The sequence below is a fragment of the Pan paniscus genome, chromosome 14 (assembly GCF_029289425.2).
Source record: "Pan paniscus chromosome 14, NHGRI_mPanPan1-v2.0_pri, whole genome shotgun sequence".
In the NCBI taxonomy this organism is placed as follows: Eukaryota; Metazoa; Chordata; class Mammalia; order Primates; family Hominidae; genus Pan; species Pan paniscus.
In genome coordinates, this window is record NC_073263.2 from 89,368,778 (window position 1) to 89,440,866 (window position 72,089).

Genomic DNA, 72,089 nt, shown 5'->3' on the forward strand with positions numbered 1-72,089 from the left:
AACCAGTAGGATATGCAAGTGAGTGCTTCTTAAACACATTAGAGCAGGGGTATGCAAATAAAAGGCCATATTAGGGAGAGTGAATTTATATGGAAAGAGACTCTTTTATGACTCAGGATTTAATTTCCTGGTAAGGATGCCAGAAATGGAAATTTGAATCCTGAAGATCGAATGGCTTACAGTAAATGAGTGGACCTGCTAGAACAGTCTTGGCAGAGTATTTAGACAGAGGTCAGAGGCACAGAGATACAGGCATGATAGAATAGATTTAGTATGTAAGGCCAGAGAAAAGGCCCAGAAAACTCCTTTCACTAAGGAAACGAGGAATATGCTAGTGAGTACTGGAACTTCAGAAAGGTTGGTGGTGACAGTCCACCATAGCCCAGAGTGTATTCTGACAGATAGAGCTATGAACCCATGCTTACTGGTGTAAATGTGAATGATAATATTCTGGTAAAGCAGAGGACAAGTGGTAGCATCTCACCTTGTCAGAAACAAGTTGGGTTTAATTCCAGCATGTGTAGCAAGCCTGAAACAGCAATCAAGGACCTTACCTATAGGGATCTGTAGCAGTAGCTAATAAACTATGGTATTCCTAGGGGCCAGATAGGCAGCCAATAAAGTTATTGGATTGGATTATAGATGTCAAATGGATAGAGTTGTTCAGGAGAAGAATCATGATGGCAGCTATAAGAGGAAATCATGATTCCTTTCCCAGTTTCTGTACCTAGGATAATTCCTAGACAATAAGATCATCCATTAAAAAAGAGACTGGATCTTCTTGAAGAACAATCCTGCAGTGCCAACATTGTTTTTATAACAGATATTTCTGAACCTTTTCCAATGGAACCTATGGCAATTTACCAAAGTAATTATGTATCAGGAGAAATGTAACTAATAGATATTTGAAAAAAATGTTGGTTAGAGGATCTTACCTGGCACTGATACTAGGGATCCCAAATGTCATCATAGTACCCTTTTAGAGTGGGGTCATATGGAGGCAAGGTAATAAATGAAGTCCCGGTCCAAGCCCATCTCATGACAAACAAGTTTGGGGTATCACTGTGTTGTCCTTTCTCCATGCTTTAAGCTGAATACTCGGGATGAATATACAGTCATAATGACGTTTCAGTCAACAATGGATGGTGCTCCTATAAAGCTATAAAATTATATTTTTACTGTACCATTTCTATGCTTAGATACACACGTATTTTCCATTGTGTTAAAATTCAGGTTTTCAGCCTAGAAGCAACATGCTATACCATATAGCCTAGGTGTGTAGTCAGAGCTATACCACTTAGGTTTGTATAAGTATACTCCATGTTGTTTGCATAACAAAATCACCTAATGATGCGTTTCTCAGAATGTATTCCCATTTGTTAACTGATGCATGACTGTACATATCAGCTTGCAGAAACCTTATATTGGCTTCCCACCGTATGGAACAAAAACTTTCATAACAAAGACCAAGTGGGAGTACTTTCAAACCATTGGCCACTTCTCCTGGCCAAGTTAATCAGAAGCAATAGCCATATCCTAAGTAGAATAGTAAAGAGTTATAACATATCCAAAGACTTAATAGTTTCAGGATTGCTGCTTTGTGTGCCCCACAAACTCTGGATGGATAATGGAAGATGATATAAATTAACATAACCTTAACCTAGTGGTAACCTCGATCATATTTGCTGTGGAAAACTTTTATATGTTTTTTGAAAGAGATTAACACAAACTCTGACACCTGATTTATGGTTATCGATATGATGACTGCATTCTTTTTATTTCCCATCAGGGCATCCGTACAAATGCCTTAATTCTCTTGTTCTCTACCACAATTTACATATTGTATAAAGGCCTTGATTGTTCAGACATTCCAGAGAGCCTTATGCTGGTCTAATATATTGATACTGTCAAGTTAATTAGACCTGGTAACCAGGAAATGGCAGGTTCTCTAGATGTCTTGTGGAGAAATGTGTGGGCAAGTGATTAGGAGAAAATCTCTATGAAAATTCAGGTTTCTGCCACATCAGCGAGGCAATTAGATTTGCCTAAAGGGAATAAGAAACTATTTTCTCTAAGTAACAAGGGCATATCAAAGGAGTAAAAATCTATTTTCTCTGAGTAACAAGGGACTGTCAAGAGATATCCAGGGGCAGGAACTACACTATAGAGTATAAGCATTCAGAAAACCAAGATGAAAAGCCCCACCTGCCAGGAATGCTGGCATTATCCAAAGCCTTACTGTCTCTATGCGGGTTAGCCATTTCCAGTTGAACGGGCCCTCCACTGAACTATCAAAAGGGGGAATTAATCCAGCCTCCAGCATCCTCCAGATTTGCTTCTCATAAATGTGAAAATGTATTATATTACATATTGCAGAATTGCTCTTTAAGTGGTTGTATCAGCTTCTACTCCTAACAACAGAATTATGAGAGTTCTCTCTGGTCTACATCATCACCAACACTTGGTATTGTCAGACTATTTAAAATTTGCCAGTATAATATGTTTGAAAATGTACCTCATTGTGGCCTTAATTTCTCCAGTTTCTATTCAGCTTAGCACTTTCTTATCTTTATTGGCCATTCAGATCTCCTCCTCTCTAAATTGCATGCCCATATCTTTCACCGTTTTTTAAAAAGAAGATTATGCTTATAGTTTTTATTTTTAAAACTTATGTATATATATTGCAATAAAATCATGTCTTTTGCAGCAACATGGATGCACCTGAAGGCCAATATCCTAAGTGAGATAACTCAGAAACAGAAAATCAAATACAGATTGTTCTCACTTATAAAAGGGAGCTAATCAATGGGTACATGTAGACATAAAGATGAAAACAACAGACACTGGGGACTCCAAAAGTGGGGATGGTGGAGTGGGGGTGATGACTGAAAAATTACTTATTACTGAGTACTATGTTCACTATTTGTGTGATGGGTTCACTAGAAACACGAAACCTTGCATTATGCAATATACCCGTGTAACAAATCTGCACAAGTACCCCTGAATCTACAATATAAATAAATAATTTTTAAAATGAAAATTTAAAAAAATTCTTTATGTATTTTAGCTATGAATATTTCTCAACTATATGCATTATGAACATCTTATAGTCTGTAGTTTGCATTTTAATATATGTATAAAATATTTGGATGCACAGAATATTATTATTGCAAATTTTAGAAATATGTTTTATTTTTCTATCTTTTGCTTTATATAAAAATTATTTCTGACATCAATGCCATATAGATAATCACATACATTTTCTTCTACATTTAGTCTTTAATGCATAAGAAATCTATTTTTGGATTGAGTATATTGTAGAAATCTATTACTCCTCTTTCTCCAATTCATAACTAGGTTTCTTTTCATCACATTGTTCAAGGAATCATTGCTTTCTTCTAAAATTTATAGGTCCAGGCAAGGTAGCTCACACTTGTAACACCAGCATTATGGGAGGACACAACCAGCCTGGGAAATATAGTGAGACACTGTTTGTACCAAAAAAATACAAAAATTGGCCAGGCTAGGTGGCCTGTGGTCCCAGCTACTTGGGAGGCCGAGGTGGGAGGATCACTTGAGCCTGGGAGGCAGAGGTTGCAGTGAGTCAAGGTAATGTCGCTGCACTCCAGCCTGGGTGACAGAATGAGACACTGTCTCTTAAAAAAGAAAATAGAAATTTGCAAAGACAGCTCTTCGTTACATCTAATTTCCATACAGACATAAGTCTGCTTCTCTACTATAAACTCTATTTTACTAACAGATTTATCTTCACTGGCACCACTATGAGGACTGTGATTATAAGAATGAATATATTATAGAGAAAATCTTCTCATCTCTTTCTTCAAGAACTTTTGGCTGTATTTAATCTTGTGTTCTTTCATTTCTATTTGAAAACCATCAAAAACTACCATGAAAACTATTTTGATTGCAACTTATTACATGTGGCTTTTAGCTTAATTTGAAGAGGATTTACATCTTTACACTGTATTAATAGATGCTTTTTATGCATAGGCATGTTAAATTCTGTCCCCCTATTTAGTATTACCTTTATATCTTAATTATTTTCTTTTCATACTGATCTTGCAAAAGCTTTTAAAACAAAAATCATTTGAATCTTATTCTTCCGAAAGCCATTACCGGGTGAAAGTTTTGTATTAGATTGGGTGTTCCAGGAAGAAAGACTAAATTCTAACTACAAATCTTAGGTCAATTCTTTGATAAAAGATTGTAAAGTTTAATTATTATTACTTTGGCTGGGCACGGTGGCTCACGCCTGTAATCCCAGCACTTTGGGAGGCTGAGGTGGGCGGATCACGAGGTCAGGAGATCGAGACCATCCTGGTAACACTGTGAAACCCCGTCTCTACTAAAAGTACAAAAATTAGCTGGGCGTGGTGGTGGGCACCTGTAGTCCCAGCTACTCGGGAGGCTGAGGCAGGAGAATGGCGTGAACCCGGGAGGCGGAGCTTGTGGTGAGCAGAGATTGCGCCACTGCAGTCCAGCCTGGGTGACAGAGCGAGACTCCGCCTCAAAAAAAAAAAAAGTTTTTATTATTTTATTTTATTCAGAATCCAGATGAAGATAGAAAACATTCATTTCAGGTTATTTTCCTTACTGTCCAGAATTTTTTGTGTATATACTCTTCCATTATGATTATAGTACATTCTTGAGACATTAATTTTACTGTTTCTCAGCTCTGCTTTGTTTAAATTGAAAGCCTTTTCTTATGTGCAAGAGTGACATTTAAACCCCGAATTCTAAGCACAGTAGCTCCCTTCTGTCTCAGCCTCAACCACTAAACTGTTTGGACCATGCACAGTCTCATTTTCAGTTTCCTCTTCATTTGTGTCCTCTGGTTAATCCTGTACCTAATTGGGAGCTCAGCTACAAACGTTTGTTTGATTTAGTTTACTCAACATTGTTCAGTAGTTGCTACTGCAAGGGTTCTCATAGTTTCTAGTGCAATATATTGCCAGAAAAGATAAACTTTTATTTCAAGATTTTTCTTAATATGTTCTATTCGTTAAAAAATAAGCCAGTCATTTAACACTTTTGTGAATAATTTAAGTAGCACAAATTCATAAAGAGTTTCAAAACAGTGAAGGGGAATGCTACAGGATTTTCTTTAAGATTATTAATAAATCTATTCTGGCAATGGAGATACAAATAATTCATATTTGAACAGTGAGAACATGGGAATGCCATGGAGCCGATATTCTACTGATGCAGATAAATACCCTCATTCACTGAGTGTTAAAGACAATCCAACAGAAATTGAGAAGATGATGATGGAGATAAATTGCCAGTCATTTTCAATAATCTTAGCAATTGAAAATAGAATAATTGCAATAATTGCAGGACAATAGCAATAATGCACGGATTACAAGATGGTTTTTTCAAAATTTATGAAAATTCAGAGCATCTATGTGTGTACATATTATGTGGGAAGTTTTGCAAAATTAAATGGCCATCAGAAGTCTTAGTGAAATTCTGCCTTGGATGTAAACCTGAATATTATACTCAATTATGATTTGGACACCTTTTCCATATGCAAAATTGAAACTAATTTACTTATAAAAGATCCCCTCCTCCCCCACCACTCCGGGCAACAAATTCCCACCTGTTTGAACTGGATAATCACCATCACACTGGAGGACAGTTATTCTGGTGAACATATTTTGGTAATTAATGAATAACACTGAAATCAGTTTGTTGATTTTAGCTTTGGTTCTGTAACTTTTTAACAGCACTTTGGGCAAGATTTTTAATCTATTCTATTCTTCTTTTAAAGTAGGGTAAAAATTGTTACTTTTTTACTCCATGAAGGACATTTTGAATTGGATGTAACTGTATAATCTAATAAAGTTAGTTATTCATGAAATGAATCATTCCCATGTTACATGATCTTGTTGAATATTCTTATCATCCAGCATTTTGAATCACCAGTATAATGATAATTTGTGTTGATAATGAAGCTCCCAAAATGCATTCTGAATCATCAAAAAAAGACTAGATTAGGTTCAGAATAATTTTAGTTCCAAGTGACTCATCTGTCTCATTAATCTCCAGTATTAAGCCTCAAAGTCCTTCAGAGTATTTCTTCAGAGAAACTCACATTCCATAGCAATCTTATTAAATAGTGTTAATATATTACATTTTTAAAAACTTTTGGTGGCAAAGCATGCACTTTAAGATAGGCCTGCATTTTTCACTACCTACTAGATATGCAGCTTTCAACAATTTACACAATCTCCATAAATACTTGCCTTTACCTGTAAGACTGGTATAATAATGGCTTGCTCAAAGTACTTTTTGACAGTGCATACCATATGCTTAGCTCAGGGCCCGGCAGGGTAGTAAGCACTTTCATTACCTTAAATGTCATTATTTTATTAATGCTTTTCAGCCACTATCATAATTGTGCTTCCATTATTTCCATCAACAAAAAAACATGAATCATTATTTTTTATCAGATCTAGTCCAAAGTTCTCCAACTTACTTTCCAACAGAGAAATAGGATATTCATGGAACAAAAACACTCCTACAATTCTACAAAATGTTCTTGTGTGATCTTAAGATCGTGATTCTCTGTCATTCACAATTGCTTCCTCTGATACATGAAGTTCAGGTTTACTTTAATTTTATCTCTTTTATTCTTTCCTTTATCTTTTTTCCTGAGCCTCGGTTTCTTCATCTGAAGCATGAAGTTAATGAATGGTAGACTGAATTGCAAATAATATTTTAGAACATCACTTAGCACATTGTCTGAGAAATAGGTGCCACATATTATTAGATATCTTCTAAAGTCCCTAAAGCATGACATGGACTTTTTAATTAAACCTTATTTCCCATCACTCCTTCAAAATTGCACTGGTTTACTCTTGCCACTGTCCTTTTCCTATTAATTGTCATGAATCCATTATGTCAAATATTAATTATTATATATTAATTAACCTTTGTCAACCTTTTTGCCTGAGTAAACCTTCAAACTTTTCAAGAACAACCCCAAGTTGACATTTTCATGATCTTCCTTCTTTACTGCAGTCTAAGCTGATATTTTCTTTAATTAAAATCCTGGAATTTCACTCCTTTAGTGAATACTTACTTAACAACTCTTATTTAAGAAATTTTTATTTAAAAACTAAGATATAATACTTGCACGTGCCTGTCTTGCTCTAGTCTGGCAGAAAATAGTAGGCACATGTATTAGTCTGTTCTCACACTGCAAATAAAGACATACCCAAGACTGGGTAATTTATAAAGGACAGAGGTTTAATGGACCCACAGTTCCACATGGCTGGGGAGGCCTCACAATTATGGCAGAAGACATAGGAAAAGCAAGGGGACACATACATGGTGGCAGGCAAGAGAGCTCATGCAGAGGAACTCCCATGTATGAAACCATAAGATCTCATGATACTGATTCACTATTATGAGAACAACAAGGGAAAGACCCACTCCCATGATTCAATAACCTCCCACTGGGTCCTTCCCAAGACATGTGAGAATTATGGGAGCTACAGTTCAAAATGAGATTTGGGTGGGGTAATGGCCAAACCATATCAGCATGTGTATAGATGAATTGCAATATTTATAGGAAGTGATATGGGCTGCATGTTTGTGTTCCCCAAAATTCATATATTGAAAGGCTAATAGCAAGTGTGATGGTATTTAAAGATGGGGCATTTGGGAGGTGATTAGGTCATGAAGATGGATCCTTCATGTTGGGATGTGTGCCTTTATAAGAAGAAACACTATAGGACAGTGCTTCCCCTCTCTTACTCCCCCACTACAATGTCAGGATACAAGGAGAAGACAACTCTGCAAACTAGGAAGAGCGTCCTCACCAGACACTGCCAGTTCCTTGATCTTGGACTTCCCAGACTCCAGAACTGTGAGAAACAAAAGTTATTTAAATTACCCAGTCTATGATATTTGTGTTATAGCAGCCCAAACTAAGATAGGAGGGATATTACTAATTATGTAATCATGTATTATAATTCTCTTACATATTACATTTGTTCTATAATATACATTATGTATTTCTCAATGGCAAAGAGTGTCTCATGTTTCTATTTTACAAATTGTGTTAATTATTTGCAATGCTAAGTGCATTATAATAGGACAAAATAATATTATTTGGGTTACTGAATAAAAGGAATGTTTATTATCATAATATTTTTATTATCAGACTAATTCTAATTTCTATTTTTAAATTGTTTGAGATATTTAAAATATTGTAAATGCAAAGGCAATGTTATATGTGAGTTCATGAGAGAAAGCTGGAATTGTACTAAGGAAGATGAAATTTTCAAAAGAAAAGATGGGTAGACATTAATGAATCAAGTAAAGAATAAAATGCTTCTAATATCTGTCCTGTACTAATGGCAAACTAGCATCATGCTAGCTTCCCCTAAAACTAGTCCAAGAGAAAATATAGAAAAGGGATACAAATTTTTCAGGAATAAGCCAGAAACAAACAAAAACCTTTGTGAAGCTGTTGGGTAGACTCAGTACTGTCCTGAACTGGTGACAAGGATGGGAATAAAGGTGAAGGTGTCAGTAAGATGATAGGTTGAAAGGAATCATTTAACTTCACCTTATTCCTATCCTTCACTTTAGTGTTTCACAAAGAAATTTTCTGCAACAGTTCTTGTTCTAATATTGGGGAGGGATGAACCCAATACATCATAAATGCCCATTGGGTTAGGGAATCTATGAAAAATGGTGGTTGTGAACCAGTTGATCTGCCCTTGAGCAATTGTTCCTCAATTTCTACCGTTCAAAGTTCCCATTCAAAGCTGAGGAAGCAGGTTTTTGCAATGCTAATTTTTCCCAATAGTTAAATGGGAGAAAAAGTGGCAAGTAATTGCCTCGTAAGGAACCACAAATGTGAATGATACATAATCTTTCTGTGATTTCTTGGTTCCCTTCCCTGAGATTCTGGCTACAGGGCTAGCCTTTTGCCCATTTCCAGAAAAGATTACCAGATTGAGTAGCAATTACTGTCAGGGAACCTTGTACTCATGTGCCAAAAAAAAAGCCATCTAAGAAATAGAAAACACTCTGAAGAAATGTTAACTATTCATCTTACACCAACTGAAGCAGAATTCTTAGAACAAATGGACAAAGATTTTATATACAGACATTTAAATAGTATATAGTGAGATAAAATAAATTAATAATAAGGTAAAATAAATTTTAATGCAAAATAAACAAATTTTAAATATTAAATATAGAAATAATCCACATTTAAATATATAGTAATGAAATCAAAAATATTAAAACTTAAGAGAAAATGCTAAAAGCACACAGAAAGCAAAGTTTAAAGGCCTATGATTTATAAAGAATTAAGAAGGAGATTAATACCAGACTTCTCATTTTCAATATTGGAAAGGGAATAATAGTTATAAGTTTCGAAGAAAAATAACTTTGTACTTAGATTTATTTCCAACCAAATTGTTGTTCAAAGGTATGGATGTAATAAAAATATTCCCAGGACTCAATGATACCAAAGGGTTTATCTGTCAGATGAAGATCCACAGTTAAATGCTTTTTGTTTTGTTTTGTTTTGTTTTTGACAGAGTGTCACTCTGTTGCTCAGGCTTGAGTGCAAGGGCGCGATCTTGGCTCACTACAACGTCTGCCTCCCAGGTTCAAGCTATTCTCCTGCCTCAGCCTCCCTAGTAGCTGGGATTACAGGTGCCTACCACCACACCCAGCTAATTTTTGTATTATTATTATTATTTTTTTTAGACCAAGTCTCCCTCTGTCGCCCAGGCTGGAGTGCAGTGGCATGATCTTGGCTCACTGCAAGCTCCACCTCCCAGGTTCACGCCGTTCTCCTGCCTCAGCTTCCTGAGTAGCTGGGATTATAGGCGTGTGCCACCACGCCCGTCTAATTTTTTTTTTTTTTTTTTTTTTGGTATTTTTACAAAAAAAAATACATGGGATTTCACCGTGTTAGCTAGGATGGTCTGGATCTCCTGACATCAACTGATCCGCTTGCCTCGGCCTCCCAAAGTGCTGGGATTCCAGGTGTGAGCCACCACACCAGGCCAGTTAAACACTTTTAGGAAGAGATATTCAATAAGAAAAGAAATCAGTCAAAGAATATATTGCAATAGATACATAAGGTAAAGTTTATTGTTGTCTAGTGAAATATTCATAGTGAGGAAAATAAAGGAGGAGGATAAGGTGAAGAAAGACTCAGAAGAAGAGAAAGAAAAAATCATCCCAGAACTAAAATGTTAGACATATAATCATGATGATAGACCAATGATCAAAGCAGGGGAGAAATCAAAGGAGTATGTATCCATGATATGATGTATGAATTTTATTAGGGAAAGGTGCAGCTCTTATTTTTTAATTAAGAAATATGAACAGGGAACAAATATAAGAATAAAAATGGACTGTATAACATATATGACCCTTAAATAGAAAAGAATCTTAATATTAAAATTCAGAAAAGAAGAAAAAATACTATAAAGAGAAAATATTTTTAAACACCTGAAATCAGTCCTAAATTTTAGCAATACTCAAATGGAAACTGCCTATACTACAGTATCAAAATTCAAAGGTTTTTAAATTAAGTTTTAGAAAAACAGGATTCAATTATAATATCATTTTCAGAAGATACACTTAACAAAAAGCATGGAAATTTTGAAACAGAAGGGGAAAAACAGATTAGGCAAATATCAAAACTCAGTTGTGTTCTATTTTTGACAAAATAAAATTTAAAGCAAACATTGTAAGAAACAAAATACTTTGCGCTGGTAAAATGTTTATTTTTCTTTTACTCATCTTAAAATGTATCCTATCAACTCATTTTCAAAATATACATAAGTACAATTGAGAGAGCTGTAGAGAGAAACAGAGAAAGCAATAATGGTATTTAACAAATCTCTCTCAAAAATAAATCAAGATTTAAAAATAAGCAAAATTCTTAATGATTAAATAATGTTAATTAAGATAATGCACAGAGATGCTGTGTATAAAAATTGTATTATGCATGCATATATACACAATATATGAACATATGCATGTATCTACATTAGTCCATTCTCACATTGCTGTAAAGAAATACCCAAGATTGGGTGATTTATAAAGAAAAGAGGTCTATTTGCTCACAGTTCCATATGGCTGGGAAGGCCTCAGGAAACTTACAATCATGGCAGAAGGAGAAGCAAACACATCCTTCTTCACAAGATGTCAGGAGAAAGAAGTGCTGTGCAAAGGGGGAAAGCACCTCATAAAACCATCAGATCTCGTGAGAATTCACTCACTGTCATGAGAATAGCATGGGGGTAGCCGCCCCCATTGTTCAATTACTTCCCACTGTGTCCCTCCCACAACACGTGGGGATTATGGGAACTTCAATTCAAGATTAAATTTGGGTGGGGACATGGCCAAACTATATCAATATCCATGTATTTATATAGACATGCATCATAAATGATATGATTAATAAATTTGCATTCTATGTGTAGAACTCTACATCTAACAGAGAATAGAATTTTTAACTACACCCCAAAATGCACACATATATTTGATTTAAATGGTCAGTAAAATCTAAAAGCTGATAGAGACTGTATCCTTCTATGATGTAAAATCAGACTATATTCTCTCCCATGCAAAAATCATCTTTAAAATAATCAATATGCTGACAGTTGCCTCATTTCTTTCTCTATCCTACTCTATTTTACATCCAGATTTATATAACCCATTGCCTACTTGGCATACTCACTTGAGTGTTTAATAGATATCTCAAATATTTTATGTCCTAAATTTAAACTCTGGTCTTTTTCTCAAACCTGTTCTACCTGCAACTTACCTTATTTGGGATGACTTCAGTTCAATTTTCTTTTGGCTGAAACTTGAGTTTTTGACTCGTGTCTTTCTCTATACTTTGCACCCTATTTGTGAGTCCTTTTAGGTGGCTTTCTACAGGAAACATATTCAGATACCGTGATTATCTTCAGGAGATTTTGAGAGAAATGTTTCTGGGAGCAATATTTATGGAGGGAAATCTTGGGAAGCAGAATTGGGCAAGGGAGGAGATGAACTGGAATGTATTTGCAATGTTGGCGTCAGCCAATTTCACAGAACTTTGGAGCTGGAATTGCTCTTCGGAGATCCCCTCCCCACACAGCACCATCCATCAGTCAGTAGAAATGCCTTGCTCCTAAGAGAGGCAAATTATCTGGGACTGAGCAGTAGCTGTCAGCTGAAGTCAGTTCCTGGAGAGGGTATTCAGATGAGTCATCAGCAGCCAATAAGCTCTGTGAATGAGCAGAATCTCAGCACTGCCAACAGCATCCACTGCACTGTGTTTACTTCTATAACCTAACCCGTCTCGCTGTGTCTATCTTTGCCCTTGTTATGTCTATTTTTACATAACAGCCAGAATATTTTTGAACCAAAGACAAAATCATTTTACTGTTAAAATTAATCTTAATTAATCTTTTCAGTGATTTTCATCTCCTAGTAGAAGACAAATCTTTCCAACTAGGTTAAAATAAAATGTAAAAAAAAAAAAAAATCTATGGCTTTGCTTATACTAAACAGTGTTTCTACCATGAAAGACAGAGGAAATTTGTTCCAATGCAGAGGAATTAGTCTCTGTGGGCCAGCGCCTTCAGATTAACTGTGAATATAACTTACAATCAGTTCAATGCATTGAAGATTTACTCTTATAGTGGTGTATATAAGGAAGACCATCTCCTTAATGAAAGGCAAGTCAAACTTTTTTATTTTAACTTTTTTTAGAGACAGCGACTCACTATGTTGCACAGGCTAAGAGTAGAATTTTAAATGGCAAAAGCCACAGTGAAAGAAGGAAAAAAAAAAGCCACAGTGAGGAAAAGGAAAAGTAATAGATTACTTGAAACAAATCCTTTCCTTGCCATTTCAGGATTGGTTTGTTTTGGAGCTCTGTGCTACTCCAGTGTAGTTTGGGATTTCTTAGGAACCATGATTACCCATCAAGTCCATTATTTTGAGTCTCCATGGTGGAGTTGTGTCACAGAGAGCAAAAGTCAGAAGTTAACTATCAGGCTAATGTTACTCAATTTTCAGTGAAGCAGTTGTTCTTGTTCTTTCGTCTGTGTCTCACACTGAATTCTATTTTACAATCTCTCACACATTTCAGGCTTAGGAATATGCAGTGGAAAATGTATTATGCACATGCATGTCAAGAATCAGTAAAAATTTATTTTAGCAGTGGTTGGATATGTCCTACATGATCTGAGATGACCTTCTCTTTCTGACCTTCTTTCCTCATCACTAATTCTGCTACAGCCGCACTAGACACCTTGCCAGTCTTACATCACATCAGGCATTGAAATTTTTCACTCGCTTTTCCCTCTTTGAGACACTCTTTGCCCTGATATAACCTAACACCTCTCCTCCTTCAAACATTTGCTCAAATCTCACCGCTGCAAAAGGCTTAGCTTTATGTCCCTGTTTATTACAATACTCTGTGCTCGTAATCTCCCTTAGATTTTTTCTTCATTTTTCCCCTAATAGCACTTATCAGCTCAAATCATCATCACCTCTGATCTTACCTGTAATTTTCGATGAAAACATTGATTCTGAAGACACTTTGAAGATTGAAATTATATTCCAGATGTGATCATATGATATGTAAGCTATAGTTTGTTTGCTTTACAATATTCTGCATTTAAAAGAGAAGATCAGGACTCAACTTTCTGACCCACCATCCACTGGTGGCATGATTTTGGAAAATTCACTTAATCTGTTGGGATTTATACGGCTATGACTACTGGCCTTCTTTATCATCCATCTTAAGTTCTGCAGCAGCAGATCATGAGACCAGGATTAGTGTGCAAGTGGTTTACTATAGAAATGTTTTCAGATAAACTGGTAAAGAGTGTGATAGCTCCAGGCAAGGGTGCTGACCATGGAGTGAAGCTCTGGGATATAAATTATATCTTAGCATTTGTCCATACAGGAGGCAAGATAACTGAGTTTCATACTGGTGTAAAAGTAAATCCTTGCCTGTTCTGCCAGGCTGCCCAACAGTGGGATAAGCATAAATTCCCAGTCGCTGTTGTCTAGGCAAAGCAGGTCTAATAGCCAAGATTAGTCCTCTGAAATGTATGGTACCCAGACCTGTAAGAAACAAAAGATGTGGACATCTGCGGAATAAATACTCAAAAATATTGAAAGGTATTGGAGGACACCTATTTACATCTCTGACAGCATCTACTACATACCTTCAAAAGGAACTGGTTTGATGGGTCAACAAATTGCATTACTTTAAAAACTATAAAAACCCAGAGGGAAGTTCCAGGCTGGGGTCTTGAACAACATCGCTTTCATTGGGGCTGGTTTCTAAAATGACAGAAATGAAATCACACAGAAATACACTTGTAGCAGCCCTGAAGTTTTCCAGAAGCCAGGGTTGACCAATGCAATGTTTATTCTACTGTGAACTATACATTTTACTGCTACACACACAGAATATGCATTGTATTAGTCTGTTTTCTGTTGCTTATAACAGAATACTTGAAACTGGGTAATTTATAAAGAAAAAGATTTTATTTCTTACAGTTATGGGGGCTAAGTCCGAGGTCCAGAGACCGCATGTTTGAGAAGACCATGGTCCAGGGGTCGCATCTGGGGAGGGTCTTGTTGTTGGTGAGGCTCTCAGCAGATCCCTGAGTCAGTGCAGATATTTGCATGGCAAGGGAGTTGAGCTTGCTAATATGCTGGCTCAGGTCTTTCTTTCTCTGCTTATAAAGCCACCAGTTCCCCTTCCGTGAGTACTCATTAATCCGTGGATTAATCCATTCAGGAGGCATAGCTCTCATAAAGCAATCACTTCTTAAAGTCTCCATCTCTCATTACAGACACACTGGAAATTAAGCTTCTTTTGTTTCTTTCCTTTTTTTTTTTTTTTTTTTTTTTGAGACAAGTTCTCACTTTGTCACCCAGGCTGAAGTGCAGTGGTACCATTAAAGCTCACTGCAGCCTCTGCTTCCAGGGCTCAGGTCATCCTTCCACTTCAGTCTCCCAGGTAGCTGGGACCACAGGTATGCACCACTACACCCAGCTAAGTGTTTGTATTTTTTATAGAGATTGTGTTTCACCATGTTGTCAAAGCTGTTCTCAGACTCCTGGGTTCAAGCGATCCACCCACTCTGGCCTCCCAAAGCTCTGGGATTACAGGCATGTGTTACCTCGCCTGTCCCAGAAGTAAGTTTAAAGATGAGATTTGGAGGGGACACAGCATGCTTGTAGTTATTTTTTCTTATAAATCATATTGTAATTATCTTCTCTCTTAAATTATCATAAGAACTCCATTTTTAACAAAGTCTGGCATTTGAAAAATCCTAGAATATTCTTTATAAATTAAAATATATGCTGTTAGGAAGATTATTTAATGTAATGTATCGTGAACGTCGAAAAAAAGTAGACACACTACAAGCAAGCCAAAGAAACTTTTATTTATTTACTTAATTAGTCTACGAAAGTGTCCAATTTGCTCAGTGAATTGTGGCTAATGGGTGATGCTGTTAAGTCTCAAATTACCAGCTCTAAGCTTCATTTCTTTCGGTTTCCACTACCTGCTGAATGGAAGGAATAGAAAAGAACATTGCAGTGGAGATGGGTAAAGCAAAATGTGGAAAATTAATCAAAGAGGATGAGTAACTAAGAAAGAAAAATTAGAAAAATAGATGCTTTCCAGTTATCGATGCTTCTATTTTTATCAATTGCCACCAAAACCAATATAGAAGTATCAATAGATGATTGCCTTCGTGTATTATAGAGGACTAGTTTCAAAATTACTTAACTGATTGATTGATGCCTAATTTGCTTGCTCGTTAAGCATCACCAGGTGTCCTGTACCAGGAAACTAGGCACAAAATTTTGAACATCTTTTAAATATAATGGCATTTTCCTTTGTAATTTTGTGTATTGCAACTAAAAGACTATTAATAAAAAATCAAACAAAATGGACCAAAATCTAGATTTGTTTTTGAAATATGGCATAATAATAAAATAAAATCAGGTAAGGGTTAATGGTTTTGAAACAAGCAGCCACCTGCAAAAACTGCCCACACAAAAAAATGATAAATATTCCAGGAGATGGACAGGCTAACTACCCTGATTTAATCATTATGCTTTGTATCCCATAAATACGTACAATTATCACATGTCAACTAAAAATAAAAGGAAAACAAGTTGATTAATGAAAAAAATGGGAAAGAATACAAAGCAAAGGGGACTAAAACACTACTTTAAGACCCTTATTCAAGACAAGGAAGCAGAAATGACCATGTTTTAAAGCTCCTAAACTTGAACCTCTGTGATAGAAGATTTTATTCAATGAAGCAGAGTTGTTAGGAATCAATTCTCTATAAATTGAAGTAATAATGTTCCTCGAGCAAACACTTGCCTTACATAAACCCTTCATAATGACAGCAAATCAAGAAAACTATACAATGACAGAGATTCATTTACTGTAGAAGCAAATACAGATAAGAGCTATAGCAAACCTTTCTGAAAGCTTTGTCTAACTAACCCTTCAAAGCTGAATGCTTTCAGCTGTAAGGGCTCTTCACTTTCCTTAGAATGTTTACTATTCATCAGAGTGTTTCTACAAAATTTGACCAAAGAGTTAGCTACAAATTATACTAATAATGACTACTCTACTGGAAAAATGTGAAATATAAACAGCTCCAAATTGCTTGCAGTTGAATGAAAGGTAGGATACATTGTTGTCTTTTGTTTGTTTTTCTTGCTTTTTTAAATTTTTGCTAATCTTAATTCTTTTTTTCACAGTTGGCTAGGTGTTGAAATATTCTGAGGGAAGAGAAATGACAATGTAGACATTTATAATCTTGTATTAGCTTAATAGTACAGTTAATGTGTCATGATTATCATGTAGGTATAGTTTTACAAATATGTCTGTCTCGATTAAGGAGGTTCAATATTAGTGCTAGTCTGCTAAGAATACTAATTATATTTTAAAATCATAAGCAAATTGAATTTTTCAACTACCTTTTCTAGATCTATTGAATTAAGCATAATTTTTATTTTTTGTATTTAAAACAATAAAACTTTTATTTTTGCTTAAAATGTGCAGCTTCTACCAATTGTCAAAATACAATCTCAGGTAAGAATACTCACCTCATTTTTTTTTACCTCAGACTTAAAATAAGTTAGAAGAAAACAGAGTAAACAGCACATGATTTTCTTTTAATAGCACCTTGAAAAAGTACAGTGCACTAGCAAGGGCATTAAGAGGCGGGGAAATGCCTTCAGACCCAATGGTTATAGGGCACCACAATGTATGTGAGAGCATAAGGAAATGTGGTGACAACATTGTCATGGGTTAATGTTAATGCTTTATGAGAAGGAACTTGGTTAAAATAATTTCCTTAGAGGGCAGTTCAGGACCTTCATCAGCTTCCTGGTCTTTTTGCTCTGAGGCCTTCATTTTCTCATTCTTAGCTTCTTTAGCCTGAAACTTAATTTTGTTTAGTTCAGGATCTTGTTGGGACTTATTCAGGTTTTTGTGCTGGTAAAAGACAAGGGAGAGGTGAATTGATTGACTAGGCTTTAGATGCTCACAGGAGTCATAGTGTGAAGCTCTCACAGGGCACACTGAATCAAAACTGAGCTGTGTCATGACCACCTGACCAATATATGCAGCCAAAAATATGTGCTCACTGTCTGACCAATACTCACCTAGGTGGGACAATTTCTTTTCAGCAGGTGACAGGCAGTCCTCAGATAGCAACTAGTCTGATAGAGGCTCATTTGCTTCAGAATGCTGCTCATCATCTTCCAGCAAAGAGGCGAGGTCTTGAGAAGAGTTGAGGAAGGGGTGCTGCTGGGTTGGCTGATGAGAAGTTAGTGGTTCAGTTAGACCAGTGGGAGGCTGAGAAGAAACCAAGGGCTCTGTCACAGGGGGAGACAGAGTGGGGGGAGAAGCCACTTCGCCAGGCTGTGCAATTCTAGAGCATTCCGCAGCAGCTTCATCGGCACCACTGAGTCTTCCAGAAGGCATCGTGCAGTGAGCAGTGGGGAATGCTACTTCTTTCTGAAAACCTGTAGGGGACTGTTGCATCCTTTTTCAATAGAGCTGGGTGGCTGAAGCAGTCTTCGGGGACCAGGAGAAGCCTGGAGATGCAATGGCCTCTTTCACTGGGTGACAAATGGATGGAATCAGAGAATAGGTTTTAGTGTTGTGGCCTCACAAATCTTTTAAGATAAAATAGGGTTCCTTTACTTTAGGTTGCACTGTCTCTGTTTTAATTGCGAAGATTGGCAGCAGTGAAGCCTTACTGAGGTTTATTGTTGCTGAGTTATTCCTCCACTTGATTTGGGGAATGGGTTTTTTCTCCACTGCCCTTATCTTACATGCGAGAACCTCCATCATCATCACAGCCCTCTTCTTCTCAGAACTTGGGAACAGGCTGAACGAAACATGTTCTTTTTTTTTTTTTTCCTTTGCGTCAAGGTGCCAGGACCTCAGTGGTCCCAGATTTGATCTTGGCTTCCATTACCTCCCTTCAGCCAAACTCATCTGTGTCTGAAAGTGTATAAAGAAGTAGCACATGGAGCTGCTTATCTTGAGGAATAACACCCAAAGAGCAGTTATCTTCTTGAATTAAAGTACAAACCACAGGGCTTCCATTATTCATGTTGTGAATGTCTCTGTGGGGTTGGGCAGAGAAGTCCAGGCCAGCAATGATGCCAGAGAAGGAAAAACTATCCTTGCTGCCAAGCTAACATTCTCGTGCAACATTTTCATGTTCCACTGATTTTGGTAAGCTAATGGAGCATGTTGCTTATATATTGGAACTAATTGTGTAGCCAAACTCTTTAAGTTATCTTCAAGGTTTTTTTCCATGGCCTCATGTTCTACATAAATTTGTTCCAGTTTTATATATTGTCTTTATGGATTATGTCCTTTAGTAATTCTTTCATAGTAGGTATATAAGAGAGAGCTTGAATCAATTCTAAATCTTCTGGAGCTTGGGCCTCTACCAAACTTAAAGCCATTAAAGTACATACTCCATGAACAGCCAAAGGAGAATGAAGTGCCACATGTCTCTGGATCAATTCCTTAACATGTACAGGTACGATTTTAATGGAGGGTGCATCTTCGGTTGGTGGGATGCATACTGTATGACCTTAGATTCTTGGTGAGCTCTGTATACAGCCAGTCAGCCACTGAGAAGCGATTGCCATCCCACACCATGATGAGCATCACTATCACAGCAGTTGGACAGTGGTGGCCTGTACACTGCTAGACCAGAGAGCTTTTTCTGTATCACTGCTTCTTGTTAAAACCCACTTAATGATTGGACACCTATTAGAGCTTTTCCCTGCATTACCAGTGTACACTACTGTTTCTATCCTTATTATGTTTCCTTTTTCACCATACATATTCACCATGATTTCCCTGACAGCAGCAACACCTGGTCCGGCCTCAGGTGTATATAATATGAGCCTTTGATTTTTCGTGTAACTCGATCAAGACAGTTGCAGGTGGGCAGTTCAGAATCTTTAGTTATAGACATCAGGTGTTTTGTAGGGATAGTAAAGAAATTCATGGCATATTCACCAGAATTTCTCTGTGCATGCTTTGCTGTGGAAAACTGATGTTTCAACAGTGGGTGAACCTACTTCCTCTTCACTTTTGGTAGAAACCATTGTAATTCCACCTGAACATGCAATATTTACACTCCTAAGAGTTGGTGCTGACTTCAGTAAGGATGTCTCATGAGAGATGTAAGGTAATGTTGTCAGTCTCTGGTACATGAGTTGCTCTTTAACAGCAAGCATGGGCTTCTTTTTCCAACAATCTCCTGATGAGGTAGATTTTGTCTTTTTCTGGGTTGTGTTCTTTTACTTTGTTAATGATGAACTATGATTATTTTGGACACTTGAAGGTGGTTTCTATTGCATTACACCCTTCTCCTGATTGTATTTTTGCTGTACATTACATGCAACAAGGCTTGTCAGTGTACTTTCAACATTTTTGTCCTCTGGTTTTATATAATTGAAATTAATTATTGAAGCAAGTTATGTCAACTGTGTTGCAACATGTTCTTCAATTTGAGTATGAGCTGCATCTTGACCTGATAGGCCATCTATACCAATTTTTCTTTTTTGCTACTGTCCAGTAACTTGTTACAATATCCCAACTTGTTATTTTTTAGGGGCAACTGATGGAAATTCTTGCAACAGCTGTCAAGAGTAATTCTACCTTGAGTAATACTTTCATTGGTATCACTCTTGGATGAATTTAATTCTGGCTTAAAAAGAGATAACTAGCTGTTCTCTGCTCTGATTCTGCATCATTCTCTGACTTTGATGGGGAAGAATTCTCTAATGGGGCTTCTGAGAGCTGAGTCAAGATCTCTATGGCTGCCACTTCCTCCAGTGTTAATCTCTTACCTTTCATTAAGGATAAGAGACTTGGTTGAGATCCATCTTTTGGTTCTTTACTTGGTATAACCTCAGGAGTTTGTGGTTTATCAACTTCATTGTGTGTACTACCATGACAGTTTATGTTGGAGTGTGAAGAATGTGGAATGGAATTGCAGTTAAAGCCAGACTGCTGGAAGACTAAAACATTACTTCTCCTTTGAGATGATAACAACTTGCATTAGTAGCAACGGAGCTCATGGCAGGTGTCTTTTAGGAATTTATAAGATTGTTTTTAAATGTCTTGTCACATTCTTCAATATTAAATTTTTTAAATGACACATTTGTTTCCATTGATAAATAGTGTACATGTTTAGTGCCATTTCTTACAGTTTGTACAAACAATTTTGGAGGTTTGTCTCTTGTCAACTTCAGAGTTTTTCGATTTTTCAGCTTCTGGGACATTAGCACTGAAATCTCCTTTGACATGATCAGTTAAATGTAATTTCTTGTTTTACATCTTCTCCACCTCAATGGCTGTCATGCTTTCTTCAAGTTTAGTTATAATTTCAAGGGGATGTGGATTCAATTCCAATCCTTGTTCTTCCCCATCTACTGTAGTCCATGGATTCTGACTTGGGAACATTTACTGATTTGTTGTCAAAATCTTCCTTTAAAACTTTGGGTTTCTTTTCCCTCTTGGGCCTCTTGATTTCCTTTATAACCTCGAAAGGCACAATGACAGACGATGTCTTTTTCAGCTCCTAACATTTCCTCTTCTTAAGATCTGATGGCTGTTCTTTCTCTTCTTGCAACTAGTGCATTCACCAAAGTTGCACTTCTGCTGGTAGGGTTCACAGACCTCATATTGCTTTCATTTCCTTTTTTTTTCAAAGTGGGTAATAAAGTGGTTTAAGAAGGAGAAGAGGAGATACTGACCAGTCAAGCTGGCATAGTCACCACTGTGGAGTTGACAACATGAACTGTGCTTGTTACGCTGACCTGGGAGCTCCCTCTTTCTGATTCGCTGGGACCTGCCTGGGAGAGTTGGGCAATACCCAGTGAAGCATGGAAGAGTCTTCTCTCAGGGGCTATTAGGAAACCCCGAGTGTTATCTGGCAGAAAGCTTATATGAACTTGCTTTTCATTTTCTACATTGCTTATAGCCATTGCTGGAGGTAATGAATTTTTCTCTGGGGTTGATGATGATTGAGGAGTGTGTCCTGAGTCCAAAGGCAAAATCTACATAGCACTCTGGACCACAAACCCATATGAGACAGTGCCGTAGGGCTCAGGCCATTTGGGAGGAGCATGATAGGTAGCACTTAGATTTGGAGGAACAGGAAGGAAGAGAGGCAAGTATGGGGCAATGCCCCTACTCATACCAAGGGTTTCTTGTTGGTCTAAGATAGTACCAAAGAGCTCTTCTTGGACTGGAATAGCACCAGGAACCTTTGTTGAATCTGGGGTCTTACCCAGGGCCTTGGCATGAAGTTGCCACTGATGTGGGATAGCACTGAAGATCTGTCCTAGGACAGAGGTGGTATTAGCAACTTCCTGTTGATTTGTAGTAGCTTTGAGGGCCTCTTGATGATCTGGTTTAGCACCAAGGGTTGCTTGTTCTTAGCCTGCCAAAAGGAATTTTATTAGACATGTAGAAGATGTAGACCTACCAAGAGCCAACCAGTTTCTAAGGTTCAGTTCAGGTATAACCTTGTTAAAACTGGAGGTGGGATAGCAATCATATTCACTTTTAATGGGATCTGTGTAAGAATCAGATAACTTAAGGGATTCTACTCATTAACCCAACTCTTCTAATTGAATTCTGGGGTTTCCTTGAGAGATGACTTTGGCAGTTGTTCTTTGTGGCAAAGGAGCACACACAGTGCCCTTAGCAAACAGTCTTGGGGAACCACTAGTATCATTCAATGTTTCTTCAGAGAATAGTCCTTTACCACAGCATGTCCTTTCCAATGGACAAGAAAGAATCTCAGCTGCAGGGCCACTGAGGGTAGGGATATTGATTTGAGAATGTTTAACCCTTTTGTACCAGGACTGAGTTGTCTCTTGGCTCTTACTTTTAATTAAAGAGGGATTTTGTACACCAGACGGAGCCTCTATATTAAGAAGGATGTGGGTGTCTTGCATTGGGACTGAATCATTTTTTGAGCTCTTTACTCCCAAGTCAGTGAGTATCTTATAATTACCATCATGTAGCTTTTCTAAACCCTTAGAAGGTGGAACTTTCTTGAAATTGGCTATGACCAGTAGGGGTTGGGAGAGTCGCCTGCTAAGAAAGGTTCTTCTTAGAGCCACTGTGAGCCCATTGCAGGTTAAGAACCCTGGGTTCTGAAAAGAAACCTCAGTCCTATCCAAATTCATGTGTGCTGTTCCAGCTCTTGTCAGAAAGCTTCTGACTGGCATGGATGGTTTAGGTTCTGTTTTTTTTCTTAGCATCTCTTTCTTGAATTAATTGCTTTAATTTTCCAGGGCTTAAAGCCTTGACTGATGCCACATTTTTGTTGGCTGTCTTGGGTGTCTTCTATAGTTTGCTGTTTCTCTTTTTGTTTGCATCTTTCTTCCTGACTAATCTGGAAGCCTTGTGTGGCAGGACCCAGACATAGCTGCAGGGTAGAAAAAAAAAATAAGAGGCACAGGAAACAGTCCTTTGTCCTTTAGAAAGTCTCACTTTAGAGGATAATCTGGATGCAGTGTTCTTAATCTCATTCACACAAGGTTTTGGTGCTTACCAGTGCATTATGAGGGACACAGATGATCACCCAAAGAGGACATACTAAGGGCATGGTTGTGGAGGGAGGTGTCACAGAGTTCCCATGCCCTGTCTGGGCACACTACCCTCCCAGCAGCTCCAAGTGTTCAGCAAGTCCAAAACTCATGAAATCTCCTAGCTCAAAAGTTTTTATAGAAAATGATCTCCAACAAGACCATCCTGACTCTGCTCCCACTGCCACCCTCTGCCTTTCCCGGAAGCTGGATCACTTTTTTGTTGTTTTTATATTCTGTAATATGTTGATAGATTTTATTTTATTTATTTTTTATTTTTATTATTTTTTAATTTTATTATTATTATACTTTAAGTTTTAGGGTACATGTGCACAATGTGCAGGTTAGTTACATATGTATACATGTGCCATGCTGGTGTGCTGCACCCATTAACTCGTCACTTAGCATTAGGTATATCTCCTAATGCTATCCCTCCCCCGTCCCCCCACCCCACAACAGTCCCCAGAGTGTGATGTTCCCCTTCTTGTGTCCATGTGTTCTCATTGTTCAATTCCCACCTATGAGTGAGAACATGCGGTGTTTGATTTTTTGTCCTTGTGATAGTTTACTGAGAATGATGATTTCCAATTTCATCCATGTCCCTACAAAGGACATGAACTCATCATTTTTTATGGCTGCATAGTATTCCATGGTGTATATGTGCCACATTTTCTTAATCCAGTCTATCCTTGTTGGACATTTAGGTTGGTTCCAAGTCTTTGCTATTGTGAACAGTGCCGCAATAAACATACGTGTGCATGTGTCTTTATAGCAACATGATTTGTAGTCCTTTGGGTATATACCCAGTAATGGGATGGGTGAGTCAAATGGTATTTCTAGTTCTAGATTCCTGAGGAATCACCACACTGACTTCCACAATGGTTGAACTAGTTTACAGTCCCACCAACAGTGTAAAAGTGTTCCTATTTCTCCACATCCTCTCCAGCACCTGTTGTTTCCTGACTTTTTAATGATTGCCATTCTAACTGGTGTGAGATAGTATCTCATTGTGGTTTTGATTTGCATTTCTCTGATGGCCTGTGATGGTGAGCATTTTTTCATGTGTTTTTTGGCTGCATAAATGTCTTCTTTTGAGAAGGGTCTGTTCATGTCCTTTGCCCACTTTTTGATGGGGTTGTTTGTTTTTTTCTTGTAAATTTGTTTGAGTTCATTGTAGATTCTGCATATTAGCTCTTTGTCAGATGAGTAGGTTGCGAAAATTTTCTCCCATTTTGTAGGTTGCCTGTTCACTCTGATGGTAGTTTCTTTTGCTGTGCAGAAGCTCTTTAGTTTAATTAGATCCCATTTGTTAATTTTGGCTTTTGTTGCCATTGCTTTTGGTGTTTTAGACATGAAGTCCTTGCCCATGCCTATGTCCTGAATGGTAATGCCTAGGTTTTCTTCTAGGGTTTTTATGGTTTTAGGTCTAATGTTTAAGTCTTTAATCCATCTTGAATTAATTTTTATATAAGGTGTAAGGAAGGGATCCAGTTTCAGCTTTGTACATATGGCTAGCTAGTTTTCCCAGCACCATTTATTAAATAGGGAATCCTTTTCCCATTGCTTGTTTTTCTCAGGTTTGTCAAAGATCAGATAGTTGTAGATATGCAACGTTATTTCTGAGGGCTCTGTTCTGTTCCATTGATCTATATCTCTGTTTTGGTCAATAAATGTAATCCAGCATATAAACAGAACCAAAGACAAAAGCCACATGATTATCTCAATAGATGCAGAAAAGGCCTTTGACAAAATTCAACAACCCTTCATGCTAAAAACTCTCAATAAATTAGGTATTGATAGGACATATCTCAAAATAATAAGAGCTATCTATGACAAAACCACAGCCAATATCATACTGAATGGGCAAAAACTAGAAGCATTCCCTTTGAAAACTGGCACAAGACAGGGATGCCCTCTCTCACCACTCCTATTCAACATAGTGTTGGAAGTTCTGGCCAGGGCAATTAGGCAGGAGAAGGAAATAAAGGGTATTCAATTAGGAAAAGAGGAAGTCAAATTGTCCCTGTTTGCAGATGATATGATTGTATATCTAGAAAACTCCATTGTCTCAGCCCAAAATCTCCTTAAGCTGATAAGCAACTTCAGCAAAGTCTCAGGATACAAAATCAATGTACAAAAATCACAAGCATTCTTGTACACCAATAACAGCCAAACAGAGAGCCAAATCCATTCACAATTGGAACTCCCATTCACAATTGAACTCCCATTCACAATTGCTTCAAAGTGAATAAAATACTTAGGAATCCAACTTACAAGGGACGTGAAGGACATCTTCAAGGAGTACTACAAACCACTGCTCAATGAAATAAAAGAGGATACAAAGAAATGGAAGAACATTCCATGCTCATGGGTAGGAAGAATCAATATCATGAAAATGGCCATACTGCCCAAGGTAATTTATGGATTCAGTGCCATCCCCATCAAGCTACCAATGACTTTCTTCACAGAATTGGAAAAAAACTACTTTAAAGTTCATATGGAACCAAAAAAGAGCCTGCATCACCAAGTCAATCCTAAGCCAAAAGAACAAACCTGGAGGCATCACGCTATATGTTGATAGATTTTAAAAGGCTAAAATAACCTTATAATTGTGGGATAAATGAAAATTATTTGTGAATCACATTCCTTTTTATATAACACTAAATTTGCTGTGGTAATATTTTGATTAAGTTTTTGTACCTATGTTCATGAGAGACATTGATCTTTGATTTTTATTTTGTATAATGTCTTGGCCAGATATTATGCTGGCCTTGCAAACTATGTTGTGAAATGTTTCCACTTTACTATTATTTAAAAGACTTTTGCTAAGATAGATCCTATTTCTTCCTTTAATATTTGGTAGAATTTCTCAGTGAGTTTGGATATGAGCCTGAAGTTTTCTTTGCTGGAAATTTTAAATATGATTTATTTATGCAATGATTGTAAATGTTTTCAATTCTCTGTTTCTTCCTAGTTCACTTTTGGCAATTAGAGACCTAAAACATATAGACTTTCTAACTTACTAGGATGATTTTAAAACTAGTATCCTTATCATCTTTTTACTGATGCCACATTTTTGTCTGTGAGTGTTGCAAGGATGCTCTTTTTGTATTGATACTGCATTTTAGTGCCTTCTCTCTTCCTTATGTGCTTGACATTGTCCAGGGTTCATACACTGTGTTAATTTCTTCATACAATCAACTGTTGGCTTTGCTAATTTTTGCTATTTGTTTTCTCTTTCACATTTTTTCCACTTTTAAAAAAATAATATTTTATGTTTTGTACAATATTCTCTTTTTCTAAATTCTAAATTTCTATAATGAATATGTAGATGATTAATTTGATGGCTTTTTTATTTTCTAAATTTGTCTTGAAAGTTATGTTTTCAATCTAAACCACAGTGAGATATCATCTCACACCAGTCAGAATGGCTATTATTAAAGAGTCAAAAAACAACAGATGCTGGTGAGATTGTGGAGAAAAAGGAACACTTTTGTGCTGTTGGTAGGAATGTAAATTAGTTCAACCATTGTGGAAAGCAGTGTGGTGATTCCTCAAGGAGCTAAAATCAGATCTACCATTCAACCCAACAATCCCATTTCTGGGTATATACCCAAAAGAATATAAATCATCCTATCAAAAAGACACACATGTGTATGTTTGCTGCAGCACTGTTCACAATAGCAAAGACATGGAATCAACCCAAATGCCCATCAATGATGGATTAAATAAAGAAAATGTGGTGCATATACACCATGGAATATTATGCAGCCATAAAAAAGAATGAGATCATGTCCTTTGCAGGAATTTGGATGGAGCTAGAAGCCATTAACCTTAGCAAACTAACACAGGAACAGGAAACCAAATACTGCATGTTCTCACTTACAAGTGGGAGATAAACAATGAGAACACATAGTCACATAGAGGGGAACAACAGACACTGGGACCTACCTGAAAGTGGAGAGTAGAAGGAGGGAGAGGATCAGGAAAAATAACTTATAAGTACTAGGCTTAATAATCAGATGATAACATAATCTTTACAACAAACCTCCATGACACGAGTTTACCTATGGAACAAACCTGCACGTGTACCCTTGAACTTACAAGCTAAAAGAAGAGAAAGTTATGCTTTCCTTCTAAGCACAGTTTAGCTGTATATTGCAAATTTAAATATTCAGTATTTTCATTGTTATTTCAATTAGAAGTACATTTCTTAATTTCCAGACATTTGGATAATTTCTAATTATCTTCTTATATTTGACTCAAATTTAATTTCACATAAAAAATAATGTACCATTTAACTTTTTGGAAATTTGGTGAGACCTATTTTAAAGTTCAACATTTAAATCAAGTTAGATCTGGACTCAGAGTTTACCACCAGCGTTTGTGCATGATCTTAATCCAATTTTAATTTATCACTCATTTTTCCAATTTAGAAAGCACATATAACATAATATGCAAAATTGCTAAGAAATTAACAAATAAAATGTCAGTTTTCAGACACATAATAGTTTCTCAATAAATTGAAGCTTTTTAAAAATTCCTTTCTTTATTGACTTAATTTAGATTTCCATTGCTCTATAATTCTATCTTGATCATCCTCTTGTGCTCCAGATTTCCCTCGAGTTTTGCAAGGCTTACCTATCATCGTTCTCTTCAGTTAATTGCTCTGGAGGCTTTTCTTAATCAGCAAAGCTAAAGTAGCCATTTGTATACAATGATTATCCTTTTACTTAGTCTTTATTTATATTTGTCATATCACTTAACCTTCTATGAAATTATCTGTTTGTAAATGTTCTTATTTCTGTTTCTCTCTATGCAATATGAGTCTTATATAGCTTTTCATTTAAACCTAGTGTCTAGAACAGATCATGGCATAGAGTGCATTCAATATATATGTAGGTTGAATGCATTAAATTCTGATTGAAAACTACAACTAAAGAGCATAAAAGGATCGAAAGAATGTGAAGTTTTCTAATTCTATATAAAATTAACAGCTCAATTATGTCTTCTTGCCAATCTGAAAACTTGTCTTATGTTTTTTATAAAAAGGTCTTCACCTTGAGATGAGAACCCATTTATTAGGCATTTTGATTCATTTAGGACCTAAAAATAAATAAATTTAGGACCTAAAATAAATAAATTAATAAGCAACTCTACCCTATTAACTACAAAAAAAGTCTGACAACAGCAAAACAGTTAAGAAATATCTTGAAACTGTTAGAGCTATGTTTGTGCAGGGATAAATCTAGAAAAGCAATCAACCGTAGTAGATATGAGCTTATGCTTTGGAGTTAAAGGCAATTCCAGCTGGGCCTCTGCAACAGAGGAACTTTATGCCCAACTCACATGCCTGGGAACTTGCTGTCTGCTTCGGTTTGCATCCAGCTGTCAGGGTCTGCATGTGTATACCTGATGGCTCTTTTTGCCCACTCTTCTTCATGTATGAAAGGTAATACTCCCCACATGTGATTGGCCCAGGAATTAAAATTCACAAAAGATTACCTCAACTATTGACTTGGTCATTGCTCTAAAATTAATTCAACGTCCTTGTCTCCCAGCTGTGATAATTCCTAGGTGTGGCATTCACAATTCTCAGATTTTCCCCATGATATTAAACTTCAGTGGCCCACAGAGTTAGACGTCTTATAGTGAATGCTTTACTGACTGAATTTGCTTTTCTCTGTCAGTTTCTTACTCTACGACTGAGATTACCTGCATTTCTTAAGTAAATTGCTTGTGCTGAAACTTTAATTTTAGGCCCTTCCACTTACAACCTGTAATTTTGGATAAAGAAATTATCTCATATTGCCCTTGTTTGCTCATCCGTAATATGTATGTAAAAATTCACCCATATTACCATTTTGCTGTAAGGTGTAAATGAGTTAAGATGTATAAAACACTTAGGAGACAGCCTGGCATATATTAAGTATTCAATAAATGTTATTAGTCTTTTTATTGTCTGACTTGACTTTGACTAGTGCCAAGTGCTTTGTACAGGTTCTCTATGAAATTTTTACAGCCACCTTATACTGATACTTAAGGAGGTAAAGTAACTTGCCTGGAGTTACAGAGAGGACTTGAAAATGAGAGCAGAGCCCATGTGACCTCAGAGCGAGTACAAATTCTTAAACAATTTCATTGTTACTTTAAATTTTATCTTTAAGTTTGGTAAAGTATTTGGTTGACAATAGATATCTGATGAGTAGACATGTAAAGAAAGTACATATCTCATTAAGTTTATAAAAATCAGTGTTTAAACTTTAGTATGCATAAAATTCACTTGGGTGGACTTTCAAAATCAAATTTGTAGTCCCTTTGATTTTATTTATTTATTTTTAGAGACAGTGTCATGTTCTGTTGTTGTAGTATAGAGTGCAATCCTACCTCACTGCAACCTCAAGTTCCCGTGCTCAAGCGATCCTCCTGTGTCAGCCTCCTGAGTAGCTAGGACTACAAGTGCACACCACCACTCCTGACTAATTTTATTTTATTTTATGGTAGAGATGGGGTCTCACTATACTGCCCAGCCTGGTGTTGAGCTCCTGACCTCAAGTGATCCTCCCACCTCAGACTCTCAAAGCCTGAGGATTACAGGTGTGAGCCACTGGGCCCTGCTCGTTTGATTTTAAAACCAAATTTTACACTTACAGCTCAACTGCGATTCAACTGGTATGAGATGATATTCCCGTTTTTACAAGCACTTTGATTCTTAATCTAGTGCTACACAAAACACATTAGGGAATGCACTGATAATAAAAACATAGATATTTTCAGATCCTGATCCTGGGGTTACATTAAAGGTCTAAAAAACCATTAAAAATTTGTCTCTTGGAACAGGTTTTGTATAATGAGGCCACATTAGAATGAGACGTTAAGACAGTTTTTAAGTTGTTTTTTTTTTTCTTTTTTTTTTTTAATACACTGGGATCAAGTGGATCTTTTACAAAAGAAAGGTTGGTTTTACTCACATTGGATCACTATGCCCTATAGTTTTCTTCCCCCCAAAAATTACAAAATAAAATCACTTTTTAAGGTTTTTCTTACAGTTACTACATAGAATCAGTGGGAGGTCCAGTCACTGCACTTCAAGAATAGGAAGAAATAGCATTGACAGTATGAGATGTTTGGACTTTCTGTATTCTGTTCTGTGTACAGTTCCAAAATCAAAGTGTAGTCATAATTTTTAGACTTCTTTGAAATGCATACTTGTTGCCTCTGTTCCAGAGTTTTCTAGCAAAATAATGTTTATTAGAAGATGTTTCAACTCTCAGATTCTTTGATCGTCCTTCCTAGCTGGGAAGTATCTCTGGATTTTCTGGTAGAGTCACCCACTTGCTTCCTTTCACTGGTAAATAAATGAGAAGCTACAAGAACTTCTGTTTCTCTTCTATATCCATAGGGAATTTGTTTCTCTTAAATGAAAACAGCAAATGGCTACATGATTTAAATTGTAACTTTGTACCAAGCCATCATTTCAAAATCCTCAACACTAAAAAAATGTCTAATGCAAGAAAACATGAAAAGCAATTAATGTAGTGAGGCTATTTTGTGTTTTTCTACCAAATCAACAAATAAATTTTAAGCCCATTCCTGTTCTTTTTTTTCCACTTTCTCTTGCAGTTGGCAGCTAGAGTGTTTAAGTCAAACAATAACTGGATTATGAATGTCTGCCAATTGCTTTCATTTTTTTGCTAACAAACACAATTTTTAGATTCCTGGCTGAGTCAATAAGTTCCTACACTGAATGGAAAAATTAACCCATGCAGATTAAACTGAAAAACAACAACAACACAGTTTGGTAGCACTAAGAGATTTCTGAATTATTCTGTACTTTCATGTAAGGGAGTGAGACTTCTCATTGAAAAATACTGAACATTAGAAATGTGTGTCTTAGTCCTTTTCGGCTGCTATATCAAAATACTATGCACTGGGTGGCTTATAAACAGAGAGATTTATTTCTCACAGTACAGGAGGTTGGAAAGTCTAAGAACAAGGTACTGGCAAATTCAGTGTCAGGTGAGAGCCCACTCTCTGATTTATAAGTGCTACCTTCTAGCTGTGCCCTTATATAGTGAAAGGGACTAACTTGCTCTCTTTTATAAAGGCGCTAATCCCTTTGTGAGGACTCTGCTTTTGTGAAGCAATCATCTGCCAAAGACTCCACCCCCCAATGCCATCACCTGTGGAGTTACAATTTTAACATATGAATTTGTGGGGTACAGGCATTTACATCGTAGCACTATGTAGTCAATATACATTGCATTTATTATTTATTAATTTATTAATAATCATGTATTAGTTTTTGCATATCTTCCTGTTTGCATTTGCTGATAATCTGTATTTTGACAAAAAATTATTTGCAGAACAGAGAACAGTAACCTGACGTTTTTCCCATTCTTGTTTGTGTACACAGTAAATTTACTAAAAAAAAAAATAAATTAATGAATAATATTTAGGCCATCTGCTACTTTCTGAATCACATTAAACTCAAGTTTTACTCTAATGCTGGCATAAGGAACAAGGAATTGTGAGATAATTTTATAATTAGATTCATTTTGCATTGTCAGTAACTAAACTTTTAATAACAGTACAATAAAGAATTATCTTAAGCAGAATTGTTTTCTATAGAAAAAAAGTCATAGGCAATCTTTACTATTATTTTTATGACCAACACAGATTTTTATGTGCCTTATAATTCAGTTCCATTAATTAAACTCTGTATAAAAATGATAACATCTTATAGACAAAAGAGCACTGACCCACTTTTTGGAACAATAGTTTCTCAAATGTCCCAGTAGATTTCATGAAGTTTACTCAGAACTGGATAATGATAAAAATGCAGGATGAAAAGAGCTTAAAGATAGTACTATTGGGATTTGAGATAAAAGAACTAATTTAAACTGACAACGTAGTGAGCATTTTACCATGGGCATGATGATGACAACTAGATCTGATTTTTTTGTTTGTTGCAATTCCAAATTGCTATTCATTAATATTGGATTAAATAGAGAGATGGAATGAGAGTAAATGCTGTAAGAAAGATAAATATCAAATATTTACAGTGTTTACAATGGGAAAGGCATTGTCCTTAATACTAGGAGGAATAGAAAGATAAATGATCTCGGATAGCTAATTCAAAGAGCTCTTTCCAATCAGAGTTTCTTATTATAACCTGAAACTGTGCCATTAGGAATATAAGGAGGCATAGGAATATAAGGAGGCACACATATTTTTACTGGTATCCTATAACTGGGGTATTAACTATGTGCTCCTTAATAGGTAATTGTCTTCACTTAGTCTGAAAGCAAGGTCCAAATCAATAATTCTAAATAGCAGTATACACAGTTACACCAATTGACACGTGTTGACACAGAAATAAATATTCTTAATCATCTCTAGAAGAAAGAACACCAGATTTTCTCATCTTTTCTAGCCATATATAACTTGAAGAAATATGGGCAAGAGACCCTTATGTTATATATATATATATATAAAAAACATATATATATAAAACATATATATATAACATATATATGTTATATACATATAAAACATATATATACAACATATATATGTTATATATAAATATAATAGATAACATATATATGTTATATATAACATATATATAAAATATATATATATTTTATTGACTGGAACCCTGAACAGTTTTTGAGTATTTAGCTACAGTGCCACAAATTCCTCCAGCAATGTAATGATAAGCAAAGCAATGAAATACACAGGTTTTGATGTGTCAGACTCTTGGTACTGCTAACATGTGGATAAAAGTGACATCATTTTCACCTTAGAGAAAAATATGTAGGTTTTTGTTAGAGGGAAAAAAAAGATCTCCTTTTGCATTTTTTAAAAGGAACATTTTCTTCTCTTTTTTCTTTTTCTTCTTACTACTCCTCACCCCTCTCTTCTTCCTTATTCACATATTTATCAGAATTTCCTTTAGTACCACAATTTACATGAAATACACCTAGTAGTTCATCTACAATACTCTTCTACTATTTTGAATCCTGTTCTAAATTTGGAGATAATAAGAGTTGTAGGATAGTAACATGATCCTTTGTATAAGAAATGAGTTTTACAGACAAAAAAACACTTAAAGGTAAACGAAAAATTACCATTATGATATTTGGTGCAATGAAAACATCCTTTCTCTGATCCAAATATAGATAAACATAAAGTGTATGTGTTAGGAATTTACAGACATTAATAATGATAATACTAAGCAAAAGCAATCACGATGGACTTCATAAAGAGGAAAGCAATAACCTTAAGTTGAGGGTCTACAGAGGGCTGAATAGAAAGTAAGAACCTATGGAAAGTAAGAACCAATGCTTTAATGCCTGCTTTGGATTGAGAGCTCAACATATCCTGTAAATAAAACCAGGATCTGTACATTAAGCTGGGTGGGTATTGATTTCTGAAACTGTGGATTAGGACCAAGTAGCTACTCCCACTGTTCCCGTTCCAAGCTTTCATCTGGAAAGATTTTAGATTTTACTCGTTAGTGAAAGAAGTAGAAATGGGGGTAGACACAGAACATCTGCCTGACAAGAAACTGCGTTTTTCACCTTATAAGCAGTATTACATCTGTGTGCAGCTGAAGAGACCCAAAGGAGTGAAGTCACAGATATGAAACGGAGAGCTTATGCAACCCATAGAGCTGGTCTGTTCGGGAAAAAACATCAAAATGAGTTCACAAAATATTTTCAGATGCAAGAAGAAGCCCAGTGCCATGCTTGAGTTAAGGTTGATATGATTAGCAACAGGTTCAACAAATGGACAAATTTATGCTTGATTAAATTAGATTAGTTGTGCATCCTGAAAAAAATTATGTAAAAGTTTCTTTTAAATATCCATAGTTTAAGCAGGGCAGAAAGGTAATATAGATGAAATAAGTACAGACATATAGAAAACATGACCATTTAAAAAAATAAAACTATAGTCATTGGAAAAATTATAGGAACTCTTAAAACTGCCCACAGTTGAAGTTAGAACTTGCAAAGTAGACAATATAATTGAAGAAATGTTTCAGAATGAATCATGTAAGGTAAAGACATCAAAAGAATGAACTAGTTGCAAGATGTAAGAGATCAGGAGCTTACAAAGCAAAGCAGCATCAGGGAGATCACAAAACAGTGAACAGTGACTCACTGAGCAGGTGAAGTGTCAGAAAACAATTTGGATTTAGAGAAAGATATAAATCCTCATATCTGAAAACTGGATGTATACTGAGAAAGATGCATTTTTAAGCTTGTACACACTGAGTCCAGGAAAAAGAGAGGGCAAAGGGGAAAGACATTAGAGTGAAGAGTGAGACCAGCCACAACAGAATGGCAATGAGATTAGCTTAGTTTTCTTATCTGAGCAAAATACACAGAAGTAATGTCTTTAATATACTAAGCCAAAAAAGTCAAACCAATAATTCTATGATGTTATATTTTTCTTCATAAGTGAGATTGAAATAAAAACATTTTAGTCTTACATTGCAAGAAACTTTTACTGCTCATAGATCCACTATTATTAAAGTTCATAAACCAATATAAACAATAGATGGACTAAGATTGGGAAAGAATGACAGGTGCAAAAATCAAGAATAGGCACAGAAATTATTCCAACAGTTATATGATCTAGGTAATAATTATGAGATTATAACAAAATATTTAAAAATATTATGTTAACAAAATACTAAAGCTCGAAACAGAAGTTGAGGAATTGTGATTCAGCAGGAAGTTAAAGTTGTTAGAAAATCCAAAGATAATACATATATTAATAATAAAATGGCAATCATTAAAAAAGTAAATTTAGAATAGATACTTTTCCAAAAGGTTGTGAAATAATAGAAATGAAAACACCAGATAAATCTATCAAAATCCGAAAAGAAGAACAAAAGTAGAGAAAATATAAAACCAAAAAGATAAATCTGTATTCCTCAGTTATCAAATTAATAGAAATAAACTACTATGCACTGCAATTTAAAATCAGAGATTCTCAGATTGAGTTTTTTTTTAAATTCAGGTAGATGTTCTTTATAGTTAATTACTGAGTTAGCCAATATAATAACTTGGTTAAAAGTGAAAGTTGGCACTGAAAACTAGCTGTTGGAATATTGTTAGACTGGTGAGCTATATGAGAAGACAGGAATTGTCAAACTTTGCCTTGGGTCTCCTACATAACTTTCAGGGGCCTACTTTCTGGTCCTGTGTTTATTCCATATTTTGAAGTCAATCATTGTCAGGTTGTTGTTCATATGGCTACTTTCTCGCCTCTGTTTGGTAGAAAAAAACAAGACACTGCAAATGAATGTTCACTATGATGGCCTCTCTTTTTGTTAGGAGATGTCTATGTTAAATCTGTAGTTTCCTTTTAGAATTACTTTACTCATATAAAAAATATAAATTTGTGCCATATTTTATTTTATTATTATTTTTGAAATGGAGTCTCACTTTGGCAGGCTGGAGTGCAGTGGCACGATCTCAGCTCACTGCAACATCCGCCTCCCTGGTTCAAGATGTTCTCCTGCCTCAGCCTCCCAAGTTTCTGGGATTACAGGCCCTTGCCACCACACACAGCTAATTTTTTGTATTTTTAGTAGAGATGGGGTTTCACCATGTTGGCCAGGCTGGTCTCGAACTCCTGGCCTCAGGTGATCTGCTTACCTCAACTTCCCAAAGTCCTGGTATTACAGACATGAGCCATAGCATCTGGCCCAATTTTTACAAATGATGAAATTTTTATTTTAAATAAGAATGGTCATTTTAGGAAATTATTTTACATGTCAAAAGCCAACAATTAGTGTATTTTAGAGAAACTCAAGAAAAAAAAAAGACGACTAAATATTAAGTAGTCAGCTACTTTAATCTGTATGTTGATATTCAGAAATTCAATTCTAAATCCAAGATATCATTCAAACACTGTGTCTTCTGAAACTTGCCCCTTGCATCTTTCTTGCTTTCTAATCAGATATGTGTGCATAACACGTGTGTACTTTTTTATGTCCTAGTGTTTCTCATGCCTCAGCCTCCCAAGAAGCTGGGACTACAGGCGCCCACCACGATGTAAATTAACTACACTTTATTATTTCTGTTTTCTCAGGAAAGAACCATCACATTATAAAATTGCTAGACCACAAGGTGAACGGTAGATCTACAGAATTTGAATATAAATTTCAGATCTAGAATCAAGCTAAGAACTGTAATTTAGAAAGAGAGGCAGACTTTTTCTATAAAATTTAGAATTTTGTCAGATGTTCACTTCCTAGATTATTAGATATGTCAACTTATTTACCTATTTCCACCTCTGATGAAGAAAAGTGATTAAAATCAGCAAGATAGGAAAGAAAAGATTTCAGTAACCCAGCTTTGCAGAATTTTGAAAACTGGCTTTATAGGGTATGCAAAATAGAATATAGACTCCATAAGGGCGTTTTAGACACCTTATAAATGTGGAAAATTCATGCATAATCTGTATCTGTAATAAATCTGTAGAATAACCATGCTCTAAAGGGATGTTTTGAACATTTCCAAATGGATATGTTTTTTTTACTGCATGGATAGATAGATGATAGATAGATAGATAGATAGATAGATAGATAGATAGATATGAATGATAACATTATGTTTCTTTTCTCATGATGATGTCCTTAAAGAAAAAGGGCACCATGCAGCAGTTAAAAGAAAACACTTAAAACCGTGGATGCATAGATAGATTTGAAATCATGTCAAGTGAAAAAAATAATATTGCAGAATGATACGAAGACAATGAAGCCTATTATGTAATTTTAAAACACAAATAATAATATATTATACATAATTGCACATGTAGTGTGGAAAAGAAGAAAAATACAGACAGGAACAATAGACTCAAGAGAAAAATTGCTTTGGAGATAGAATAAAGGCATAGGTTTGTGCTGGTTGTCAAAAGAGATGCTGATTTTATGAATAATGTTGTATTTATTTTGTTTAGAAACATTGAGGGGGCTGGGCGCTGTGGCTCACACCTGTAATTCCAGCACTTTGGCAGCCTCAGGTGGTGGTTCACTTGAGGTCAGGAGTTCGAGACCAGCCTAGCCAACGTGGCGAAACCCCGTGTCTACTAACAATACAAAAATTAGCCACACATCGTGTTGGGCGCCTGTAGTCCCAGCTACTTGGGAGGCTGAGGCAGGAGAAACACTAGAACCCAGGAGGTGGAGGTTGCAATGAGCCAAGATCACACCACTGCACTCCAGCCTGGGCAACAGAGCAAGACTCTGTCTCAAAAAAGTATATATATAAATAAATTTAAAAATAAAACAATAGGCCGGGCACGGTGGCTCACGCCTGTAATCCCAGCACTTTAGAAGGCTGAGGTGGGAGGATCATGAGGTCAGGAGATCGAGACCATCCTGGCTAAAATGGTGAAACCCCGTCTCTACTAAAAATACAAAAAAAATTAGCCGGGCTTGGTGGCGGGCATCTGTAAACCCAGCTACTCGGGAGGCTGAGGCAGGAGAATGGCGTGAACCCGGGAGGCGGAGCTTGCAGTGAGCGGAGATCGCGCCACTGCACTCCAACCTGGGCGACAGAGCAAGACTCCATCTCAAAAAATAAATAAATAAGTAATGAATAAATACAAATTAAAAATAAAACAATAAAAAACATTGAAGGAAATAAGACACTAAAGACAAGCTTTTTCACTGGTCAAGATGGCTCAGTGTGCTTATATTTAAATGTTTCCCTACCCAAAACACATAGCACTAATAGATAAAGAGGAAACTAAAAAGTTTTAATGAGGGTTGCATACAAGACACACATATCTGAAGGCCATAAAAATATAAACCAGACTGGTGAACAAACTAAAGACGTAGGCTTGCTAGGTTTTTGATCCAAAGTAGAATAATAAATGTGTTTAAAATGTTTCTCTTAAGATGGGATCCAACTTTTTTGTGGTAAGCCAGAGACCAGGAATATGGTTCTTCAATTTACGAAAAGATGAAAAAAATACTGTAGCTAAATTCCTCTTGGAGCTAAATATTTTAGCACAGAGAAGAACAACACAGACGGAACCTTAAGACCAAGAATAGAGCCAAGATATTCCTTAGTACTGTTGATGCAAAACAAAACAAAACAAAACAAAAGTCAGATTACTTGGGATGCATTTGTATTCAAAAAAACCTATGCTGAGTACTTGATGTGACACAAGGAATTGCAAACCATTGGAGCTATGGTGTGTCTCAGAAGGAGATGTCAGGAAGTACTTGTTAGAAGATTAGAGGAGTGTTAAGTGAATTGGATGGAGGAGAGTGCATGGAAATGGGAGTCTGTTTTGGAATCAATGCTGTCAGCAAACAGGTGAAAATGCAGTAATCATTCAGGGTAGCTGGGAGAGAGGGATGCTTGATCACTTATTTGGTTGCATTGCATATTTGTTTTCATGATTCTTGATAACAGAATATTCGTGTTATTGTCTTTTTCCATCATGATCACAGATAGACCGTGTCGGTTGGTATTCTGTCAACATTTTTATTTTCAGCATGGCAACTTGATAGCCTCACTCATGGGAACTAGAATAGATACAAGATGTCAGCTGTCAGGACTGCACTTTATTTTATTTATTTATTATTTTCTCGTCATCACCATACTGATAAACCCAGAACTGTTTCTAGATGAGGGCTACACAAGATTTAGTGAAGGCACTCGTTACATCACAAATTTAAGGAGAATGCACAAAGAAAGGTGGAGAAGAGAAAAATATAAGTAAATATGAATGCTTGGCTTAACCAAACTGTGTGGGCAAACCCAAACCCTCAATTCCACAAATTCCACAAATGTAATAATAAGGAAGATAAACAAATTAATAATAATTTATGAAATGCACTCCAATTATTTTACTGAAAGATTTTGAATGGCTGCCTTAGGTAGGTATAGGCTATTTAATGAAAAAAAAGAGGTCATAATTTTCTTAAAAATTATAAAATAGTTATCAATTCTGGTATGAGGATATGTGACTTATTATTTTTATACCCTCTTGCTCTACTGTATATTTTTAATTTCTCAAAAACAAGTTTCTAAAAATGATATGGGAGCGAGGCAGGAAAGTGCTGGATAGAGAAGGGCTGGGTCCCTATAGAGGGACCCACAAACCTAAATGAGAAGAGGCATTTCTGTTTTCATGCCCCAAAAGTTGCCTTTTGGCCTGCCACACACTCCCATTCTGTGCCCATAAAATCCCGAGACCCTAGCGAGCACAGAAACAAACAGCTGAAGATTGAGAGGAGCAGAAGAGCAAATTGACAGACACCAGCAGACACCAGCAGACCGTCAACGGCAGTGGAATTCAGCAGGGGCAGTGGAATTCAGCAGGGGCAGTGGGATTCAGCAGGGGCAGTGGGAGGAGAGTGCGGCCGCTGGGCGTCCCAACTGCGGCGGAGGACCATCATCCCCTTCCATCCCCCTTCTGGCTCCCCATCCATCTCACTGGGAGCTACTTCCACCACTCAATACAACCTTGCACTCATTCTGCAAGCCCACATGTGATCTGATTTTTCTGGTACATTAGGGCAAGAACCCGGGATACAGAAAGCCCCCCGTCTTGTGTATAAGGCAGAGGGTCCAGTTGAGCTGCTTAACACAAGCTGCCTGCTGCCTGGAGAAGGCAAAGCCGAAAGAGTGCACTATAACACACTCCCACTGGGGCTTCAGAAGCTGTAAACACTCAACCCTAGACAAGGCCGTGGGGTCAGAAAAAATACTCCCCATGACCTGTCCCTCTGCATGCTCCCCCAAGGGGTTTGAGCAGCAGGGCACTGAAGAAACAAACCACACCCCTGTCACACGCCCTGCGAGGGGAATAAGAGAACATCTCCGCTTTCAAAAACGTGATGGGATAATTGAGCACCCAGCATGTATTTAGCGTCTAGAACCAGAGTGCCATTCTTGTTATTCTGAATTATAAAGAGAGACGATATGATCTTACCCTCAAATGTCTTACAGCAGAGTTGAGAAGACACAGCTAACAAAGTGTAGTGTCAGAGAAATAAATATAGCACAAAATTGTATTGAATAACACAGAACTTATACATTCATTAAAGATATATAGAATTAAAGAAAGTTTCATCACTTTAAGTCATGAACAGCTATTTGTTTTTCAAATTTTGGTCAAAAGTCAAAATAAATCTATGACAATCTAAGATGGAGAAAATAAAATATTCTGTATGCTTATTACTAGAGATAGTAGTTAATTTTATCAAAATTACCAAACGTGGAACATGTGTGCTAACGTTGCCTATGAATGAATTTTTCAACGGTTATATAAGATACATGAAAAAAAGATATATTTTATTGTTCTATTTAATACAATTTTATATTTTTTAATTTTCTTTGTTTTTACACTTTACATTTTTTCATATTTCTTCCACCATGTCTTAATGTAATTAGTTATATTAAGTATATGTGTATCAAATATTTTCCCTCAGTTTATCCATTTTATTTTGAAAAATTGTAGTGAATGCAGCCCCCAGTGCACCTTTTGTGGTGGGGGCATCTGCTTTCTCAGTTGCTGGGAGGGTGGAGGCACCTGTTTTTCTCAATTTCTGGGAGGGCCACCCTGAGTGTTCGCAGCACAGTGCCCTCCCCGGGTTTCCCTTGGCAAAAGGGAGCTGCTTCATTCAAGGAAATGTTTCACTCCCTGGGACAGCCAGGTCCACTGAGTGGGTTTTGAGGGAGTAAAAATCTTAGACTCCTTGCTTCCATGTGAGGCAGCTTTGAAGGTCAGCTTCAGAGCTGCCAGAGGGATGGGCTGACCCTCTGTGTCCACTGTATTTCAGCTTAACTTCTTCCTCTGTCCAATCTTGCTTTGCTTATCCTTTAATGGCTTTTGTTCCAGAGAGCAGTCCCTAAAAATCTTCTTGTATGCTAAGCATCTTCTTAGAAATTGTTTCCAGTGAACCTTCTATAAAGAAAGAAACATAATAAAGTTTACAATCTGTAAATGGAAATGAAATCTTGCACAAATTTGAGTGCAATTGGGATTTTTTCTCAATGATTCTACATTAATGTTTACTAGTTATCAAATAAATCCTTAGTTTCCTGAATATTGAATTTATAAATATTAAATCTAAGACTAAATTAATATTTTCAATTTTAAATAATTTTTAATTTTAAATTTTTTTCTCCATTGAAAAATTCAAATAAAGCTATAGATTTCCTCATCTATTCCCTAAAATATTTTATCAGAGGAAATGTAAAATGGCTTCTGTGGGTAAGATAATAAAAACAAAAGGAAATTACATAATCACATTCTTTCATCATAGAAACCTTAAAAATATTAAAAAATCATGCTACAACTAGCAGTCTCATCAAGGTTTCATATAATAAAATAAATGAAAACATAAAAAGACTTTTCTACTATGTTTATCATCTAGTTTTAACACACAAAAAATTCAACAACAAATTCACAACAAAAAATTTTGTTGACTCTTAAAATATATGAAACAAAAATTCAAGGTCTATATCCTTTGGTGGCCAATTAGTATATTCATCCATGAATTGTTTTAACAGCTTTATTGAGATTTAATTCACATACTATAAAATTCACTCATTTAAAGTGTACATTAAAATTGTTTTAGTATATTCACATATATGCAACCATCACCACAGTCACTTTAAGAATATTCCCTCACCTCAAAAAGTCTCCCTGTCCTATTGCTTTTAGCTATCAATTCTGTATTGTGGGTCTCCCCGCTCCAGTCTTAAACAAACACAAATCTATATTCTCTGTCTATAGATTTCCCTGTGCTAGACATTTCATATCAATGGACTGGTTTATGTGGTCTTTTGTGACTGGTTTCTTTCGCTCAGTATAACGTATTTATGAGTTTCATGTTTTATAACGTATTAATAATTCATTATTTTCATTGCTAAATATTTTTGTGTGTATTTTATACAACTGCTTTTTAAATCAATTAAAGAAAGGCTTTAATGGTGTTCATTATAATTACGTAATTATCTTTACCAGTGCTCTTGGTTTAATTCTGAGAATGAGAGGAAACGCAAAACAGTTTTTCGCTTCGAGAAACTTCCATAAATTTGAGAAAGTAACTTATAAAGTAGGGGCTGGCACTTAACCATAGTGGGGACACAGAGCAGAAAGTGATCCTTTTAATCAGGGGTTTGATAAAGGTCTCAACATGCAGGTGCCATGAAATAATTTTTATGAGTATAAGAGATATTCCAGGAGCATCTGAAAACGTGTGTGCAAGAATGTCATATTTCCTCAACAGGATAAAATGGTGTTGTGGCTCCTCCTTGCATTACAGAACAACCAGTGTCAGCTGTGTGGTAGGCATACCCCAGACAAAAATATGTAATAAACAACTATGAAATATGGCTGTACTTATTTTATCCACATCATTTGTAGCATGTAATATTCTCATTTGCGTTTATTTTCTGTGTTTCTTAGATAAAAAATAATAAAAGAAAATTAAATTCTCACTCTGCTATTTAAGTTATTGTTTCTTTATTACCTGGGAAGTTGTAGAAAACATTAAATAAAATTAATCCCAGCACTTTGGGAGGCCGAGAGGGGTGGATTACCTGAGGTCAGGAGTTCGAGACCAGCCTGACCAACCTGGTGAAACCCCGTCTCTACTAAAAATACAAAAATTAGCCGGGCATTGTGGCAGGTGCCTTCAGTCCCAGCTACTCAGGAGGCTGAGGCAGGAAAATCACTTGAACCCGGGAGGCAGAGGTTGCAGTGAGCTGAGATCCCGCCATTGCACTCCAGGGTGACAAAGCAAGACTCCATCTCAAAATAAATAAATAAATAAATAAAATTAAAAAGTTTTAATGAATCTTATGTTTTCCTTAATGCCAGTGTGAGTGAGGAAATACAGTTTTCTCAAAAGAGTCAAACATATGTCTTAAAATTTTACCTAATTGAAAATCTTAGGATAGTTAAATAAAGAGAATAAGAAGAAAAAGTAGAAATATTTAATTCAGATACATTTCAGTATTTCACTAGACTCAACCAAGTCCCTTCACTGACAAGATATTTGTTCCAGGGCCCAATATAGTATCCAGAAAGCAGTGTAGAATGTCATGAAATTCTAATTGTACGAAGAAGTCATATTGGAAATGACTGAAAAATTCAAATGAACCTGTATCAGTCCCCCTTCTCCCAATGTACTCTTTTAGGAATAATTGGCACAATGCTGATAAACCATTTACAAACATTATCATTTTAACAGATAAGAAATTAATTCAAATCTATAGATTTTACATTAAAATATCTGCAAACATAAATATATTGCAGAATTCTGATAATTGATCAAACTAAGAATGGCATCCTATGTGTAGAGATTTTTCCCTTAATTTATTCTATTCCAACAAGTTATGTTTTCCTTCTCAAAAGAATGAAAAAGAAAATGTTTGCATTCTTCTACTTTACTAGTCCATGCTACGAATAGTATCATATTTATAACAGTATCAATAAAACACTAATGCTTTGAAAATCAATGGCATTAGAGAGAACTTTACTACAGCTTGTATGAGCAGCTATATGACAGGTTTTATACTATTTGAAATTAAAATAATTAATCTCCAAGATTAAATATGATCGAAGAAAATAAATAAGTCACTTAAATTATGTAACTGTTTTAAAATTATTGATTTGTCATCAAATAATTATTTCAATTCCCATTATTTTTATTATTCATATTTATGATAATTTTGTGGTTAAGTTTATTTCTCAGTATCAAATATCTCAATATCACATCAAAAAGCTACAAAAATACAAAAGTGGAATCAACAATTAAGGTTACAATCCAAAAAGTAAATTAAATTATCAGATTCAGAATTTCCAAATCATTATTTGGTTCACTGACTCTTGTGATAACCCCAAGACAGTCAGGAGGATACATTATGGGCAAAATATTAATATTATATGGTGTGACTGTCACAAATTATGGGTAGGTAGTAATTGAAACAACAGAATTAATGGAAATAAGGAAACCTCAACTGTGCTTCAATTATTCCTGAATGTATAGTTTGGTTTCTAATACATATCTTGGCTTCCAAAATTTTTTCCATTTACATATTTTATGATTATTTTTCTCACTTGACTGGTGATCAGTTAATTATAATAAATAGAAAGTAAGCATATAGTTACAAAACTAAGCCTCATTGGACATTTGCCTTAGCAAATACGTTTTTAAAACTAAAGTCATCGTCATAACCATTTACCATGTAGTATCGTTTAGCTGTTTGTCACCCAAATCTCATCTTGAATTGTAATCCCCATAATCCCTACATGTCATGGGTAGGACCCTGTGGGAGGTAACTGAATCATGGGAGCGATTTCCCCTATGCTGTTCTCGTGATAGTGAGTTCTCACAAGATCTGATAGTTCTAAGAGCATCTGACTTTTCCCCTGCTGGCATTCATTCTCTCTCCTGCTATCCTGTGAAGTGATGCCTTCCGCCATGATTGTTAAGTTTCCTGAGGCCTCCCCAGCGGTGTGAAACTGAGTCAATTAAACCTCTTTGTAAATTACCCAGTCTCGGGTATTCCCTTATAGCAATGTGAGAATGGACGAACACACTATGCTGGCATAAAACAGTGTGGAGGAGGAAAAATTGCACGCGCGTGCGCGCGCATGTGTGTGTTGACTAAGAATGCCTTAATATTACCAGCAGCTGGACTAATCTTTAGAGAGGTTCCTTTCTGAATATAGTCCTCTAATTTTCCTTCTTTTTTTTAAAAAAAAGAAAACTGGCTGGGTGCATTGGCTCACACCTGTAATCCCAGCACTTTGGGAGGCCGAGGTGGAGGAATCACTTGAGGTCAGGAGTTCGAGACCAGCCTGGCCAACATGGTGAAACCCTGTCTCCATAAAAAAATGCAAAAATAAGCTGGGCATTGTGGTGTGTGCCTGTAGTCCTAGCTACTAGGGAAGATGAGGCAGGATAATCACTTGAACCCAGGAGGAGGAGGTTGCAGTGAGCCGACATCTCACCACTGCACTCCAACCTGGGTGATAGAGTGAGACTCTGTCAAAGAAAAAAAAAAAAGAAAAAAACATTTACTTTAGAAAATGTGCAATTGTAAATTCTTCCTCTTTCTATTTGAGACGTAAATCTTCTCCTAGCCTTTTGCCACTTTTATAACTCAAGGATGCCTTTCTCATGGACTGTGGGCTGTCCCAGGTCAAGGAATGTAGTGCCCCTCTCTTCCAGTCTCCTGGAAGAGTAGCCTAATTTTTATACATGCCAATTTGCCAAAAGTTTTGTAATCACATTGACTAATGTCCCTCTAAATCCCTCCAGTACTTTTCCACTTTCTTATGCCAGTGCTTAAAAACTTTTCTGCTTTTTGTTTCAACAGCGTTGAATTCAGTCTCAATCTCCCTTTGAAATTGTCTTCACCTCTATTTGCCGTAGTCTTGAATAAAGTCTCCCTTGTATGTTTAACCCCTTCTCCTACAAATTTTGTTTGACAGTACCTATATTCCTTCTTCTCATTTGGATAAGGAAGGAGGAATGTTAAATATATATTTGCCCCCTCCCCATGTCCAAATATAATTAAAGGGCAATAAGTTATTTGGTCACTAGATGACACACATTTTAATTTCACTTTACTCCCTTAGCTGCAATAAAACATGACCAAATAATGACAGACACTCTTTTTTTCTTAACATTTTATCCAAAATAAAAATATGACTACTGTTACAAATTATATGAATAAAATTATTTTAGACACAACATAATCATATCATTCATAATTAACTATTGATCCCAAATGTTGTGCTGCTTTTATTATTTATTATTTTAACGGATTTTTGTTAATTTTTGTGTGTACATAGTATGTGTACATATTTACGGAGTATCTGAGAGGTTTTGAAACTGGCATGCAATGTCAATATTTTTTAGAAAAAGAATGAGATACAGTCATTTGCAACAACAAGGGTAGAACTGGAGATGATTATGTTAAGTGAAATAAGCCAGGCACAGAAGGAGAATCATTGTGTGTTCTCACTATATTTGTGGGATCTAAAAATCAAAACATTTGAAGGTATGGACATAGAGAGTAGAAGGATCGTTACCAGAGGCTGAGAAGGGTAGCAGAAGATTGGATGAAGGTAGGGATAGTTAATGGGCAGACACACACACACACACACACACACACACAAACAAAATGAGTAAGACCTACTATTTGATAGCACAATAGGGTGACTATAGTCAATAATAACTTAATTTCACATTTTAAAATAACTTAGAGGGTGTAATTGTGTTGTTTGTAAATCAAAGGATAAATGATTGAGGGGATGGATACCCCATTCTTCATGATGCGCTACTTTTAGTATTAAAATTTACTTTGCATCTTATTCTTTAATCAGAATTTATTTGAAATCATCTAAATACTTTTTTACATGGTTTTGCATCTATTATAACAATCTTGTATAAGAAGAAAGTACAATGTTCTATCTGGAAGTGGATGAATTGAGGTTACTTCAAACCCAATCACATAGTGTCTTTGCTGTGTTCTCAAGTTCCAAAAACAATCTCCTTGGATTTGTTGTCTACCTAAAGGGATTCCACCTGTAGATCAGCAGCCCTCTGTGGCTGAAACACTTTCCTAGTCGACAAAAAGAAGCACATCTCTGAACTGAGCTTTGATTTATCATTACCCTTACAGAAGATTTCAATGTGCTTTTACCCTGTACTCTTACCTAGCATTGAGGCAGCAATATCAGGATGGAAAATATTTGTAAAACTAAAATGAAATAATATTTAAAGTAATACAATGTTATTGTTTGTAGAAATTATGTACTCTGAATTCTGTCTAAACCTGTGTTGTTATTCCAAAGGCCAAATTGTTAGTTCTTATTATTTCTATGCTCACATTGTACTAGAGACATTCATGAGTTATCAAATGTAATTCATGAATTGTGGACTTAAGCCTACATTTCAGTGTGATGTTGAGCATTTCCTATTCTTCCATACATATTACATAATCTGCATTGAAATATCAAAAGGCCTGAAGTCATTTTACATTTTCTTTCAGTTAGGTCTGGTAACCAAGTGTGGCTTGCAGTGATAAGCTAACCCTGCTGGAGCCCATCACTCCTGGGCAGTAAAACCATTGAAGAGTTTAAGCCTTCAAGTCAGAGAGATGAAAAGCAGGCTGTAACTCCTATGCATGTTAATATCTCTGAGGATTTTGGCTGTTGTTTTACTCTACTTGTATTGGTGTGGAGGCACTTTCTCTTTCACTAAAATAAACAACCTCACAATTGAAATATAAAGCATATGATCAACTCTTTTGTTTAATGGATAAAGATCATGAAATTAGAAGATCATACAGGTTATGAAAGGGTAAAATCCACAAATATTTTCTTTGTACAATTGTCTTAATCTTCATGATTCTTGTAATTCATTCTTTTCAACAAACCTGCTCTTTCCCTTTACCATACCTACAAACCCTTGATTGATTTTCATTTTCCGTTAATCTTCATCTGGATTGCCTTGTATTGTGTGAATAGTTCAGTGCAGACCAGATAGAGCAAATATTTCAAATGCATTCTCACCAATATAAATCCCTTCAATTTTTAGATTAGCATATTAACATTAAGTGTCAAACATGAGGACCAAGGGTCACAGAATTTTGGAGTCAGTTGACATGTCAGCCACTTACTAATATCAAGTCCTTAGAAAAATCACATAATAGCTATATCTCTCGAGTTTCAAGTCAACATATTGGAAACTTAAAGAATTTCCATAAGAGTAAATAAAATAATTGTAAATTTGAAACACAATGCAAATATAAGGTAGTATTATTGTTCAAACCTCCATTAAAGCAGCTGAGAGTAGTCAGAAAGAATCATATAAAGTAGTATTTTATTTCTATATAAATGAATGATTTCTAAACACACATAAACCTTTAGTGCAACTTTTATTTCATTCCTTTCAACTATAGTTAACTCTATTATAAATGTTTTCATCACTCTTCTGTAGACTGAAGTCTGTTAATCAATTCATTTCAATAAACATTTATTTAGAATTCCAAGTATTTTATGTTCTGCCATTGTCACCTATTCATTGCAGATATACAGGTCATCAGATGTGAATGCTTTTATCCTGCCTGTAAGGGAAGATACTTCTTTAGCTTGACCTTTCATTCTTCACTTTTCTCTCTGACTCTGAAGACATCTTGGCTTCTGTTCTTTCTCATGGAGTTATAGATACCATTTGATACCATCAGGCACCTTGCTGTTTCAATTAGATATTAAATATTTTTGTATCTTCATTTTTTCTCTTTATGAGATGATGTGTTAGGCTTACAAACTCAATCTTAATAACACTTTTCTTGGAACTTCATGATCATTCAAGTTACTGCCATTTCATTTTTCTTTCCCTTATTAGATATCTTTATAAGCTTTATGTAGGTGTGCATATATATAACAAGAACATTCTCCTACAAAGTCACAATAAAACCATAAAAATCAGGAAACAATAATCAATACATTGCTAACATCTAATTTTCATGCTTCATTCATGGTTTGAAAATTATCCCAATAATATTATTTAGAGCAAACTCATCTAGTACATTATGTCATGTTATATTTAATTTTCATGTCTCTTTAGTTTCCCTTAATCTGGCGAAAATCCTGAGTCTCTCCTTGATTTCATGTCCTTGACAATTTTAAAGATTATATACCAGTTATTTTGGTGAATGCCTGTCAATTTGGATTTGACTGATATTTCCTTATGATGAGGCTCGGTTTATGCATTTTTGGCAGGAATATCATCAGCAATGCCATGCTCTTCTCATTCTATTTTATCAAGTGGCACATGACTTTATTTTATTGTCCAATATTGATGTTGTTAAAATTGATTATTAGATGAAGCTGGCGCCTGCTAGGCATTCCCAATGTGTAGTTACTCATTTTCTCTTTTTAATTTATAAGTGTGTTTTCTGGAAAGACTGAATCTTTGTACACTTTCTATTTTTCATCAGACTTTATTTTATTTATATCAGTATGTATTTAAGGATTACTATATTGCTCTATGGATGAAAATATATTAACAATATTAATTATTTGATGATACACTTATTCCAGATTTGGCCAGTGGAAACCCCTCATACACTTACCAGGGATCCCAGTTATAAAAAGTACATTTCAGTCACCCACTTTATTTTTCCTCTTTCCCTCCCCTCTCACTTGTTCTTTCCTTCCCTCTCTGGGCACGCCCTTCTGTCACTGAATGCTTATCTAATTATGTTCTTGCTTCAGAAATTCCAGTGGCTAATCTTGGAACAAATCAGTCATAGACCTAGATCACGGAGTCCTCCCACTTAGAGGGAGTCATGAGCAATTAGTCGCCACCATTGGGCTGAAGTTAGTTATGTGGAACAAAACTCACAGACCCCACACTCTGCACAACTCCCGTAGGTTTTTCATACCAAGCTTCCCTTTTAAAATCCTATGGTAAAATTTAAATTTTAAGATGGTACTTTAGAGCACTAATTCACTGTCTTCTCAGTCTGCTGGCTTTCTAATTAAACCTGCTTTTCTTCCCACCAACACTTGCCTCTCATGTTTGGCTTTCAAGTAGTGAGCAACAATACCTGGGTCCAGATTCGATGGTTGCCCTCTGTCCTTTGGAAATGAATGACAATTTTCTTACTTTCTGGCACAAAAAGATGCTTGCAACTCATCTTATGTTTTCCCTCCTCTGTCCTGGAATCTACCATTTCTCCAAGAGATGATGGTTTCTTTTACTAGAAAATGGAATTTAAAAACCAGGATCTTGGTGCCTAATTTGCTCACTGCTATTGCTTTGAAACTTCTCCCAATAACTCGCCGTGGACAGGGCTATGATATATGTGTGTGATGGTTAATATCCAGTATGAACTTGATTGGATTGAAGGATGCAAAGTATTGTTCCTGGGTGTGTCTGCGAGGGTGTTGCCAAAGGCAATTAACATTTGAGTCAGTGGCCTGGGAAAGGCAGACCTACCCTCAATCTGGGTGGGCACAATCTGATCAGCTGCCAGCATGGCCAAAATAAAAGCAGGCAGAAGAGTGTGAAGAGACTAGACTGGTTTAGTCTTCTGGCCTACATCTTTCTCCCGTGTTGGATGCTTCCTGCCCTCAAACATCAGACTCCAAGTTCTTCAGCTTTGGGACTCGGACTGGCTTTTTTGCTCCTCAGCTTGTAGACAGCCTATTGTGGGACCTCGCCTTGTGATCGTGTGAGTCAATACTCTTTAATAAGCTCCCCTTTATATATACATCTATCCGACTAGTTATGTCCCTCTGAAGAACCCTGACAAATACAATATGTATCTTTGCATGTACGTGTGTGTGTGTGTGTATGCCCTCCCTTTCCATATTTGTTATTCATTTAGTTGATAGAAATTTAGCTCTTATTGTTTACAGTTAATTGATTATGACTTATTTGATTACTCTTATTGTATGTAACTAATCTCCCATTGCTGGCTCCCTTTCTCAGATCCACCTTTTATTCAGAAATGTAGCAAGAGGAAAATGGAAGCAAGGGAAAAGGAAAAAAGGAGAATAGAAAGAGAAGATAAAACACACCTTCTTTTAAACTTATTATTTCTTTTTGACTTTGCCTCCTCAGTATGGATTTGCTCATTTTCAAGTCTCTGAAATTCATTCCCTTACTCCAATACAACCAATCTCTCTCTCACTCTTTTTTAAAATGTCCTAACCATGGGATTAATGGTGAATACCTGCTTTTGCTTCAAGGTGGGGAGGCAGAACTGTCGTCTTGGTAACTGAGGTCAGTCCCCTGGGAGCTGTGTTCTAATATGACAGACATCCAACAAAAAAACTCCAATAGAAAGGCTATGGTAATCTTCCTTATCAGTGATACTTGGCATGTGTTCTCACTTGTCACTGCCGTTTGAATTATGGGCATCCCTGGGGGACTACACTGGGAGTGGACACCTGGCAGTTCGCCCCTGCTTTCTTTCAGGTTTTGTCCTATTAATATTTTTCCCTTGTTGATGTTAGTCTGTATTCTTTCAAAGTAATAAGCTCCAAACATGAGTACAACAGCTTTTCTGAAACCCATGCATCTTCCTAACAAAGTATTGAGCCTAAGTGTGGCCTCGGGAATACTCAACACACCAGGAATCTACAAATTCTTAAATCATGTGGTATGAGTTTTATAACTTTTTTAGCAATATTTGAGACTTGTAACTCTGTGTACCTCTTAATGTCCAGATCTACTTTTCATGTTTTCTTCTGACTACTATTCTCTGTGTTTCTTAGTGCAGGAATTCTCCTAATGATAACATTTGTTTTTTTATGATAGCAAGTGTATAAGTTATGCAACATTTATAACGCAGTATTTAATTTTATATTAACTAGTACGTCTATACTTGTGCATTTCTCTTGGATATTTATATTTCCCCTTTAACTCTGAATTCTCTGAATCCCTGGATTATAATTCTAAATGCCACTGGACATTCCAGTGTATATGTTCTCTAGGTGCTTTTCATTCAAAACATCCCCATATAGACATTGTCTTCTGGTTCCTTTTCTGAATTAAAAACTGGAACTGGCCAATTTTTCTTTTAACTGCAATTTATTTATACTGAGATGCTCATAAGTATATGACACTTTCTATGTTCACAGGCAAAATAAAAACAAAAATGTCCATGCCGACTCTCCACATACATGTTCTGCTCCCATATTTTCTTTCATTGGTTATATTGACTTCATTGATTACCTCACCAACATTTGAACAGTTGGAGTCACACTATAGCAATTCTATTGCAGAAATGAGTAGTGTTCTATAAACTGTTACAAATCCATGATATGAGTGCACAACTTGAGTGAAAACAAATAGAAACTCTCATGACAATCTTATATAAGCAGCACTAAGATAAAAAGCATAACAACATAAATCATAAACACTCTGAATTTCTTTGAAAAAAGTGTAACCGTATTTAAAAGCTAGTAGAAGCAAATGTACAATATTTTACATATAGAACTTAATATTTTGTGGTTATCCTAAGTTAAGACTAAGACTGAAACAAATACATATGGATGACTGTTAAGACATTAATCACAGCATGGCTCAGAGTGTGCTCATATAAGTTGAGTAAATATGTGGCAAAGAAGTTAGCTTAAGTATTGGTTTCCAATAACATCAGAGCACATCGTTTAGCTAAGTTATATGACAAATACACTCAGTAATGCACATTTCATTATAATGTGATGAATGTGCAAATATTTTTAACGTAGATATTCTTTGAGGATATGTGCGATTTGAATATAATGGTGATATAAAGAGAAGATTTCTGTTTTCAGCTTAATTGCCGACAAACATTAGTACTGAACCAAACTATGAAGGTTTACATTGTCAACATACACAATTTGGAGTTAAAGATTTGTTTTGAAATAGAATCTGATGACACGGCTACAATTACAGAAACATAATAGAATAGCTATCCACATAAAGGAGCCTATGCCAGAATATAAATCACCAGAATGTTTCCTTCATTGAGAAAGTATTTCTATGGAAAAAAAAGTCAACTGAAATAAAGAGTGCTTACAAGCACAGTAAAGCTATGAATAATAAAAAGGCTAATGTTTTATATATCATATCGTATATATTATTAAATATAGTTCCCTGTTTTTTAGGAAAATATGAAAGTTGATTGTAAATAATTGATAATGCAGACTAAAATAGAATTTTATCATGAGAAAATTGTCAAGAATATTTGAATTATGGAATAAACAGGATGTCTACAAGATTAAAAACAATTTGGTCTCAATTTTAAAATATGCTAATTGGACAGTAAGACTTTTTTTGGAAATTTCATCAAAGGAAGGAAGGCAACATGCTTCTTCATGGCAAAAAAAGAAGGATAATTTCTGTAGTAACTTATGACATGTCCCATAATTTAACACTACTTTAACAATGGAATAAGGGATTATCTTGATACATAGTATCTGCTAAAGTTCTCATCAAAAATAAAGAAATACAATAGAATTTTAAAATGTTAATTATATCAAATAAATAGCTTCATACAGATAATATATGGATATAGAATACATTAAACTAAAAAGAAATTATAATTATATATAATTTTAGCAGATTTACAGAATAACATGTATTCAATAAATATATATGAAATGTGCTTGGTAAAGGGTTAAAATTAATTTTAAAAATATAGTAGTTGTCTTTTTTTATACATCTTTCACTGAGATTTTTTAAAAATGTTTTGTCTTCTATCCCTATCCAGTTACCTTCGCAAGACTGTACTGTGTATAATTTCTGTATTTCTATACATGAAAATATCATAAAGGACTTTAAATTCTTCTCAGGATGTAGTAAAAGGATCAGATTACTCACCTTCCTTCATAAAACAAATAAAGCAATGGGTTTCAAGAAGCTAGACATTGAGACAATGAAAGTAGTATATACATGTTCAAAGGATTTCAAATCAATATGCCAAAGAGATATCTGCACTTCTGTGTTCATTTTGGAATTAATCATAATAGCCAAGTTGTGGAATGAACCTAAGTGTCCAGCAATGGAAGAAAGGATGAAGAAAATGTGATGGGTGATTCCATGTCTTTGCTGTTGTGAATAGTTCTGCAATGAACATATGCATGCCATTATCCTCAGCAAACTAATGTAGGAACGGAAAATCAAATACCACATGTTCTCACTTGAAGCTGAAGGTTTAGAACATGTGGACACATTGAGGGGAACAACACACACTGGGGCCTGTCAGAGGGTGTGGAGTGGGAAGAGGGAGAGCATCAGGAAGAACAGCTAATGGATGCTGGGTTTAATAACTAGGTGATGGGACAATCTGTGCAGCAAACCACCATGTCACACATCTACCTATATAACAAACCTCCACATCCTACTCACATACCCCTGAACTTAAAATAAAAACTGGAAATTTAAAAAAAAAAAGTGAAAAAAAAGAAAATGTGATGCAGATAGAGAGTATTAAGACGGTTACCAGAGGCTTGGAAGGGTAATAGGGCTGAAGAATTGGGGATGGTTAATGGGCATAAAAACATAATTAGATAGGATACAATCTAGTATTTGATAGGACAGCAGGGTGACTACAGTCAATATAATGTATTACATATTTTATTTTATTTTTAAAAAATATATTGGGGTGGAGTTTCACTCAGTCACCCAGGCTGGAGTGCAGTGGCACTGAAACTTTTGCCTCCCAGGTACAAGCAATCCTCCTGTCTCAGCCTCTCTAGTAACTGGGCTCAAGCCACCATGCCTGGATAATATTTGTATTTTTAGTAAAGACAGGCTTTCACCATGTTGGCCAGGCTGGTCTCAAACTCCTGACCTCAAGTGATCCACCTTCTTTGGCCTCCCAAACTGCTGAGATTACAGGCATGAGCCAGTGCACTGGTGGTATTCTAAAAGACTATAATCAGAATTAATTGTAACACAAATAAATGATAAATGCTTGAGATGATGGATACCCCATTTACCCTGATGTGATTATTATGCATTGTATGGATGTATCAAAATATCTCATGTAACGCATAAATATATACATCTACTATATACCCATAAAAATTAAAAATAAAACATTTAAAAATAAAAATAATTGATAAATAAATAAAAGAAAATGTGGTCTGTAACAGAGTGCAGAATGATGACTTCCAGAGGTTGAGGGAGGGAAGATGGGGAAATGTTGATCAAAGGTTAAAATGTTTCATTTAAAAGGAATAAATGGTAAGTACTTGAGATGACATATATGTTTGTTAGCTTGACTCAATCATTTTACATTATATAAATGAAACAGAGTATCACGTTATACCCAATTAATTATACAATTATAACTTGTGAATATTCAGTAGAAAAGAAAACTCTATCTGAGTTCTAAGTAGAATAGCATTCCATTTAATTATTGAAAGAATTATAATTTCTACGAAATTTTCTTTCTATCTAATAGCAGGTTATAATTACTCATGTGCTTAGATGTTGTTTTGTTTTCATTTAATAAGCATTATCTTTTCCTTCAAATATATCCAATACTATACATCATAGTTCTTGAAATTATTGTGAGTAAAATAATTTTCTGTCTTCACAAAAAGGAAATATAAGGCATCCAAATAGAGAAGGAATAAATCTTATTTCTGCCTGTAGATGACATAATTTCATATTTAGAAAACCCTAAATACTCTACAAAAAGGGAAACTATCAGAACTAGTAAACAAATCCAAACAAGTAGCCAAATACAAAGTCGATACAAAAAAAAATTCAGTTGCATTTCTAAGGATTAACAGTGAATAATCTGAAAATAAATTAAGAAAATAACTCCAACAACATCATCAAAAACATTAAAATACATAGAAATTAACCAAGAAGGTAAAAGACATGTATAATAAAAACTACACAATGTTGCTGAAAGTAATTAAAGGTGTCATAAATAAATGGAAAGATATTCCATGTTAATGGGATTGGAAGATCTAATATTACTAACATGTTAATATCACTCACCCAAAATGATCCACAGATTTATTGCAATTCCTATCACAATCCAGTTATGTTTTCTGCAGAAATAGAAATATCCATGCTAAAATTCATATGGAATGTTAAGGGACATTGAGTAGCCAAACAATCTTGAAAAAGAACAAAGTTGGTGAACTAATGCTTCCTAATTTCACAACTTACTTCAGAACTACAGTAATCAAAACAGTGTCTTTCTGGCATAAAGACAGACATATAGATCAATGGAATAGAAAAAAGTGCCCAGAAAAGATCCTCGTATATATAGTCAAATGATTTTTGTCAGTGGTTCCAAAACTATTAAATGAGAAAAGGACAGTCTTTTCAACAAATGATGGTAGCAGAACTTTATATCCACATGTAAAATAATAAAGTTGAAGCCTTACTTAATGCCATATACAAAAACTTAAAATCAAATAATCCAACATCATAAATAAAGTATAACCCTGAGAAGGAAATATATGACAACAGCTTTATGGCATTAGATTTGGCAATGATGATATGGATATCATACCAAAGGCTATACAACAAAAGAAAAAAATAAATTGAACTTTATGAAAATTTAAAAACTGCTTTGCATCAAAAACACTTTCAACATAATGTAAAGGCAACCTATAGCATGGGAAAAATGCATTAGTCCAGTCTCACACTGCCATGAAGAAATACCCCAGACTGGGTAATTTATAAAGGAAAGAGGTTTAATTGACTCACAGTTCCAAATTGTTGGGGAAGCTTCAGCAAACTCAGAATAATGTCAGAAGGCAAAGGAGAAGCAGGCACCTTCTTCACAGGGCGGCAGGGCAGAGTGAGTACAAACAGGGATGCCAGAGGCTTATAAACCCATCAGATCTTATGAGACACACTGGATATCACGAAAACAGCATGGGGAAACACCCCCATGATCCAGTTACCTCAGCCTGCTCCTGCCTTGATGTGGGGATTATGGAGACTATGGGGACTACAATTTAAGATGAGATTTTGGGTGGAGACACAGTCAAACCATATCAGAGAAAATATTTGCAAATCATGTTTCTAATAAGGTATTGGTAACCAGAATATATACAACACTCCCCAAACTCAACAGTCATGAAAACAACCCAATTCAAAAATGAGCAAAGGATTTGAGCAGACATTTCTCAAAAATAAAAAGATACACACATAGCCAATAAGCACATGAAAAGGTGCTCAACATCATTAATCATTAGAGAAATGCAAATTAAAACCACAATCAGGCCCACCAACTCACATCCAGTAGAATGACTGTTATCAAAACAACCACAATAAAACAACAGGAAATAACAAGGGTTGCTGAGAATGTGGAGAAATTAGAACACATGTGCACTGTTGCTGAGAATGTAAAATGATTCAGCCACTGGAAAATGGTATGGTGGCTCCTTAGTACATTAAAAATAGAATTGCCATATGATCAGCAACTCTGTTTTGGGGTAAATACGTGCAGGAATTGAAAGCAGGGTCTTGAGTTATTTGTACACCCATATTTATAGCAGAATAGTTCACAACAGCTTAAACATGGAAGCAACCCAAGTGTGCATTGACAGATGAATAGACAAATAAAATGTTGTATATACATAAAGTGGAATATTATTCAACCTTCAAAAAGAAGAAAATTCTGCAATGAATGGAACTTGAGGACATGCTATGTGAAATGAGCCAAAAAAAAAAATACCAAGTGATGTCACATATATGAGGTACCCTGAATAGTCAAAACCAAAGAGACAGAAATAGAATGGTGGTTGTCAGTGGCTAGGGTAGAAGGGGAAGGAGAGTTATTGTTTAGTGAGTACAGAATTTCAGTTTTTCAAGATCAAAAGTGTTCTGCAGATAGATGGTAGTGATGGTTGCAAACAATATGAATTTCCTTAACATCACTTAACTTTACACTTAAAAAAGTTAAGATAATAATTTTTATGTTATGAATTTACTACAATTAAAAATTAGAAAAAACAATACCAGTAATTTCAGCATGTTTCCCTTAGTGTAGCACCATCATCAATCCAGTCTCAGTTATATTAAGAAAGAAGACACAGTCTCAATTGTCATAATAAAATGTGTAAAAATTGGTACATTATTGTTAGTTCAAATTGTGTATAGAGGCATCTAATATGGAGTTACTATTTAATCCCATGTTTGTATTAGATAAAATTTTAGGATCACAAAATATAATCAATTGCTCATTTTGTTATTAAATTAACTAGAAGATTAATTTATTATTAAATTATTCAATTATAGTTTAGTTAAAATTCAACTACTCACTGGTATGTACACTTCCAATAATTAAAGTGTTCACTTATGTAAGATTTTTTTTCCCTATACATTTGTTCTATTTGTGCTAAAATGTAATTTTATGTCTGTTGAACCTAGTCATAAAAAAATAAATTATATATCTATGAGTTTTTAGATATTGTTTGCTAGTAATTTATTTCTGTTATGTATTGCAGAGATATTGGTCAGAAACCTTTTACCACAGACAGTTGATGGAAGACTAAACTAGATGCCTCCTTCCTCTGTTAGCTTTCTAGAGCTGATGATGAATGTTTTTGAGATCTACCTCTTCAGTATCTCTCAAATAACATATTTCCTCCCCATACCAATAATTATTTTTCCTTTTCCCCTGCCCTTCATTCCTTCCTTTAGTTTCCTGACATATTTTAAAATATGCATGTCAAGGAGTATCTGGCTGTTTGAACACCCTTTTAGCTATTTTTTAATGCTTTCACCAACCAAAACTTCATTATCTGTAATATTTCTACAAAGGGGAATATAGTTTTAGAATCATTAGTCTGATATTTTTAATAGTCAGAAAGGCTCAATGCATACTCGGTTATCCCATAGGTCTTTGTTTGTTTCTCTACTATAGTTATATACAGGGTATATCTTGTTTTGGAGTTACTTGAAGGCAGAACCAATACCACCATCTTCTGTGTCCTTCCAATTTTAGCAGTAGATTTTATACTGCACAGCAGAATTCATCTCCTCAGTCATTGCTGCAGTCATTTTCTTTTTTCTGTATGATTCTACTTTCTCTTTAAAAATCAACTAAATAATTTCATGAGCTTAATAGAAAGCTCTCCTGATCTTTCCTGAGAATACTGTAATTTTGGGCCTCTCACTTGATCACTTACATCATAATAGCACAAAAATGAAATGTATAATAGTGAAACAACTATCTTTTTTCTTTGTCTGCTTGGTGCTAAATAGTATGCCAAGTGCTTTATTGTACATATTTAGTTTTCAAAAACAGATATTTTGTATTCAAACAAAATGCACCTTTATGTGTGATATATTGTGGCATAGTTTAATGGTTTATTTATTATTCCTTTCCTTATTAGATCTGAGCAACTAGTTGGCAAAAAATTGTATTTCCTTTTTGATTACTCCAGTAGAATGTCACCCCATAACCTAGCAGGTGTTAAAAAATGTTGTAATAAACAATCACCTGCAAAACAACCAAAAAACGTAGTAAAACAAGATTTTTTTCTCTAAAACTATTTCTATTATTCTATCAGACTTTATTTGCAATTTCATACATGGCATGTCTCCTTGAATAAGATTTTTTTGGGGGGTGCTAGTGTTAAAGTCAAATTAGGGACAAGTGGCAGGAGTTGACTTAAAGAGCATGAATCTGTAACAATTATAAATGTTAGATTTAATTAATTTCATGTAGTTAGATAAATTATTAAATTATTGTGGCTTGCTGAAGAATTAATTTAAAATCAGTTGGAGTTATCATGTACAAATATCACAATCTTTATCTAAAATATAAAAGATTTCTCATCTAAGTAGTATGTGTAGAATACATTTCAAAATGCATTTAAAAATCAATATTACATTTTATGTTTAATGCAGGTCAATGACAGGGTATCATAGTGGAATCAAAGGACATTTTCCCCGAAGGTAGCATTGAAATTCTCTATTTCTTAATGCACATTACAGTTCACTGAACTTCTCTATTATCTAATTCTGAAACTCTCCTGCTTCCTGACAAGCAGTTTTGTAGACAGTGAGATTGTCAAGATTGAATAGGATGGAAACCGAATTTCTGATCACCACCCAAGTTTTCCTTTAGCAAGTGATGTCTTCTTTCTTGAGGATCTATGATAGCCTGCAAAAAAAAATGATTATTCAAGTTGGTCAAGAAACATTATATGTACAATGAAATTTCTATTTTTTTATAAAGGAAAATTGACATCTCATTCTTATTCCCATTCCTTTGCATTATTGTTGTTTTCCTTTTATGTATTATTATCTGTTGCTTTTATGTTAAATCTCTCTTATACCTGTCCAGCATTTAAAGAATCATGATGACTACAATGACTGGATATCCTCCAAAGTTCACCTCTCCTTTGACCTGAAATCCATGCTAGTAAATGTTTAATGAATACACTCTCAAAAAATACCTAATATATTCTTTTAGTTGGTATTTTGAGATATTTCGGCCCACTTTACAATGCTAGCCCTGTATTAATGTTTTAATCTCATTAATTAAATATTTGAAACTTTCATTTTATAAATAGTGTAATTATATGTTTGTTTTTCTTTATACCCTATGAAATAGAAGAAATTCATATGCTATTTTTTTTCTGAAAAAGTCATCCAATGTTTGGGATTAGTTGTTAAAATTCATGTTTTCAAGTACCACACACCCTAACACAGAGATTTTTCAATTTCTCTCTCCATGAGTCCTTCTGACAGTCTGGTGAAGACTACGGACCACTTTTTAGAATAATTTTGTACTATATAAAATATAAGAAGTAAGTTTGAAAATAAAATAAATTATATTAAAATGTACTTATAAGAATAACCAACCCACAAAATTGGAATAGTATGTGTAGTATATGTTTCCTTATTCATATGATAAAATAAAATATACCAACACATTTAAAAACAGCTATACTTTTGAAGTAGTGATGAGTAGAAGTAATGATTTGAGATATCTGCAAAACCTGCAGTATTATATAAAATAACTTTTGAATTCTATTGCTAACAAAGATAAGGCTACATTGACTTGTTGCCCATATTCGTAATGGTAAGAAATAATACATTTCTGTTAGTGATTAATGAAAATTATGCTGTAAATCTTCCTGTTTTAGCTCACAAACTCTGAATTTTATCCACAGATGACTTTGGGGTCTATGAATCCCTGTAACCACATTTTAATTTTTCCTATTAGAAATTTTATAATGACAAGCATCGAGATTTGTTATGCTTGCTGAACTCTGAGGCAAACATTTTTACTCCTCTTGTATAATCTATATCTTGTCAATCTTTTAGAATAGTGTGTTTTGAGTCTCATAACTAAGAATTAAAATTAATATTTGTCATTTGTTAGCTGCTTAAAACTAGGCAAGTCGTTTGCACTTGACATGGCTTTCTCACATACTTTTGGAAAAGTTTTGTGAGAATCAGAAATAATAAAATGTAGAATATAAAATTAAAATAATATAAAAATCTCATAGTCCATCTGACAAAATTATTCCAAATAAACAGTAGATTAGAGAAAAAGATTCAATACAAATCTGAATTTAACCATGTAGCATGTTGTGTAGAGCTAACTACTAACTAATTCACTTCTGAATTTATAGAAAGCTACAGAATAAAGGAAAGAACAGAGTATGGGGAGGGAGTCAAAGAGAAGAAGAGGTGATTTGAATAGCAAAAGAACATGAAGATATTTTATTAACTAGTTCCCAAGAGAGATGGGTTTAGTTACAACCAGAAAGCTGAGCCAATATTACCAGAGTAGGACCTTCCTTCTTTTAGTGTGAGAGGAAGCACTGGGTATGAGTGAGAGGTTTGAGACATAGTAAGTGTTCCTTTAGGTGTTACTGACATGAGGTCATTTATCCTGGGTCTATAATATATCCTTCTGTCTTCAGGGGATATTGAAGAAGCCTCTTAGCATATATTCAGATTTTTATCAGTGCTAAAATAAGAACATTGTTACTATTAATCAATATAATAATAGCTGATATTTATATAGCATTTCTATATATGGCACTATATTTTGCTGTTTACAAAATCTGTAATCCTTGTGATAAAAAAGAGATAGGTATTGTCTTAATCCATCTGTGCTGCTCTACTAGAACATGTAAATCTCAGTATCCTACAAAAGACAGAAATGTATTCTCTACAGTTCTAGAGGCTGGGAAATCCAAGATCAAGGCATCTGGAGAGGGCTTTCTCGTGTCTTCACATGACAAAAGGGCAACAGAGAACAAACTACCTTGTGAAACCCCTTTATAAGGACACCTAATCCCATTCATGAAGAAGAAACTCTAATGGCCTAATCTCCTCTTAAAGGTCTTACCCCTTAATACTACCAAATTGGCAACACCTAAATTTTTCAGAGGACATATTCAAATATAGCCTGCACCCTTTACATTCCTATTGTAGATAAGATAATTGTGACAGAGATGAATTAAATATTCCCTAAAGTCACTTTGTATCAAAATATGCAAAGTACCCAAGCCTTCGAAATCTTTATTACACAGTGAAGAACAGAGGCAGTCATACAGAATATTTTATGTATATCTCTTATTTATGTTTTTTTGTGCACCACCTCACAACCTCTCTTAAAATATTGCCCTATAACTGTTGTTAAACATATAAAACTGTATACAACATGAACCTTGGCCTGGAATTGATTGCACTTTAGTAGATTACATAAGACACATATGTAAGTAGATATAGCAAAATGCAGAAATAAATATTTTGCAACAAGTAATAATAAAGGTAAAATAACATTTAACATTCCAAATTGCATAGTGGCCTACTATCCTCTTTTTAAATTTTGCATGTGATTTTATTCAAGTATTGATATTGAGTGTACATTAAAAAATCAAGCAAAGAATGGGAATTTATGAACATATGGAGAATTTGTCAACAGTGACAAGATCGATGATAAGAATAATTCATGAACTGCTCTGAAGTTTAACTCTTGCTCTGAATCTATTTTGTAAGGCATTACTATTAACATAAATAAAATCTAAAGACAGCATTCCATAATTAAACACTCAGTGGATTAAAAAATGAGGAAGTTGATACCATTTGCATTTGTCTTCAGGAACACCTGCATTTATTTCTAGGATCTTTTAGTAAAGAAGGAATGCAGCTGCTAATGTTGTGACTAATAAAAAACACGAAATTAAAGTCTCATTATATTTTTCCTACATTATATATTTCCACTACTCTAAAAAGAAAAGAGACTTGCCTAGGGTTCAGGATTAAGATCATATATTATTTTGAATAGTAATTAACTTTTAGGAAAAATATAAGTTTGGCCATTTTTACCTGACAATGCCTTTAATGTTGGAATGTAAGCAGGACTGCTTAATGATGAGCAATACAGATTCTATACTTATAACACAGGTAAATTCAACAATTCTCTGTAGGATGGAAAATTTAAGCATGCGCTCATGCACGAAGGCATAGAAATTATTAACTGGTTGGATTTTGCACATCATATTAGGAAAGTAAGGGGAAGAAAACTTTATGTGTACTTTCATATGCTCACCAAATTTTGAATTATTTATAAAATTATTTGTTGATTTTAAAATTTAAGGAAGAAACATATATTTGGTTTATTATGCCTCCAAATTTAAAAGTTTAAGCATATGAAAAATTAAAGTAAAAATATTTTTAAAATGTACATTTTTCTCATTATGTGACAATTTAAAAGACAAGTTAGTTAACAAACAAGTTGATACTGAGGGAAGGGGAAGATATCTGCTATTATTATTTTAGTCAACATTGAGCTGGAAGTAATAGAAAGTCTAGTTGGCTGGAAAAAATAGATGACATTTATAGTGAAAAAGAAATTATCTTCTTCCCAATCATCAGTAGAATCTTTTTTCCTATGTCCTTCTTCTCCACTCCTAACTTACACGCTGTTCCTGTTTTCTTACTTTTACTCAAAAACTAAACTTAACTATGTATTTTCCATTAATTTTTATTTAGAATTGCCCACATATTTATAAACTCAGATATTTCATTTGGTTTTATTTTCATTTTTCTTTAAGAATACCTTTTAAAATTTCCATTAATGTGAATTGTACAGCTTTTCTTCATTCTACTTCTTACAATTCGAAAAGGTGTTTGTATTGCTACTAATCCTGAAATATTATTTGCTCATTTATATTTCCAGGCTGAAAGTTATTTTTACTCAGCACATGGAAGGCAGCATTTGATTGACTTTTGACGTGCACTTTTTATTTATAAGGAAATTATAAGCCTAAAAACTATTTGTATGTAATTCATCTTCTGTCTCTGTTCTTTTAAGTCTTTTTATATTGTCTACACATCCTCATAACTTACTGAGTTCTGAAAATTCTAATTGGTTCATTTTGAAAACTGTTATTTCAAAAACTGTGTGCATTCTTTTTTTATTTTTAGGCATATTATTATTTAAGCATATAAAATGTAATTAATTTCTGTCCATTATCTCATTAGCCCAGTATCTTCTAATTTTGCCTGATGATTTTTGCTCCTATTTTTGTTCTTGTTGTTGTTGTTTTGTTTTGTTTTTCTCTTGCTTTTGCTCATGGTGCTTTGCATTCTTACCTGGTTTTTAATTTTCGACTGTGAATTATTAAAGTTTCGAGATATTTGAACTAGGTAGAATTTCAGTTCTCCGGTCAGAATTTGCCTTTTTTCTCTGTCATTTCCCAAGGTTTTACCAAGAGGACATCACTTTAAATTCTCCACTTATTTGATTTTATTTTTCAAATACATAGAGAAAATCCAACTATAAACTCTGTGAAGAAAATCAACTTGTTATTACAATTTATCAAGGACCTTCTTTCCCCTACCCACTTACCATCAAATCTAAGAAAATAAGGAAATTGTTTTATTTATTTTTCTCCTTTATACCGCTTTACTTTTGGTGTGCTAGTTTTGTACTGGAGTCTTTTCTTAAACTTCTAACTTATTTGTTAATTACCTCTCATCATGTATTTTTTAAAACTAAGCTCAGGCTCACCCATTGTGGACACGTACCTTTCAGATAAAATGCAGTTTTAGTACTAGTCTATATCTCAATAATCTCATTTACTATTTTGTCTCTGCACAGTTTTTACTCTTTTGCAGTCATGCATTTAAAATATTCACAGATATGTATATATGCGCATATATATATTGCAGTATTTTATAGACTTTAATTAGGCTAAGTAATCATGGTATCTATGATTATACATTTTAAATAATATAAAATTAGTATTTTAATGAATTCCTCAGATATTGTTTAAACTCCTTATTTGTATACCTTATTATAATTTATATTTTCATCTTAATTATGTGAATAACAAGTGCAAAGACAAATACATACAAGCACAGGGAAATACAAACATTTCTACTATATTTGATAAAAGTGGATTCTTGAAAATAACATTTGTATTCATAAATAAATTAGCTACATTGAATCAGGTCTTCTCTTGGTATCAATTTTTTGGCAAACAAATAGTAAGATGAAAACATCTCTGTAATATATCAAACTTAGAGCAATAAAATAATAAAGATGTTAAAATGAATTGTTGAAAATGACTCCAAAAAAGCAAGAAAGGGCAGTGATTTGATAATCTGCTGGCATTACTTCTAATCAGACACTATCAATCAGTGTTAACAAAACACAAGACTTTGAAAATAACAGTGTTTCATAGGAAAAAAAATGAATTCATAATTACTTTTCATCCTTTTTTGTCTTTGAAATTTCAAAGCATATCCTCTAATGTCAAAATATGTTTTAAATAATAATAAAGATATAACTACTACTTATGAATATACCATTTCAAATTTTAATCATGCCAGTCTCTCCAACAAATTTTTAATGAATATCTTCCTCTTATTTAAAATATAATTCTTTTCTGTTCATTATCTCATTAGTTCAATATCTTCTGATTCTGCCTGGTGTTTCTTGCTCCTATTTTTGTTCTTGTTTTTTTTGTTGTTGTTGTTGTTTTGTTTTGTTTCTCTCTGGCTCTTGCTCATGGTGCTTTGCATTCTTACCTGTTTTTTAATTTTTGACTGTGAATTATGAAAATTTGAGAGAAATTAAGTAAGATACTGTGGTGTTTTACCATTAAAAAAGGTAAAATTTTGAAGTATTGATAAAAACATTGTACTGCATTAATATAATAACATATTATTTTTTATCTATTCTTAAAATAATGTGCTTGTCACTTAATTTATACCTACATCAACAGTAATAGGAGTTTTGAGAAAAGAAAACTGAAAAATCACTCTTTATGCAAGCATAAGGAAAATAACTATTTCATATATGGTAGATATCTTCATTTTTTATTCATTACATTTAAAATTGAGAATGTAGTTTAATAGACATACTAAGTGTTCTTAAATACAGGCACTGAAAGTAACACCGATTTATCAAAGAGACTGCAATTCTTGAGGGGAAATGGTTTAAAATTTTTACGGGTTTATACTAAATATGCTCTAGTATATATTTATTTTTGAGAAAATATAGTTGACATTTTTCAAGAAAACTTAAGATGAACCAGTTGTTTTAAGAAAATTAACTCAGTAATTACAAGAAAATGAAATGACGTTTTGATACTTTTAACAGAGTTCCAGTCAAAAAGATAAACTATTCTATATTAAACTAACAATAATAGAGTTTAAAAAGGTATGAAAATTCTCTAGTTAGGTGATTGATTTCAATTAGTAGATGACTGAGATAGTCAAAGTGATAATAAAGTATAAGAGCTGATTATCTTATGGCATTGCCTATATTTACATAGAACTAAGCTAAAAGTAAAGTTAAGTAATTACTCCAGTAATTTAAATAATGAATTATTTTAATCTAAAATCACATAAAATATTGTAGTGTTAAATTATCTTTCAGCTTTATTGAAATTGATTTGTTATTTAAGAGATAACCACCCATGACTATTTTAAACAAAATTCATGTAGATAATGTCAGCGAAGCTGATGAGGCAAGGAAAAACAAAAAAAAACCAAAAAAATGTCAGAGTTTAAATTTCTGGAAAGAAACTTAGCTGTATATTAGTTTTATCTCGATCTTTTTTTATGTGGTATGTTTTGGGTGTCTGTTCCCTGCAAATCTCAAGTTGAAATGTAATCCCCAGTGTTGGATGTGGGACCTGGTGGGAGGTGTTTGGCTCCTAGGGGTGGATCCCTCATAAATGCCTTGGTGCCCTCCTTACGATAATGAGTGAGTTCTTGCACTCGGCGCACACAGGATCTGGTTGTTTAAAAAAGTGTGGCGCCTCCTGTTCATATCCTTCGCCCACTCTACTATAAAGACACATGCACACATATGTTTATTGCAGCACTGTTCACAAATCAAACACTTGGAACCAACCCAAATGCCCTTCAATGATAGACTGGATAAAGAAAATGTGGCACATATACACCATAGAATACTATGCAGTCATAAAAAGGGATGAGTTTATGTCCTTTGCAGGGACATGGATGAAGGTGGAAACCATCATTCTCAGCAAACTAACACAAGAACAGAAAACCAAACATCGCATGTTCTCACTCATAAGTGGGAGTTGAACAATGAGAACACAGGGACACACGGAGGGGAACATCACACACCAGGGCCTGTGGAGGTGTTGGGAGGGCGGGTTGGGGGAGGGAAAGCATTAGGAGAAATACCTAATGTAGATGACGGGTTGATGGGTGCAGCAAACCACCATGGCATGTGTATACATATGTAACAAAACTGCACGTTCTGCACATGTGTCCCAGAACTTAAAGTATAATAATTTTTTTAAGTGTGACACCTCCTGACTCTCTTGCTCCTGCTCTTGCCAAGTGGCATGCAACTCCCCATCACCTCCTGCCATGATTGTAAGCTTCCAGAGGTCTAACCAGAAGCAGGTGCCAGCACCATGCTTTTTGTAAAGCCTGCAGAACTGTGAATAAATTAAAATTGTTTTCTTTATAAATTACCCAGCCCCAGGTATTTCATTATAACAACACAAGAATGGCCTAATACAGAATGCTGTTATTTGCATGTATTTTGATTAATTTGTTGTTAACAAAATAAATAAAATAATTGAATACATGTTAACTCTTTAACATTCATAGACTTATGAAATGGAGCTTTTTCTAAGAAGTATTAGTGGTTTTATTCTAAGAAAATATGACATGCTGCCATAAAACATAGCTCAACTGAATTAATTACTTAATTTTGAGCTCCCTTTAACAAATGAAACCAAAATAGTAAAATCCTTGGGTTAAAGGTATTTTAAACTAGAACTTTGTTTGCATCTGCTTGATTTCCACTTCAAGGCCTTCTTGACAGATTTTGCATTAACAGACTAACCTAATAATAACCCCAAACCAAAGTGCCTTTGAAATTAATCACAGGAGGACCGAATTCCAATGACTAAAACTGGCACAGAGTAACCACTCTTGTACACTCGTTTTAAAATGAAACAGGAGGTTTAATTTTGAACTTTGCATGGCATGAGAAAGCTTTCCTCTTTTAAAATCACTTTTTGATGTAAACTTTCATTGAATTAGTATTTTTGATAAGTTCCCTTTACATTCACTTTGCTTATCTGCACATATGTGTATTCTGTTTATCTAGGAGGATAATTTCAGAACCAATCACATTGTGGTTCAGCACCAGTTTTCTTAATAAAAACTTAATATATCACATTACATTCCCAGCACACTCTAATTAAATTCCTTTTCATTTCAGTCTGTCTCAGAGGGTTAGAGAAGCTCAAGAATATTTAACAAAATTCAACAAAGCAACTACCTGAAGTTGAAACATTAACCTTGGCACTGAAAGTTACTTTATTCAAACCACGTATGCCAGAAACATCATTATACAATGACCTAAAAACGACAGTATTTCTCTCTAACTGGAGAGCCTGTAAATGAATAACGATCATTTCTGACTCATTATATGTATAATGTATTTTGCCCTGGGAAGTTTTAAAGGAAAAACAAACATCAGCAACAGCAAAATCTGTCATACCTGGATGTGAAACCTGAAACATCAGAATGTTTTCTTGATCATAAAGAGAGTAGATAGAACTTAATGGTTTTTAATGTGATCATTTCCAGTAATAAATGCATATATATATATATATATATAGATGAGATATATACATATATCTCCTATTTTTCCTCTTGGATTCTAGAATGGAAGCGTAATTTTAGAGAAGATAATCTTTCCTATGAAATATTCACTTGAGACTGATTATAATTTTCCAATAAAAATAACTCATTGCCATGGGCAGTGAGGCTAAAGGAGAGGTCTCCCTCTTTAATTGATTCTAGAGGGTCATGGAGTCCTCCTCTATAACAATCACACCTATACAGGCCTATATACCCACTATGGTTGATCCAAACATCTTGTGGTGACATATATGTCACATTTGCAATTTTTCACATTTCAGTAACATAGTATCATACATATATGTAGTATATTGTGTAGCAGTCCTTGACCAAACATACTCAGTTTTTACAGTGAGACAAAAATATCTATATAAGATTAGGTAAACAATGACCATACATAAAGTTATGTCAGTTCTATCCAGTAGTTTTATGTAGGGTCAGGTTTTGCTGTCAACTGAGTTGCAAATTCTTTCAATCTCCAGAGCTTTGATTTTGTAGTATTTGATTAGGAACTATGAAACATGGCCACTTTTTGAAAACCACTTATACTTTCTATTCAGGTGACAGTCTGCCCACCTTCATTACCCTGACCATTTTATGTACTCCGTTAATGTGAAGCACATTTAATTTGTATCATGAAAAATTAAAGCACTAAAAGAGGTGTTTCGACATCCCACAAGGCTGAATGAGTCAGACACTAAGTGCACAGTGCACAGGTTTGCATGCATTAGTTAGAATCCTTTTTTATTCATTTGTTTTTAATCACCTAGTCAGTTCATTTGGTTTGTCTGCTGAAGCCCCTGAAAATTTCCAGCTATGTTTTTGTTCTGACAGTGACTGAAGCAGCTATCCTACATACATCTTTGTATGGAAATGAACTGTTTCCCCTTTTCCTCTCCCCACCACCAACTTTCAAGTGTTGCTTTCCTTTAACTTCAAAGTTGTCTGCATAACAGCTGATCCTCATCATCTCTCCTTGCTCTGCCATAGGCTGTGACAATTATTTTGCTGGCTGGCTTAACCCTAGACTGCTTTAACATGATTCTATTTGGCCATGGAATTCTTAAAAAAGAAGAGCAGAAGGGGATAAAAGAATAAACATTCTCAAATTTTTTAGCATTCATGGATCAGAATGTTAGTCTATCAGCTGTATCAATGGTTTTGAACAGTAGAATGGCAAAAGGCACCTCTGCTTTACAGGAGATAAAATGGCAGGTGTTTGAATGAGTTAAGCACTTCTTAGCATGGTAACAAAAATAATGGTCTGGACACTGTTGACATACTTCATGCACAGCAAGTAGAATACATGATCCAAATTCTAGTGATAGGAATACAAAGAACACTTAGATCAAGAAAGAAGTGAGAAAAGGTGAAAATCTCAGTTATGGTCCCAGTTCTATTTGGGGTGAAGAAATACAGATATACATTGGGGAGCATCTGCCCAAAATCAATGGTTAAAGCAACGAAGCAGCAAAATCATTCAATATAGAGTTCTCTAAAGGCATAGGAGAAAGCTGATAAAAGATGTGGCTAATAAGACACATTTGAACAAAGAGTATAGATTTCCCAAGACAGCAACTCAAACTGAAAACATATACAGTTAAGTGCTTTGAGAGAAAAGTGATTATTTTTCTTTTAATGAAGCCTTATTCCCATTAATATTTTCCTTATTATTTATTTGATTATACAGATACTTTAGACATGTATAAGTGTTTTGTGTCTTCTGTAAAGTACATACCATTATACCAGTCTGAAATTTTAAAAGTATAAGTAGAAAAGCTTGACTTATAAGCAGATGTAGTTAATATGGATAGTTGTGAAATCTACAAGAATTACACATTCTATACTCCTATATAATCTATATTTCCAAGACAAGCTCGGTCGGAGATACCCTAACCCAGTGGCGCTAGAGGAATTAAAGACATACACACAGAAATATAGAGGTATGAAGTGGGAAATCAGGGGTCTCACAGCCTTCAGAGCTGAGAGCCCCGAACAGAGATTTACCCATATATTTATTAACAGCAAACTAGTCATTAGCATTGTTTCTATAGATATTAAATTAACTAAAAGTATCCCTTATGGGAAACGAAGGGATGGGCTGAATTAAAGGAATAGGTTGGGCTAGTTACCTGCAGCAGGAACATGTCCTTAAGGCATAAATCGCTCAGGCTATTGTTTGTGGCTTAAGAATGCCTTTAAGCGGTTTTCCGCCCTGGGCAGGCCAGGTGTTCCTTGCCCCCATTCCCGTAAACCCACAACCTTCCAGCTTGAGCATTAGAGCCATTATGAACATGTTACAGTGCTGCAGCAATTTTGTTTATGGCCAGTCTTGGAGCCAGTTTATGGCCAGATTTTGGGGGGCTTGCTTCCAACACTATATAGAATTAATATATTCTATATTCCTATTGAGTCTATTCCTCTGGTGTCCATATTTACAGTGACTAAAATTTATTGAAGAGAAATCAGTATTACACTCTGATGGACTGGCTGAATGTCACAAGAGAAATGCTAAGTCAGCAGACTATGGTCATCTTTGCTTAAGAAATAGAGCCTTTGGCTGACACGGCACAAATAATTAGGTGGTCATGAGACATAATTAGATAAATAATCAACAGTACCACTACTGAGAATAATTTGATGGATATATTGATGGGACAGATGTTGGAGAAAGATGAGAGAGATTGGAGATAAGGAAGATGTAAAGTAATAAATCACTTTTTAATATAAAACACATATTTATATACTGTGTCACCATAAAAATGTTAGGCTACAACTGAGTATTCACTTCCATGAGAGGCATAAAGACACTAGTAGGGATAAGGTATTTCTTCTTATGTTGTCTCTGGCTTATTACAAAGGAAGAAAGCTAATGACATTAAGTATGTTCTTAATACTACTTTTCCAGAATTTTATTTTAATGACAATAATTCTGTTCCTTGTAGTGACATGAAACTTATTTAATTTATATTCAGTTATAACCCAGGGTTCACATAAGAGAATTTAAAATGTCTTTACTTTGAAATTAAGTCTGGGCTATTTAAAAAATACATATTTCTTCATTAAGCAATTGGATGAAATGTTTTGCACTTTTTTACCTAACAGCCCAAGTGTTATCATAGTCTTATAATTAGCGCCCATCTTTCCTCTAATCCAGTGGTTCTTAATATGTGATCTGAGGATCTCTGGAGGTACCTGTGTTCTCTGTTTCCATGAAGTATCTGTGTAGAGT

At 34.9% G+C, this 72,089-nt stretch overlaps 1 pseudogene; it reads right to left on the minus strand.

Moving 5' to 3' along the window:
* Positions 1-17,288: 17,288 nt before the first annotated feature.
* Positions 17,289-44,670, minus strand: LOC129392942 (methylcytosine dioxygenase TET1-like; annotated as a pseudogene).
* Positions 44,671-72,089: the final 27,419 nt, after the last annotated feature.